General features: G+C 41.4%; 3 protein-coding genes across 3 annotated transcripts in view; 1 reads left to right on the top strand and 2 right to left on the bottom strand.

The window, feature by feature from the left end:
- Positions 1 to 3,454, top strand: part of LOC114556049 (E3 ubiquitin-protein ligase NEURL3) — a 6,741-nt gene extending 3,287 nt beyond the window's left edge. The window contains exons 2-5 of the mRNA XM_028578883.1: positions 470 to 822; positions 1,642 to 1,801; positions 2,273 to 2,428; positions 2,868 to 3,454. Coding sequence (XP_028434684.1) covers positions 470 to 822; positions 1,642 to 1,801; positions 2,273 to 2,428; positions 2,868 to 3,049 — 851 coding nt within the window. The 3' untranslated portion in view covers positions 3,050 to 3,454. The remainder of the gene's footprint in view (positions 1 to 469; positions 823 to 1,641; positions 1,802 to 2,272; positions 2,429 to 2,867) is intronic.
- A 17,833-nt stretch (positions 3,455 to 21,287) lies between these two features.
- si:ch211-214j8.12 (uncharacterized) lies at positions 21,288 to 32,111 on the bottom strand. Its single transcript, XM_028579205.1, has 6 exons — positions 31,760 to 32,111; positions 27,536 to 27,830; positions 25,697 to 25,863; positions 23,266 to 23,850; positions 22,637 to 23,217; positions 21,288 to 21,781 (listed from the first exon to the last, which is right to left on the bottom strand). The coding sequence occupies exons 2-6, from the start codon at positions 27,771 to 27,773 to the stop codon at positions 21,388 to 21,390; spliced, it is 1,965 nt and encodes a 654-aa protein (XP_028435006.1). The 5' UTR covers positions 27,774 to 27,830; positions 31,760 to 32,111; the 3' UTR covers positions 21,288 to 21,387.
- A 7,019-nt stretch (positions 32,112 to 39,130) lies between these two features.
- On the bottom strand, positions 39,131 to 70,333 carry gda (guanine deaminase). Its single transcript, XM_028579311.1, has 14 exons — positions 70,118 to 70,333; positions 65,316 to 65,404; positions 63,324 to 63,495; positions 60,061 to 60,148; positions 52,965 to 53,070; positions 45,308 to 45,335; positions 45,118 to 45,225; positions 44,417 to 44,524; positions 43,757 to 43,854; positions 42,685 to 42,752; positions 41,904 to 42,050; positions 40,889 to 41,007; positions 40,743 to 40,770; positions 39,131 to 39,967 (listed from the first exon to the last, which is right to left on the bottom strand). The coding sequence occupies exons 1-14, from the start codon at positions 70,244 to 70,246 to the stop codon at positions 39,861 to 39,863; spliced, it is 1,395 nt and encodes a 464-aa protein (XP_028435112.1). The 5' UTR covers positions 70,247 to 70,333; the 3' UTR covers positions 39,131 to 39,860.
- Positions 70,334 to 72,089: the final 1,756 nt, after the last annotated feature.

Raw genomic sequence — 72,089 nt, 5'->3', positions numbered from 1 at the left:
ATATTAAAATACAGTTTGTAGCTTCAGTTTTACACAAAATGTGGTGTATTTAGTGGTCTTTTTTATGTTTAATAATGAATATTTACACCTGTAAAAAAAAAAAAACGTATTGCCTCTATTCACTCATTTTATTTAATTTAAGAAATGTGTTTACAGTATTAAACTTGAATGCAGTTTAATCTATTAAATATAAGATAAATATTTATGAAATTATGATATATTACTGAATATTGTTTAACAGTTTAAAAATAAATCTGCAAAAAAATAAAGAAAATAATGTTTATTCACAGTCACAGTGACAGTTACAGTTTTTAAATGAATTTCTTTATTGATTTTTGGCACTCACAGATATTACATTACGTTTAACAGGTCCCATGTTTACCAGACAAAATCCGTAAAAATCTAACGTAATGATTCTGTAAAATAACAGTTATTTTTAACAGTGTGTGTCTTTGTTTTCTCTTTGCAGATGTTGAGTCGGAGGCGCCTCCCAGGTGCAGCCTGTCCTGCCTCGGTCCTCTAACCTTCCACCCTCGGGCCGCGGGCGACCAGGTGCGCCTGAGCCGAGGGTGCCGCCTCGCCGAGAGGACGGGCGCCACGTTCAAGAACGGCCTGGTGTTCAGCAGCCGCCCGGTGAAGACCCAGGAGAGACTCCGCCTCCGGGTGGAGAAAGAATCGCACAACTGGCAAGGCGCCCTGCGCGTGGGCTTCACCAACGTGCCGCCCACGGCCAGATCTCTGCCGCTGCCCGTCATGGCCATCCCCGACCTCACCGACGTCCCGGGACACTGGGCTGTTCCTGTGCACGAATCCCACTGCCAGGTACGCGTGCAACGCTACGTCCATCTGAATCCATGTACAGTACAGGCCAAAAGTTTGGACACACCTTCTCATTCAATGCGTTTCCTTTTATTTTCATGACTATTTACATTGTAGATTCTCACTGAAGGCATCAAAACTATGAATGAACACATATGGAATTATGTACTTAACAAAAAAAGTGTGAAATAACTGAAAAGATGTCTTATATTTTAGATTCCTCAAAGTAGCCACCCTTTGCTTTTTTTATTAATAAGGGAAAAACTTCCACTAATTAACCCTGACAAAGCACACCTGTGAAGGTAAAACCATTTCAGGTGACTACCTCATTCAGCTCATTGAGAGAACACCAAGGGTTTGCAGAGTTATCAAAAAAAAGCAAAGGGTGGCTACTTTGAAGAATCTAAAATATAAGACATGTTTTCAGTTATTTCCCACTTTTTTGTTAAGTACATAATTCCATATGTGTTCATTCATAGTTTTGATGCCTTCAGTGAGAATCTACAATGTAAATAGTCATGAAAATAAAGAAACACATTGAATGAGAAGGTGTGTCCAAACCTTTGGCCTGTACTGTATCGATTCAATTACATTTTATTTATGGTGTCAAATCACAACAGGGGCCCTATCTGGCACACGGGTGTTTGGTGTTTTAAGCTCCCAACGTTGTCTTCCAGGCAGCCCCTAGGATTAGGCAATGGTTAGAATGAATCAATGAATCAAATCGGAATTGCATTGTGGTAGACTTTGTGATAGCAGTAAATATCGTATCGTTGTCCAAAATATGGTGATAAAACGTGTGATTTACTCCCTTACTGCCAGGCGGGTTCGGAGCTGCAGTTCTGGGTCTCTCACGGAGGCTCCGTGTACGTCTCCAGCAGCAACACCGAGGCGCAGAAGGTGCTGACAGGGGTGGACCTCAGCCTGCCGCTGTGGGCCATGATCGATGTCTACGGGCAGACGCGCGCCATTTTTCTCCTGGGTAGGTGCTCTATAAATAACAATGAGGTCATGTTCTGCTGTGCAACGTTTAAAGTGCAGCCGGTTTTTCTCGTTCTGGTTCATTTCACATGCACTGACAATGCCGAGTGATTGTTTGAATAAGGGCAGCAAAGATGATTTAAATAGTTGTCAACTATTAAATGAATCGCCAACTGTTTTGATAATCTGTTTATCAGTTTGAGTCATTTTTTTAGAGAAAAAAAAGGAAAGATCCTCTGATTCCAGCTTGTTAGATGTTAATATTTTTCTAGTTTTTTCTCTCCTCTGTGACAGTAAACTGAATGAAAACTGACATTTTTCACAATTTTCTGACATTTTATAGACCAAACAGCTAATCCGTTAATTGAGAAAATAATCGACAGTTTAATCGACGATGAAAATAATCGTTAGTTGCAGCACTAGTTTAAATGTTATAAAATAAATGATTTAATGCCTCTACTCTTTGCTGCAGGCTCAGAGAAAAGGGATCTGCTTCGCACCAGACGGTCCTGTCCTGCACCTGAATGCCTCACCTCGCCTGACGTTGACAACCACTACAGTTTGTCTCGAGTCTCGAGCTTCGGTGGAAACAGCGATGAATGCATCTCCCTTCTGGAAGTCCCAGCAGGTAAGAAAGAGTCCATCCGACCAAATAGTACAATAGAAAATATAATATAAATGTAGTTAATTAACCATCTGTAAAACTGAGTTTCTCCACAATTAATCCTGCAAAAGCACCACTTTAAATCTTGTGTTTACCATAAATGTGCTCAGACGTTTCTTGGAAATAAGTAATTAAGCATGAATAAGCATAAAAAAATGACTAATCGACTAAAGAAATCTTAGTCGACTAAGACCAAACCGACCGATTAGTCGACTAATCGACTAAGAGGTGGCAGCCCTAGTGATGTCAGTCTTGTATCTGTGATGTCAGTCTTGTATCTGTGATGTCAGTCTTGTAACTGTGATGTCAGTCTTGTATCTGTGATGTCAGTCTTGTATCTGTGATGTCAGTCTTGTATCTGTGATGTCAGTCTTGTAACTGTGATGTTTGTCTCTGATGGCAGGTGGAGGCTGCGTGTCCGACTGTGTGGTGTGCTTGGAGAAACAGGCCAGGATCACGCTGCCTTGCGGCCACCGCTGTTTGTGTAACGCATGCGCCTCCAGAGTCTTGCAGGACTTTGGCACGTGCCCGCTGTGCCGACACCAGATCAGAGCTCCGGCGGAGGAGAGGAGGAGATGTCGCTGACACCCGGCAGGAATCACCAAAAAAAAACAAGCTACCACTGACTGTAACGCAGGAAACACTTTGAGGAGCAGCAACCTAACGAGTGCTGGTTGCTGCAGCGATTGAAGCCGAGCCAGAAACCTTTGTTACGTCATTCAGCACTCTCTTCCATAGATCTATATACCTTCCTAAAATAATTGCCTAAGTCATTTTTTTAACAAAAATGATTTTGTTGCCTAAATCATCTCCTCATGGTGCTGGCCACCTCTGGTAAAATCGCCTACATCCTCAGTTGAACAGGTCATGTGATTCTACACCTTTAGTATAACTGCCTATGTCAAGCATGTGACTTAGGCAGTTTTATTTTTTTTGTTTTTCCGAAAAACCTGAAAAAATGACTTTTAACAAAAATGATTTCTTTGCCTAAATCATCTCCTCATGGTGCTGGCCACCACTGGTAAAATTGCCTACATCCTCAGTTGAACAGGTCAGGTTTATTTTTTGTGTTTTCTGAAAGACCTGAAAAAATGACTTAGGCAATTATTTTAGGAAGGTGACGAATATATATGTATATGTATATATATATATGTATATATATATATATATATATATATATATATATATATATATATATATATATATATATATATACGTAGATACCGCATTGGCCGCTGCTGTTTATTGGAAGGGACGCCTTTTCAGAAATTCGGACGTTCTGCGCCTCCTAATGCATGTTTGTCTATGGAGGCAGAAGGTTTATCCACAGTTAAAATCATCATTTCTCGCTGAATTTCCAAACGATTTTAAGACGTTTGCTTTGCTACAAATGCCAGACGTGTATAGATGCAGGTTTTCAAATTCCAAAATACCATATCTTGTGTAGATAATGTAGTAACAGTACGCAGCTCTTTTCCACAGATATATATATACACAAAGATACCACATTATTATGGAACCCACCGCAGTTCCAGGCAAGACCCCTCCTTCAATAGCATTGGCGTGCTACGATTGGCCAGGCATCCATGCCCTAACCCTGTCCCCTGACCAATCAGCTCTCCTAACCGTAACTACTCGAGGTCCGTGCCTAATGCCAACCAATTGGGCTGCTTCGTAGGGCGGGTCTTTTGTGTTTCACAATTAAAATAATTAAAATCATAATTTCTCGCTAAATTACAAACCGATTTTCAAATGCCAGACATGTTGTTATGATACAGGATACTCGGTTAAATTAAAAATGTGGGTTTTTAAACCCAAATATCTTATCTTGTGTAGGTAGTTACAGTACGCGGCTTTAGCTTAATTCAGTATCGGGACTTTCTCTTGACTTTATGTTAGCTTAAAATAAGTATCACAGTCACCTCTTATGATGTTAACCCTTGTGTTGTCCTCCCATGTCAAAATTAACACGTTTTTTAACACGTTTTTGTAGCATTTTTTTGACGTTTTCTGCGCTTTTTTTCCCACCAGAATACACTTACACCAACTTGTTACCACTGTTTTTAAACTCATTTTTGGATTTTATAGTCAATAAACCCCCTTTAGGAAATTTTATCTAATTTTAGAGTAAAAATAATGCAGAAAGTATACATTATTATGACTGATAGTTAAGATCAGGGGATGTTTATGGATAATCACAGACAAGTCAAAGTCAAAGTTTAGTAAAAAAAATTGATTAAAACACCCAAAAGTAAATGATAGTATTGAACTGACCTTATTTTTACTTGTGAAGAGAGTTTTCATGGAACCACCCATGTTACTTTTGGTTAAAAGAAACCCAAATTTCTGATGTAGAAACTTTGAAAACGGGTCAAATTTGACCCGAGGACAACAGGAGAATTATAAATTTAACATGTTGGTGATACTAAGATATTGTAAAACAGCTTTTTATCAGCAACATGTTTCTTAGTTTGGGCATTTCTTTCGCATGGACATCCAAAAGTCTTTTTCTATGAGTCATTAGGATAATAACGGGGACAGATGTCCTTCTCAAGACTGCGGCGGCGACAGAGACGCATCTCACAAGCCTGAGGCGGTATATCTATGTCTATATATATCTCTCTTCCTTTGTATGTAAATGATGTACAGCGTGTGTATATGTGTGAATATTTTCTTCATCATGTAAGAGAAAGTGTGAAACTTTACTGCTGAAAAACTGCACTTTTATTGTGATTGTTAAATGAGAAAAACATGAAACATTTTGGTGAAGACAATCTATGACAAATATGTTTTGCACTCATTTTCTTTCACCACACTGTATATATTTTTGCCTTATTGATTTTGTAAATCATACATTTATTTTTGTTCTATTTTTTTATATTTGATTGTCAAAATAAAATGCATTACATCTATCACAGTATTCTCTTCTCTGTTCTTATTTTAGTTGAACGTGATGTTATATCTAAAGTTAAAAAACTTCTGTCTATCAGCTGATAAATATGAATATGTAATCCTTAGTCTCGGATAGCCACCTCTGTCTCCACAGCACTGAGGAGTGAAGCCTGGCTCCACCACAGATGCATTCTGGGATAGGAGAGAAAACAATCTGGGTTGTTTGCATTTCTTTAAACCAATCACAATCATCTTGGGCGGCGTTGAGCTCTGGACGCAGCCACAGTGGCTCTGCTAAATAGTCTCAAGAAGGAACTGGTTTTGGTGGAACATTTGCACCCCGCAAAGAAGTTAGAAGTAGAACACAGTACCGTGAGCTATTTAAATGAGCTGATACATGGTTAAACCTCATTGGCTCTTACCAGTGTATCTCCGTGTGTACTTCGTCCACAGCAATCCCACCAATCGGTCCCAAAACGTCCCAGTTAGAGAGGAAATTACCTAAAAATATTCTTAGTAAATCTTAACAATCATTCCCTGAAAGAACCGAGCAGACCTGACTTGTTGCACCATCCAAATTTTCTCCAAAACTTGACATTTTCAGCGTGTAGCTCGCTAGCTCGGAGTTTGTTGTTTCCTCGAAGAGAACGAAGTTTGAATACGGCAACGCACAGAGAGTGTGGAAACGGAGGGACATCCGGTCCCATGTCTACAATTGTCCTGGATGTGTACTTCTGTTGATCTATATTTCCTCACTGTTATTTAGTAAGACTTATTGAATTTAATAAGGGAAGATTTGTCAGAACAAGTGGACCTTGAGTAGCGAATAAGAGCATGTGCCCTATGGTCCCACAGCCCTATGTTCCCACAGCCCATATATATATATATATATATATATATATATATATATATATATATATATATATATATATATATATATATATATATATATATATATATATATATTATTGTTTGTTGGTGAACCAAAAAACAGTTCACAACATTCTGGCCTGAAAGACTTTAAGAAGTGAATAATAACTTGGAGAGTTTACCTTTTATTGTCATGAACAATTGTGACTTGTGAATTTAATAAACCAATATCATCATAAAGAGTAATTTAATGCTTTACTACAGCGGTAAAGTGGATTAAAGATTTATACACCAGGTTAAACTGTAAATAAGTCAGAATGAAAGTAACACAAAGGTGCTTTCACTTTGGAGGAGCAGGTGAAGCCATTCATGCAAAGATGAACACTATTTCCAATCATTTATACCTCACACCAGGGCCGATGCTTATTTTATTTGACAGATTAAAGGAATAGTTTGACCACCCTGCTAAATTAGTGATTTAGTGATAATCTCGGTTATAACTAGACCTGACACTACAAGTACAGTAACACAATGTTCTAACCAGTGGCGATTTTAGACCCTGTTTAGGGGAGCTCAAGCCCCCCTAAATTTCATTTTAATAAAATTATAATAATAAAAAACGAATATATATATATATATATATTCGTTTTTTATTATTATAATTTTTAGGGGGGTTGAGATGAAATTTAGGGGGGCTTGAGCTCCCCTAAACAGGGTCTAAAATCGCCATATTTATATATAAATATTATTTAAATTTTTAGCTATTTTTGAGTTTTGGAACTTGTCTGTTAGTGACAGAGGCCAAACAATTACAGGTTCAAAGAAACAGGTTTAATATCCTGTGTCGCTGTCGCCAATGCACCTGTAACCCAGTCAAGGAAAGTATTTTTTTTTTATTTATTTATTGTTTACACCTCATTATCATTTCATTTCAATCGAATCCATTTTATTTATATAGCACATTTAAAAAACAAAGGTTTACAAAGTGCTGAACAAGAGATAACACATAAAAACACATATAAACACATATAAACACATAGAACACATTAATCAATATCCGATCACACGGTTCTCATGTTGGATTAAAAGCCAGGGAATACAAGAGAGTTTTAAGACTTTTAAAGAACATTTAAAAGATTCGAGGGTCGGGGCCAATGTGACCTGTGGAGGTATAGCTCATACCACCGTTGATATAGCTCATACCACCGTTGATATAGCTCATACCACCGTTGATATAGCTCATACCACCGTTGATATAGCTCATACCACCGTTGATATAGCTCATACCACCGTTGATATAGCTCATACCACCGTTGATATAGCTCATACCACCGTTGATATAGCTCATACCACCGTTGATATAGCTCATACCACCGTTGATATAGCTCATACCACCGTTGAGGGGCTGCAGCTGAAAAAGCGCGGTCGCCCCTGGTTTTTAAACCTGGTTTTCGGAGCGACCAGCCGAAGTTGATCAGTAGACCTTAAAGGTATAGTGGAGGATTTTCCCGAATTTTAGAAAAGAACCGCCCTCTGTACTTTTTGAAAAAATGCACATGAGCAACAGTCTGCCTGCTCCCGAGAGGGAACGCCTATTAAACGTGTGCACGAGAGTGCGCTGTTTACAAGTTGCTGTCGGCATGGCTCATACAAGCCTACTTTCCAAAAGAAGATTTGCACTTTTTCACAAATTGAGATGTTTACCGTGTGTGCGCGGTGCGTGACTTGTGCCAGGGCTAGCATCGCTAATCATAGCTTACATCAACTTTTACTAGCAGTGACTTTAAATGGATTTCTCCAAATAGCCAAACTTTACCTGTGGAGTAGAAACTTCACGACTGAGGCATCAGTGGGAAGCCCAACCTGTGCTTTTAGCGCACGCCAGCGTGTGAAATATTCTCCCAAAAAACACTCTGGTCTTGTTTCTTTCTTCAGAGGCCTTTCTCTTCTTGTCATACAATTCGTAGACACTTTTTCTCTTGCGACCCTCAGACATTTTGAAAAAACACGGTGAGAATGGCGAGCTTCCATGAATGGCTGGTGGGTGGTGATGGCGCAGTGGATATGTCACTTGCCTTTGGTGTGGCAGACCCAGGTTCAATTCCCACTGTGATACATCAACCAATGTGTCCCTGAGCAAGACACTTAACCCCTAGTTGCTCCAGAGGTGTGTGACCTCTGATATGTAACAATTGTAAGTCACTTTGGATAAAAGCGTCAGCTCAATGCAATGCAATGGCTGAAACTGTAGCTCAAGCTCACCACACATATACACCTGAAAGCTCAGGACGTGCACATACAACAGCCTTAGAAAACATATCACCAGATTGATTGACAACTAGGAGGACCAATAGTCTTGATGATCCACCCAGAAAAAGAAAACTTGTAACACAGTAACGTTACTACAGCATTAACATTTAGCTAGCTACTGTGACCAGCTAAGTTTGTTCGCGCGCTAGAAAACTTAGCTGGTCACCTAACTAATGTTAACCATGCGAATATAACACTGAAACAAGACATAGCTGGTTACACAGTTAAAAAATAATTAAAAAAAAAGATATTTTTTGGCATTATAGGTCTGAGTCAAACCTGCAGCCTATCATCTATATAGGTGGGTGGCTGCTCTACAAGGTGAGCTACCCAGGAGACACTAGGGCCAGACTGGAAGTGAGAAAGCTTTATGAGACATGCAATAATACAGTCAAAATATTTGACTTTTTCTCTTAAATAAAAGTATGTCAATAAACTCGACATGTCTGGCCCTTAATGTTATTCATATTTTCCATGTCTGAGAGCACACATTTTTTGAACCATCATATGATCCTGTTTCATCATATTTGATATCATTTAAGAAACTATCAGTATTATTTCTTTTAAATGATTCAACGTGAATAATATGCTCTTATCTAAAATAACATGCTCTCAGTTTGAGCGTGACCGTCTCTACTCGAGGGCCACATGTTCTGTCAAATCTACACTTATTGAAATCAATAAGTCTCATTTAATAACAGTTGTTTAGGAATATATATATATATATATATATATATATATATATTAATGTTTGTTGTGTGAGCCAGGCGTGCAGAAAACAGTTCACAACATTCTGGCCTGAAAGACTTTAAGAAATGAATAATAACCTGGAGAGTTTACCTTTTATTGTCTTGTTATTGTGAAAAATTGTGACTTGTGAATTTAATAAACCAATATCATCATAAAGAGTAATTTATTAACTCCATGGTCTGGTGATCCTCGAGCTGTTTTCACGGCATGTTGATAATCATTCTTTTATTACAGCGGTAAAGTGGATTAAAGATTTATACACAAGGTTAAACTGTAAACAAGTCAGAATGAAAGTAGTAAGCATGCTTTTACTTTAAAGCTCACGTGTCCAACTCAAGGCCTGGGGGTCAAACCCGGCCCCCTGTCACGTTTTGATCCGGCCCGCATAGCAATAGTGAGCTGAAGTCCCTCCCCCTTCCGGTGGACCTCATGGGACCTTAATTCGGAAAAAAAATATGAACGGTAGTGAACGGGGAGAGGCAAATTATTTTTTGATCCCGTTTGAATTGAGCCATGGATTACAAATATGATGTTCGTCAATTTAAAAGATTATTTTTCAACCAAAGACAGTCTCAGTTAGCCGTAGGTTTGTCGTATGACCACTTAGTTTAGTGTGAAACCGCTCAGTGGACTACATCTCCCAGTGGACTACATCTCCCAGTGGACTACATCTCCCAGTGGACTACATCTCTCGTCTCGCACAATCTACCTCACCTAGCTTGATGCTCGGCTTGCTAGCTAGCTAGCTAGCTTAGCTCTGTTCCACAACACATGTAATGTTATCTTAACTGCTGGGTTTTACCCAGTCAAGTGTTCTCAGCAGAGAGATCCTCTGCTTATTAGAGTAACATACATCCCCCGTACGACACACACACACACACACACACACACACACACACACACACACACACACACACACACACACACACACACACACACACACACACACACACACACACACACACACACACACACACACACACACACAGGTACGATACCCAGAGATATCGTAGCTTCAGCCAGACGTCATCCATGAAGTTTGTAGTCTTTCTAATTACGTATTTTCTGATACTTCAACAGTTTTAACAATAAACAGAGACTTTCTTCGGGTGAAAAATCATCTTTTAAATTGATGAACATCATGTGTGTAATCCATGGCTCAATTCAAACGGGATCAAAAAAAATATTATTATCTCTCCATTGACTCTCGTTCATATTTCTTTGAAAGACAGGTCCCATTGGCCGGAAGTAGAAGGGCGGGACTTCGGCTCGCTATAGAGCTCAACAGTCCATTTCAGTACATTACAGTACATTTCCCATCATTTCTCCCGTTGACGTCTGGATAAATCTGTACATAAAGCGTTTTAGACCATGCACAAGGATTAGGCAATGGTTAGGGTTAGGGTTAGATGCCTTGAAGTCAACAGTCGCAGCGCTGCCTTGAAGGAGACGTTGGGGGCTTAAAACACCAAACACCCCTATGTTTCTGATGCCTTTTCTGACGTTTTAGGCCCTTTTTTATGCTTTTGGCGCTTTCTTTAAATGTTTTTGCCACTTTTTCCAGATGTTTTTGGTGCTTTTTCAGGTGGGTTTTTTTAACGTTTCTTGTCGCTTTTGTCTTTGATGGCTAAGGACCTTTTTCTGACTTTTTTGAGGCTTTATGAGGCCCAAACTGTAAAAAGATTATTTTTTGGGAGGCATTTTAGGCCTGTATTTATATAGGACAGCTGAGGACATGAAAGGGGAGAGAGGGGGGGGGGAACGACATCCAGCAAAGGGCCGAAGGGTGGAGTCAAACCTGCAGCCTATCATCTATATAGGTGGGTGGCTGCTCTACAAGGTGAGCTACCCAGGAGACACTAGGCCCAGACTGGAAGTGAGAAAGCTTTATGAGACATGCAATAATACAGTCAAAATATTTGACTTTTTCTCTTAAATAAAAGTATGTCATTAAACTCGACATGTCTGGCCCTTAATGTGATTCATATTTTCCATTCTGGCCCTTATTAGAGTTGAGTTTGACCCCCCAGCTTTAGAGGAACAGGTGACTTTTTGCCATTCATGCATACATGAACACTGTTTCCAATCCTAACAAGGACGAGTTGCAGTAAATGATAACCTACAAACACAATGATGTATATTTACAGTTGTGACATTAAGCAACTTCTTACTTCATGTAAAGTCTTTTTACTCGTCAGTGAGAAGCTGAACATTTCCCGTAAACGTAAAGTTTCTAGTTATCTCCTTTATTTCACACTTTACAGCACTATTATAAATCCTTCATCACGTCTTGTTTGATAATCATCTGTTTTACAGCCCTCATAAGAAAAGCCGTGAACCATCACCTTATCGTGGTGGAGAGGTTTGTGTGTCTCTGTGAACCTGAGGGCTGTGTTGTCTGGAGCTTTGTGCTCCTGGTAGGGTCTCCCAAGGCAAAGTGGTCTCAGGTGAGGGGCCAGACAAAGAATGGTTCAAAAACCCCAATGAAGAAGCAAGGTAGAGATGGAGTGACCCTGCCCGGAGGAAGCCCGGGGCCCCCGTCTGGAGCCAGGCCCAGACGGCGGGCTCGTCGGCGAGCGCCTGGTGGCCGGGTTTGCCAGGGAGCCCGGCTGGGCACAGCCCGAACAAGCTACGTGGCTCCCATCTCTCCAGCCCATGGGCCCACCACCTGTGGGAGGAACCGTTGGGGTCGGGTGCGATGCCACATGGGTGGCAGTGAAGGTCAGGGGCCTCGACGGACCAGACCCGGGCGGCAGACGCTGGCTCTGGGGACGTGGAACGTCACCTCTCTGGGGGAAGGAGCCGGAACTGGTGCGGGAGGTGGAGCGCTACCGGTTAGATCTGGTGGGGCTTACCTCACGCACAGTCTCGGTTCTGGAACCATACTCCTGGATAGGGGTTGGACTCTTTTCTTCTCCGGAGTTGCCCAGGGTGTGAGGCGCCGGGCAGGTGGGGGGATACTCACAAGCCCCGGCTGAGCGCCGCTGTGTTGGAGTTTACCCCGTGGGCGAGAGGGTCGCCTCCCTACGCCTGCGGGTTGTGGGGGGAAAACTCTGACTGTTGTTTGTGCATATGCACCAAACAGGAGTTCGGAGTATTCGGCCTTCTTGGAGACCTTGACTGGAGTCCTGCATGGGGCTCCAGTGGGGACTCCATTGTTCTGCTGGGGGACTTCAACGCACACGTGGGCAATGATGGAGACACCTGAGAGGCGTGATTGGGAGGAACGGTCTCCCTGATCTAAACCAGAGTGGTTGTTTGTTGTTGGACTTCTGTGCTAGTCATGGATTGTCTATAACGAACACCATGTTCGAACATAGGGATGCTCATAAGTGTACCTGGTACCAGAGCACCCTAGGCCAAGGTCAATGATCGATTTCATAATCGTTTCATCTGATCTGAGGCCATATGTTTTGGACACTCGGGTGAAGAGAGGGGCAGAGCTGTCAACCGATCACCATCTGGTGGTGAGTTGGGTCAGGGGTGGGGGAAGACTCTGGACAGACCTGGTAAGCCCAAACGTGTAGTGCGGGTAAATTGGGAACGTCTGGAGGAGGCCCCTGTCCGACAGACTTTCAACTCACACCTCCGCGGGAGCTTTTCGTGGCATCCCTGTGGAGGCTGGGGGCATTGAACCCGAGTGGACAATGTTCAAAGTTTCCATTGCTGAAGCTGCAGCGAGGAGCTGTGGTCTTAGGGTCTTAGGTGCCTCAAGGGGCGGTAACCCACGAACACCGTGGTGGACACCGTGGTCAGGGAAGCCGTCCGACTGAAGAAGGAGTCTTTCCGGGATATGTTATCCCGGAGGACTCGGAGGCAGTTGCAGGGTACCGAAGGGCCCGGCGGGCTGCAGCCTCTGCCGTGAAAGAGGCAAAACAGCGGGTGTGGGAGAAGTTTGGAGAAGACATGGAGAAGGACTTTCGGTCGGCACCAAAGTGCTTCTGGAAAACTGTTCGCCACCTCAGGAGGGGGGAAGGGGGGAACCATCCAAGCTGTGTACAGTAAGGATGGGACACTGTTGACCTCCACTGAGGAGGTAATAGGGCGGTGGAAGGAGCACTTTGAGGAACTCCTGAATCCGACTAATCGCGCCTCTATGTTAGAGGCAGAGCTGGAGGATAATGGGGGATTGTCGCCGATTTCCCAGGCGGAAGTCACTGATGTAGTCAAACAACTACACAGTGGCAAAGCCCGGGGATTGATGAGATCCGTCCAGAAATGCTAAAGGCTCTGGGTGTGGAGGGGCTGTCCTGGTTGACACGCCTCTTCAACATTGCGTGGAAGTCTGGGACGGTGCCAAAGGAGTGGCAGACTGGGGTGGTGGTTCCCCTTTTTAAAAAGGGGGGACCAGAGGGTGTGTGCCAATTATAGGGGTATCACACTTCTCAGCCTCCCTGGTAAAGTCTACTCCAAGGTGCTGGAAAGGAGGGTTCGCCCGATAGTCGAACCCTCGGGTTGAGGAGGAACAATGCGGATTCCGTCCTGGTCGTGGAACAACGGACCAGCTCTTCACTCTCGCAAGGATCCTGGAGGGAGCCTGGGAGTATGCCCAACCGGTCTACATGTGTTTTGTGGATTTGGAGAAGGCGTATGACCGGGTCCCCCGGAGATACTGTGGGAGGTGCTGCGGGAGTATGGGGTGAGGGGTCTCTACTCAGGGCCATCCAATCTCTGTACGACCAAAGCGAGAGCTGTGTCCGGGTTCTCGTAGTAAGTCGGACTCGTTTCAGGTGAGGGTTGGCCTCCGCCAGGGCTGCGCTTTGTCACCAATCCTGTTTGTAATATTTATGGACAGGATATCGAGGCGTAGTCGGGTGGGGAGGGGTTGCAGTTTGGTGGGCTGGGGATCTCATCGCTGCTCTTTGCAGATGATGTGGTCCTGATGGCATCATCGGCCTGCGACCTTCAGCACTCACTGGATCGGTTCGCAACCGAGTGTGAAGCGGTTGGGATGAGGATCAGCACCTCTAAATCGGAGGCCATGGTTCTCAGCAGGAAACCGATGGAATGCTTTCTCCAGGTAGGGAATGAGTCCTTACCCCAAGTGAAGGAGTTCAAGTACCTTGGGGTTTTGTTCGCGAGTGAGGGGACAATGGAGCGGGAGATTGGTCGGAGAATCGGGCGCAGCGGGTGCGGTATTGCATTCAATCTATCGCACCGCCAGGACGAAAAAGAGAGCTGAGCCAGAAGGCAAAGCTCTCGATCTACCGGTCAGTTTTCGTTCCTACCCTCACCTATGGTCATGAAGGCTGGGTCATGACCGAAAGAACGAGATCCAGGGTACAAGCGGCCGAAATGGGTTTCCTCAGGAGGGTGGCTGGCGTCTCCCTTAGAGATAGGGTGAGAAGCTCAGTCATCCGTGAGGAGCTCGGAGTAGAGCCGCTGCTCCTTTGTGTCGAAAGGAGCCAGTTGAGGTGGTTCGGGCATCTGGTAAGGATGCCCCCTGGGCGCCTCCCTAGGGAGGTGTTCCAGGCACGTCCAGCTGGGAGGAGGCCTCGGGGAAGACCCAGGACTAGGTGGAGGGATTATATCTCCAACCTGGCCTGGGAACGCCGGATCCCCAGTCGGAGCTGGTTAATGTGGCTCGGGAAAGGGAAGTTTGGGGTCCCCTGCTGGAGCTGCTCCCCCCGCGACCCGACACCGGATAAGCGGACGAAGATGGATGGATGGATGGATGGATAAGAAAAGCCCTGGACGTAAACACTGTGTACTAGCCTACCAGTAAGTCAGAGCAAGCAGTTGAGTGGCCCAACAGCAGTTTCAGGTTCATATTGAGTAATGTTGGCATTTTCATATTTTAATGGTATATCATAGTTTATAGTTATTGTCAGTTGCAGCATTTCTTATTTTTCATGTGCACAATGTCAATACAACACCAGCAGCAGTGTGAACAAGAGCGTTGTAGTTACTGGAGGGCTCCAGCAGGGGGAACGTAAAACTGTTGAGCTATGTTGCGGTGCACGTTGCTTATATATATTTATATATATATATATATATATATATATATATAGAGAGAGAGAGAGAGAGAGAGAGAGAGAGAGAGAGAGAGAACAGTTATAACAGTTGGTTTAAAAAGTCATAGTATAGTATGTTGCAAAAAGTCATAGCATGTGTTATAATTTGGTTAACGAATTAGGCAGAACAGGGTTGGAAAGACTCTTCTTCTTTGTTTAGCTCTTGACATTGCGGGGTGGTGATGGTGCAATGGATATGACACATGCCTTTGGTGTGGGAGACCTGGGTTCGATTTCCACTACGATACATTAACCAATGTGTCCCTGAGCAAGACACTTAACCCCTAGTTGCTCCAGAGGCGTGCAACCATTGACATATAGAGCAATTGTAAGTCGCTTTGGATAAAAGCGTCAGCTAAATGACACGTAATGTAATTGCAGGGCTTTCTAGTGATAGATAGATAGATGGTGATCTCTCTCTCTTTCTCAGAATAAACACATTAGACTGTTCAGTCTGAAAGATAAAACCAGTGCAGCTCAGCACTATCAGCGTGCTCGGCCCCATCCACAGGAACAGCTACTCCAGGCAAACTGCAATATGCCTCTGGGGCCCCAAGGTGGAGCCAAATAACCACAAACTAATACACAGTCTGCTGAGGAGGTGAAGGATCATTTGAAAGACCTCATTTTCAGGTTCATAACTGATACTGACTACATAAAGGTTATATCAGAATAGATTTACATGGTTTAATTTAAAAAAAAAACACCATATTTTTATTTTACTGCAGCTCCTCTTTTCACCCTGTGTGTTGAGCTCTCTGTTTTAGCTACAGAGTGAGACATCTCACTTCTGTTACATCTTTGTTGGGAGTCGCACATGCTCAGTACCTAGGTAAGGACTACTAGCCAGTCAGAAGCAGAGTATGAGGGTGGGCCCTGACAGTACCTAGGTAAGGACTACTAGCCAGTCAGAAGCAGAGTATGAGGTTGTGCCATGCTAGCAGCTAGGTGAGCATTATAACGTGTGTTACAAAGTGACCACGTTGGTCTCTGAAGTAAAGGCTGGACTACAATAGAGCTGTTTGGAGCAGTTTGTGAACAGTGTTTTCTGTTGGAGATGGTAAGTCCTTTTGGGGGGGACTTTGGGCTTTTTCACTTTGTTTCACTATAACATGCACAAAAAAGATATATGACACAATAAAGGAAAGGGGAAAAGCCAAAAAGCATAATATGAGCAGAGAGCTCCACAGTGTGGTTGCCAAAGTGAAAATCCCATTCATTTATTCTCCGTAAGGATTTTGATCATCAGCCATAATGTCTAAACCATCCGAGGTTGTGAACGAAGGTTTCTGCTCCTGCAGGAGCCAGAAGTCTGTATGAAATCAACCTGGTTTTAAGTAAAACACGTTTCATTCGTGATGTCCTCAGAAACACATGATAGTCAAAAGATGTATTTCAAACAGATTGGAGATGACACCGTTTGTTTTGATTTGAGAAAAATATTAAGCACATATTGCAAAAACATTCTGTAAAATCAATCTATCGGAATTTATTTACAAATACACCAAAAGTTACAGAGTTGTATCATACGAGCTGAGATACTTATGTAGAAAGTGTGCATTGTATTTTTATTTGCATGATTTAAAGCATTATGCATTAGGAGTGGGACTCACCAGAGGCCTCACGATACCATATTATTATAATACTTATGTCACGATACGACATTAATGTGATTTTATACATATTGTGGATTTCAGCGATAAATCGCATTATATTTAGTTTTTTTCCCATTATTGTCAACATACAGTACAGGCCAAAAGTTTGGACGCACCTTCTCGTTTCCTTTTTATTTTCATGACTATTTACATTGTAGATTCCCATTGAAGGCATCAAAACTATGAATGAACACATATGGAATTATGTACTCAACAAAAAAGTGTGAAATAACTGAAAACATGTCTTATATTTTAGATTCTTCAAAGTAGCCACCCTTTGCTTTTTTATTAATAAGGGAAATAATTCCACTAATTAACCCTGACAAGGCACACCTGTGAAGGTAAAACCATTTCAGGTGACTACCTCATGAAGCTCATTGAGAGAACACCAAGGGTTTGCTGAGTTATCAAAAAAAGCAAAGGGTGGCTACTTTGAAGAATCTAAAATATAAGACATGTTTTCAGTTATTTCACACTTTTTTGTTAAGTACATAATTCCATATGTGTTCATTCATAGTTCTGATGCCTTCAGTGAGAATCTACAATGTAAATAGTCATGAAAATAAAAAGGAAACGCATTGAATGAGAAGGTGTGTCCAAACTTTTGGCCTGTACTGTATATTTGTCTCCTGAATTCCACCAACTGCAGGACGGCTGCGTGTCTCCTGCGTGCTCCTCCGTCCGTCAACACCCACCAGGTCCGGATTTGTTGCAGAACGGCTGCAGCCATGACTGACAGCTGAAGTCACGAAGACCCAACGAGATCTCGCGAATACACGTAGAATAGAACCACAAAACCACCACCAGTTAGTTTCCATCCAGAGGAGAAGAGGGGCACCAGCTCTGTGCTGTGTTCAAGCTGTAGTGCAGGGAAATATGATCCGCCGTGAGCACGGTATTTTGAAAATTAACCGGATGTTTTATTTTGTTTCTGTGCTCGACTTCCTGTCACTATCTGCCGTGTGCTGAATGGGGGTAACTGGACTAAACAAGCAATTGATTTTATCATTCTAGTACCAAAAAGTTAAATTATCATGTGCACTTTATACAATGAAAGATCGATCACGATATTATGCTGAATATTCATAAGAAAAAAACGAAAAAAAATAAACGATTAGCAAAAAACTAAATTAGATTGTGTTTTGAATTTGTGTCTTGTCGTTTTTCGTTTTGAAAAAAAAAAAAAAAAAAAACGTGATTTCATTTTTTGTTAAAAAAAAAAAATCAAAAATCAAAAAACCCACGTGACTAAGTTTTCGGTCTCAAACGATACAACTCATTGTACACACAGACCTTTTGATTCTTCAATCCTAAAGGAATAACGATCAGGGATGCACCGAATCCAGGATTCAGCTTCGGATTCGGATTCAGCTTCGGATTCGGATTCAGCTTTGGATTCGGATTCAGCTTTGGAACTTGTTCATTGACAACGTCATCTGTCATGTAAAACAAGACTCAAGTTATTTCCTTACTTTAGTGTGATGATTCATGTTATAAACATGTTTAACAAAAAGAAATAAATCGCATTAACAAGAAAATAACCAGTATGTACTTTATTTTCTTTATTCATTGAAGCTTCTGTGTTTACAGGTTTGTGGGGGTGCGCAGTGTGCTCTAGGTGCCAAAAACAATCTATGTTTGGTACTGACAATTTGTTTTGTTGTGTCATGGTTCACGTGTGCAACAAACATTACACTTTGTGAGAAAACAAATCGTGGCAGAGAATCATGATATCAATTCTAAGCTAAAAATTCGTGCAGGCCTATTTGGCAGTACTTTCATTCAAAAGAAGGCCATTCAAGTCCAGCTACATGTTAGATTTACAATGCCGATTAGTCTGGTGGTGGCGAGGACCCTAAACAATACACAACATGGCCGCTGTTACAACATTTGGTACGAAACATCCGAAAAAATACAAGTTGTGCACGAAGGAATCTCCAGACAGCAGCCAGAAGGAAGGACAGTCACGGCTAAAAACTGGTGTTAACCAGACCACCATTACCAGCTTTGCTAGCCCTACACTGGATGAAAAATACACTGCTGTTGTTTCCTTCATAAATCTGTTGTTGGGGGTTCGGCCGTATTTTCAATTTTCTAATTAAAAATGAACAACTAATTATTCAGTGATACTGTATGCTGTATACTGCATACTGCATGCTGTATACTGCATACTGCATACTACATGCTGTATACTGTATACTGCATGCTGTATGCTGTATACTGTATACTGTATGCTGCATGCTGCATGCTGTATGCTGTATACTGTATACTGTATACTGTATGCTGTATGCTGTATACTGTATACTGTATGCTGTATGCTGTATACTGTATACTGTATGCTGTATATTGCATGCTGTATACTGTATGCTGTATGCTGTATACTGTATGCTGTATGCTGTATACTGTATGCTGTATGCTGTATGCTGTATACTGTATACTGTATGCTGTATATTGCATGCTGTATACTGTATGCTGTATGCTGTATACTGTATACTGTATGATGTATGCTGTATACTGTATACTGTATACTGTATATTGCATGCTGTATACTGTATGCTGTATACTGTATACTGTATGCTGTATATTGCATGCTGTATACTGTATGCTGTATGCTGTATACTGTATACTGTATGCTGTATGCTGTATACTGTATACTGTATACTGTATGCTGTATATTGCATGCTGTATACTGTATGCTGTATGCTGTATACTGTATACTGTATGCTGTATGCTGTATACTGTATACTGTATGCTGTATTCTGTATATTGCATGCTGTATACTGTATGCTGTATACTGTATACTGTATGCTGTATACTGTATACTGTATGCTGTATGCTGTATATTGCATGCTGTATACTGTATGCTGTATACTGTATGCTGTATGCTGTATACTGTATACTGTATGCTGTATGCTGTATATTGCATGCTGTATACTGTATGCTGTATACTGTATGCTGTATGCTGTATACTGTATACTGTATCCTGTATGCTGTATATTGCATGCTGTATACTGTATGCTGTATACTGTATACTGTATGCTGTATGCTGTATACTGTATACTGTATACTTTATGCTGTATACTGTATGCTGTATGCTGTATACTGTATGCTGTATACTGTATGCTGTATGCTGTATATTGCATGCTGTATACTGTATGCTGTATACTGTATGCTGTATACTGTATACTGTATGCTGTATGCTGTATGCTGTATACTGTATTCTGTATGCTGTATGCTGTATATGGTATGCTGTATACTGTGTATGCTGTATACTGTATGCTGTATACTGTATGCTGTATACTGTATACTGTATGTTGTATACTGTATACTGTATACTGTATCCTGTATGTTGTATACTGTATACTGTATACTGTATGCTGTATACTGTGTATGCTGTGTACTGTATGCTGTATACTGTATGCTGTATACTGTATACTGTATGTTGTATACTGTATACTGTATACTGTATCCTGTATGTTGTATACTGTATACTGTATACTGTATGTTGTATACTGTATGCTGTATGCTGTATACTGTATTCTGTATGCTGTATGCTGTATACTGTATATGGTATGCTGTATACTGTGTATGCTGTATACTGTATGCTGTATACTGTATGCTGTATACTGTATACTGTATGTTGTATACTGTATACTGTATACTGTATCCTGTATGTTGTATCCTGTATACTGTATACTGTATACTGTATGTTGTATCCTGTATACTGTATACTGTATACTGTATACTGTATCCTGTATGTTGTATACTGTATACTGTATGTTGTATCCTGTATCCTGTATACTGTATACTGTATCCTGTATGTTGTATACTGTATACTGTATGTTGTATCCTGTATACTGTATACTGTATACTGTATACTGTATGTTGTATCCTTTATACTGTATACTGTATACTGTATACTGTATGTTGTATCCTGTATACTGTATACTGTATCCTGTATGTTGTATACTGTATACTGTATGTTGTATCCTGTATCCTGTATACTGTATCCTGTATGTTGTATACTGTATACTGTATGTTGTATCCTGTATACTGTATACTGTATCCTGTATGTTGTATACTGTATACTGTATGTTGTATCCTTTATACTGTATACTGTATACTGTATACTGTATGTTGTATCCTGTATACTGTATACTGTATCCTGTATGTTGTATACTGTATACTGTATGTTGTATCCTGTATACTGTATACTGTATCCTGTATGTTGTATACTGTATACTGTATGTTGTATCCTGTATCCTGTATACTGTATACTGTATACTGTATCCTGTATGTTGTATACTGTATACTGTATGTTGTATCCTGTATCCTGTATACTGTATACTGTATACTGTATACTGTATGCATGTAAAACGGTTGTAAATCCACTTTCTTTTCCACCGCGCTGCTCCTGTTTTTGGTCTCTTCACTACGACCAGACGACTTGGACCTGACTGAACGTCTTGCAGTCCGTCCACTCCACCAGACTGATCTGCCAGCAGTTATTCACATCCACGTATCCGAGTCTCTTGCTCCGTTGCATTATGCTCTTCACCGTAACCATCGTCACATCCGTCCGCGGCAGCTCGACGTGTCGAAGCCGTCCGAGTGGCACGCGAGGCGAGTCAGCGGAATCGGCGAAGAGATGCGCATCCGAGTCCGATGTGCGTAGCACGTCTTTTAAAACGCAGTCCAGAGGGCAGGGCAGCGAGACCAGCGACAGCTTCTCCAGCAGAGGAGAACCAGTCAGGAGACACAGGAGCGCCCTCTTCAGGGACATCCAGGACACGACGGGCTTCATCTGGCTGTGCTCGTAGGAGAAACTCCAGGGACGAGAGACACAAAGAAGACAGACAACAAGAAGAGGATTACTTTAAAAAGGTCCCATATCATGATCATTTTCAGGTTCATACTTGCATTTTGGGCTCCTACTAGAACATGTTTACATGCTTTAATGTTAAAAAAACACTTCTCTTATACGGTCTGTCTGAATATTCCTGTATTCACCCTCTGGGTCCTATCTTGCAGTGGTATAGTCTAAAGTATTGTAGTGGGTGTATATACAGTACAGGCCAAAAGTTTGGACACACCTTCTCATTCAGTGCGTTTCCTTTTTATTTTCATGACTATTTACATTGTAGATTCTCACTGAAGGCATCACAACTATGAATGAACACATATGGAATTATGTACTTAACAAAAAAGTGTGAAATAACTGAAAACATGTCTTATATTTTAGATTCTTCAAAGTAGCCACCCTTTGCTTTTTTTGATAACTCAGCAAACCCTTGGTGTTCTCTCAATGAGCTTCATGAGGTAGTCACCTGAAATGGTTTTACCTTCACAGGTGTGCTTTGTCAGGGTTAATTAGTGGAATTATTTCCCTTATTAATAAAAAAGCAAAGGGTGGCTACTTTGAAGAATCTAAAATATAAGACATGTTTTCAGTTATTTCACACTTTTTTGTTAAGTACATAATTCCATATGTGTTCATTCATAGTTTTGATGCCTTCAGTGAGAACTTTTACTTTATAAGTATTTTCTGAGGTTTTGATTGATTTTCTTCTACAGTATCAGGGAACATAGGGTCTAATTTTCAGTGAAAAAAATAATTCTTATAAATGTGGGAACATAGGCACACTCCCCAAAAAAGACTCCGATTGTGATCATGGCCTTACTGGAGCGTGAGAGAGCAGAGGTCAGGCAGCCGAGGCAGATCCCGATCATCGTCGCGCTGATCGTCCTCGTCTTCTTCGTCCTGTGGGCCAGTGGTGGGAGGCTCAGCGGAGATGAGCAGGTCTCTGAGTCTGGGACACGCCTCGATGGCCTCCAGTAGAGGCGTGCGCGGGCTGGTTTTCACCCCCTGCAGCGCGAGAGAGACCAAAGAGGAGCCTGCGACGCCCACGGCAGGAAGTAGATCCGGCAGAGCGCCGGGGAAGTGCACGGAGAGGCTCCGCAGCTGGCCGGCCCACGCCGAGAGGCCCGTGGCCAACACAGAGCCCCGGCTCCCTCCTCTGGCGTCTGCATCATCCTCGACGTTCACGGATACGGAGTAAACGTTTGGACACGCACGACTTAAACTGTCCAGAGACTCCAGAGATAAGCCCTTGATGTCCTTCAGGCGCAGGATCAGGCGCTCGTCACCTGACCAGACTCTGCCTCGGGGTTTTTCCTCCGCTCGGTTCTGAGAACAACTCGGCCCTTCTTCTCTACTCGCGTCTCCCTTAGTCTCACAACCGTACCCATTCAACAACATCCTCCCCTCCTCCTCCTCCTCCTCCTCCTCCTCCTCCTCCTCCTCCTCTTCTTCATCCTCATCCTCTGCCCCTTCTCTCTTTTCCCTCGAGCTGTCCGAGCCCTGCCTGCGCCTCCACTCCCTCCACACCTCCCCCAGCCGGGGAACTCGTTCTCTGTCGCTGAACTGGTCCGTGTGTCCGAAGCGTCCGAGCTGGAGGAGACGGCAGGCCTGCGCCAGGCCCTCCAGCTCCACCGTCTCCAGGCCGGGCAGGGAGAGGAGCAGGTGGGCCGCCGCCGCCACAGCGTCTCCCTCTTCTTTCCCAAACCCGATATCCAGAGCCAGCAGGCTGCGGAGCGGCAGAGCAGGCAGCGGCGCAGAGCGAGAAGAGGAAACCAGAGGTGGAGGTGACGTGGACACCGGAGAGGGAGCCCCGCCTCCGAGAGGAAGGAGCGCAGCAGGGGAGAGGGAGGCACAGCGAGATACGTCCAGATGGCGCAGCAAACGACAGCGCTGGGCAATTGTTGCGATTACACATCGGTCACACGGTGTACCGGCGAGGGAGAGCGAGCGCAGGGCAGGGAGACAGCACAGCGTTTCAGACAGCAGCTTGGAGGGCAGCTGCTGGGCTCCAGACAGGTCCAGACTCCACAGACCCTGCGACAGAAAGGAGGAAACAGAAAAGACATTAAAGGAACACGCCGACTTATTGGGACTTTAGCTTATTCACAGTAACCCCCAGAGTTAGAGAAGTCCATACTAGGGCTGTCCTCGACTAAAGAAATTCTTAGTCGACTAACACTAGTACGATTTTGTCGACTAATCGATTAGTTGATTTAATCGACAGAGCTGTGCGCTTTGAGAGGTGGTTAAGACTAGAAAAGCACAATATAAATGTAGTTAATTAACCATCTGTAAAACTGAGTTTCTCCACAATTAATCCTGCAAAAGCACCACTTTAAATCTTGTGTTTACCATGAATGTGCTCAGACGTTTCTTGGAAATGAGTAATTAAGCATGAATAAGCATAAAAAATGACTAATCGACTAAAGAAATCGTAGTCGACTAAGACCAAAACGACCGATTAGTCGACTAATCGATTAAGGGGTGGCAGCCCTAGTCCATACAGACCCTTCTCATCTCCGTGCGTGCTGTAATGCTGTCTGACGCCCCCTGCATTAGCTTAGCGTAGCACAGATCCTGGAGGTAACCGGCTCCATCTAGACTACTGCTCCCAATAAGTGACAAAATAACTCCAACATGTTCCTATTTCCATGTTGTGATTTGTATAGTCACAGGGTGTATACAAATAACAAGGTCACATGAGACACAGCCATCTTCTAACTGTATATAAACTGGGAACTATATTCTAAGAAAGGCGAAGCACTGCTACTTCTGTTACTTGGGCGGAGTGATATGCTTGCAGCACTTGACAAGCCCAGAGCAGCTTCGCCTTTCTGAGAAGGGTAAGTATGGACTTGTCTAACTCTGGGGGTTACTGTGAATAAGCTCAAGTCCCAATAAGTCGGCGTGTTCCTTTAAGGAAGTCTAGGCCGGACACAAGTAGGGCTGCAACTAACTATTATTTTCTTGATTAATCGATTGCTTGTTGGTAGTTAAATGGATTTATTTTTGCAGCTCTAGACACAAGATATGAACTGAGGGGAAGCTGTATTTTCACTAAACCAAAGAGCAGAACAAATGTCAAAAAAAGAGGTTTTTCGGTGTATGGAGTTAAACTGTGGAATGAGTTAGAAATTAATATGAAAATGTGTAACACAATCGACGATTAAAAAAATTATTTAAACCTGTGATTAACAAATATAAAAAGTGTGAATACCAGAAGGTACACAAAATGTATTGGATTTTTTGTGTTGTACTGGGTTATATAGTGTATACTTAGTTTCTGTAACTTTCATCTTCGTATGAAAGAATATAATTCATGTACAAAGGGTAGGTGTAATAAGCTCAGGCTTCAGCCTACACCTTTTTCGGTCCTGTTAGCTTCTTGTATATATTATGTTAAATGTGAATATCATCTAGTTTCTTCTCTCCTCTGTGACATTAATGTAGAGCCCAGTAGTTTCTGTGATCACAGAATCACAAAATTGAGACATTAAAAAAGCTGTGAGACAGATTCCACATGGCCCTACATGAAGTCAGCGCTAAAAGCTAACAATATCGTTTCCAATCGAGCCGCCCTACTGTAACTGTAGTTTAAAAAACATCTTAAAAATACATTAAACAATAATTCCCATTGGCTTAGCCACTGTGGGCCCCTGGGCTTGCAACACAATGGTGGGAACCCTGAGATTATTACCTCTTCTGAAGAGTCCATTATGTTTTTTTAATCCTCCCGTGGTGGTGGTGCGTGATCACTAGAGAGACTTGTGTCATGCGGACACACAACAGTGTTGTGGTCATTACTTAGAATTCCTCATGGGGGAGACAGAGACTGCAGCTTTAAGATAAGTGATCCAGCATCTGTGCGGCTATATCTGACCTGGCAACGTGCAGTGATGTGGGCACAGAGAGCGGAGGTGACCAGACCGGGACACTTCCCCAGAGACAGGCCACGGAGTTGGGGGACCAGCAGGAGGTGCAGAGCTGCCCGGGACATCTGCTTTCTGCTGCACAGCAGCCGCGTCAGCTCCTCCACCAACGCAGACGCTACATGGACAATAACGGAGAGAAAGGGAGACAGACGGACAGACAGGGAGACGTTGCAGCAGGGTTAGAAGTGATCAATCACACCAGTGTTTCCTCTATGTTGGTTTTGGGCAGACACACAATGTAGTCACAGCTGCCTTTTAAATTAATCCTGCCGCTCACATTGCAATTTAACAACAAGGAGAACTATTCAGAGGTTACTGGGCCCGTCCAGTTTAACTCCACATACTGTTGTGTTAATGTAGTTTATTGTCAAAACGTTTGCTTTCTTCCAAGTCGACTATTAACGGATATGGTGTTTACAAAGTAGCCCAAGTAGCAGTAGCAGTGCTTCGGCTGTACTTCCACCCAATATAGACCCAAGTCAAGGATATCGTATAGTCTTAATCTGCATTGCTATGTGTACTTGTTGTGAATATGCAGGCCACAAGAAGCAATTAGGATGTTTTTTTTGTTGTTGGCTCACTTTTTTTTTTTTAAATTATATTTTGGGCATTTTTAGGCCTTTATTTGACAGGACAGATGAAGACATGAAGGAAGAGAGAGAGAGGGGATGACATGCAGCAAAGGGCCCCAGGTCAGAGTCGAACCCGGGCCTGCTGCTTCGAGGCGTAAACCTCTAAATACGGGCGCCAGTTCTACCAACGGAGCTATCTGGGCGGCTGATGGCTCACTTTTACTCATGACATGCTAACCGGCAACAAACAATTCCATTGACTACGCTAAGCTAAGCTAGCGCCGGCGCTGCCCGACTAAAGGCTGTTTTATGCTTCTGCCTCAACTGCACGCTGTAGCTATGCCGTCGCTCCTACAGCGTCGTGACCTTTGAGGAATTCTAAAAATGGATTTTATAAACATACGGTATCGAAAAAAAGTATCGTTAAGGAACCGGCAACGAAACTGAGTTATCGAAATTGGCACCGGATTAGAGATGTTCCGATACCGATTCCAGTATCGGTATGGGCTCCGATACTGCCTAAAACGCTGCTATCGGTATCGGGAAGTACTGGAGTTTATGCACCGATCTGATACCACGTAATAAAGCCCTAAAGAAAATCTACATTAAAGTAGTTTATGTTCTTTTTCCGTTATAACTGACTGTCAAACTGGAGAATAAAAGAAAGTTCTACGGCATTCATTGTTTGTGTTTGTTCATGTTTCTGAGCCAGACAGACAACAAAGATAAAATGTATATCACATCCATACAGGGATAGTAGTATACAGCTGTTATACATCATATCACATCCATACAGGGATAGTAGTATACAGCTGTTATACATCATATCACATCCATACAGGGATAGTAGTATACAGCTGTTATACATCATATCACATCCATACAGGGATAGTAGTATACAGCTGTTATACATGGGATTAGTATACAGCTGTTATACATCATATCACATCCATACAGGGATAGTAGTATACAGCTGTTAAAACATAATAAAATATATGACCCACTGGTATCGGATCGGTACTCGGTATCGGCCGATACGCAAGTTCAGGTATCGGAATCGGTATCGGGAAGCAAAAAAGTGGTATCGGGCCATCTCTACACCGGATCAAAAGAGTTTGAACGATGCCCAGCCCTACCTCTGACTCCGTGTATTTTCACGTCCACGTGGTTAAAGGACGTTACGTACATTTTGAAAGCTGTCTGTCTCACACTCACGCAGTAGGCTGAAAGGCCCCATGATGTATCTGAATGAATAACGGTCCAGGTAGTTATCGGCGTAGTCCTTGGCCCACACCTCCGTCATGTTGTCTGCGAGGCTAAGCAGACACAGCCGTGTCAACGGCAGGACGGAGACATCTTTATCCGTCTTCATCCACTCCCTACTTCTCGTCCTCCTCTGCCCGGGCCGAGCCTTCGCCCCCCCACGGTCACCCGAAGCCCGAAACAGAGGCATTTCCACACAGGAAAGTGGAGTCTGAATCTGTGTGATGGGGAGGCGTCTCCTTTTCTGCTGGAGGGCAAAGTATAACAGGATACATATTTAAAAAAAACATATTTATGATACCAAAATGATGTTAACTTTTTCAGATTTTCTCCTACAATTTTGCTATATTTTCTTGCAAATGCTTCTCCTGTACTATACGATAATTCCTCTACTGTATGACCCAATCGTTAGCCTATTTTTATAAAAGCGTCTGCTACGGAGCCATAACGTGAGGTACAAGGTAATGGAGCCTTTTATACATTGTCGTGTTTCTTTAGAAATAAACAACGGACAAATAGAGTCTTTAAACGCCTCAGATGTAAAGTTATTCGCTGTCAAAATGCCGTCAAAATGAATGGAAGTCAATGGGATGCTAACGGGAGGTGATGGCTTGTTAGCATCAAAATGGCGCCATAGAAGCTACGCGTTCTGAAGTGAAGCTTATCCCTCTTGAAATTAACACCCGACCAATGAATTTTGCAATGGCGGGTAACACTGTCAATCTACGTGCCACATTGGCAGGTAGCCAATCAGGGGCCCGCATCACTGGAAGACATTGATTGACAGCCGGGGCCCCCTATTGGCCAAGCGGGAATGAGAACGGTTCAAATTAATTTCCTTGTTTCTCTGCAGCGCCACGTTTCATCCCGCAACGTCCTGCTGTGACATGAACTACAACGACTACTTTCAAAGTCACTGTTCCACTATCTTCAATGCGACTATTATCGGCATCACACCCCCAACCGGCCCGTCAGACACCGCCTACCAAGAGTCTGGGTCTGCCGAGGTTTCTTCCTAAAAGGGAGTTTTTCCTCGCCACTGTCGCAATAGCCACTGCTAATGCTTGCTCTTAAGGGAATTACTGTAATTGTTGGGGCTTTGTAAATTATAGAGTGTGGTCTAGACCTACTCTATCTGTAAAGTGTCTCGAGATAACTCTGTTATGATTTGATACTTTAAATAAAATTTGATTCAATTGTTATGAACACGAAACGTGTGTGACTCGTCTCTGCAGTGGGCGGGTCTGCTGCTCCATTCTCCCAGCGACTGACACACACACACACACACACACACACACACACACACACACACACACACACACACACACACACACACACGGTAGATGCAGGAAAAACTGCAGATGAGACGTACAGGATGACCTGTGTGTGTGTGTGTGTGTGTGTGTGTGTGTGTGTGTGTGTGTGTGTGTGTGTGAGTCCCAGGCCAGGATAGGAAATTAACTAACAATGTCAAGATAAACATGCCACGGACAGTGAAAGATATGTTCATATTTGATTCATTCAATACATTATTATTTTTTGTCTTAAATCCACCAGCCATTTCACATTGTACCAACTTTTTGCAACATTCAGTGTCTCTGTGAATCCCTATGCAGGATTATCAGTAGTAGGCTACCATGAATAGGACAGGATAGGATCATAGAGACACAGCAAGTCCTGTTTTTGCACCTTTATGAATATGAGGCAAAAAAAAAAAACTGGCTGTTAAAAAGTCTGGTGGTCAAAAAAGTTAACTTCAGGCCCTGGCGGAAACGCTTCAGAACATCGTATTTCTGTATATATCTGATATGTTTGGCATTTTATCTCATATATTTTGTTACCCCTATCGAGAAATAAATACTTATAAATCCAAAAACATCGTTCTTGTGACTTGACAATACCTCTGAAGTGACTTGTAAGACCTCTCGGATACTAGGCAATAGCATGCTACTATCAATACAGAAGGGTCACCATGTCAACGTTTAATCATAATATTTCATATTTCATCATTCATACCTATATCTATGGGTCTATCCACAAAGTAAACAGAGGGGACATGCTTGAAGGCAGCACCAGAGAATTTTCTATTTACTTTTGCCAAGCAAGGAGTAGGCTAGGCACGCCCAGCAACACCCATTAGCTCCTCTTTTGTAGCTAATAGGCTCGTTCAAGATGAGCCAGATCTGCGCAGAATCGATCATCGGCGATCGCCGCCCAATGCACGCCGGTTAGATTCTTGTCCGACTTGATCCCGACTTGCTCTGACGTCATGCACACGTGGGCAACGATAACCTCACGAGACCAAGGTGGCCGCAGTTGTTTTTCACCAACTGCAAGAGCCAGTGTCAGTACCCGATCCGTTCCACCTGCACAATCCGTTCTGCGCATGCGCAAGATTTTCGTGCATGCGCTGTGGTACCATGATTTACGACACTACCCGGCTGCAAAATTACGAATCCCACTATGGCCACGCCAAGACCCGCCCTACGAAGCAGCTCGATTGGTTGGGGTTAGGCATTTCACCTCGAGTGGTTAAGGTTAGGGTTAGGGGATTGGTCAGGGGATATGACCTCTACATGTAAGCATGGAGCCTGGCCAATAGTAGTGTGTGAACGCTATTGAAGGGCGGGTCTTGGCGTGGCCATAGTGGGATTCGTAATATCGCTACCCGATCTGTTCCCACACTAGCCTCCACCGGGAAGCTAACGTTAGTTTAGCTAATAGCTAATTCGGGCGGACCGATAGGTGATTATAGCGGTCTGCTGTTAGCCTCCACTGGGAAGCTAACGTTACTTTAGCTAACAGTTCATTTGGCTAACCGCTAGCTGATTGTAGCGGTCTGCCGTCAGCCTCCACAGTTGAGCTAACGTTAGTTTAGCTAACAGCTAATTAGGCTAACCGCTAGCTGAGACAGCTGCAAACTTTTAAAAGACCCTCAAAATAAAACTTGAAAACAAACGTTAACATATATAACAGCTGTTACGTCAGTTCTGCTTTACTTGTGCTCATTTAAAATACAATCACTCAATACTTGTCTTTATTGTTATTGTAAAGTCTTAATTTTGCTGTAGTCTGTTTCTCCCGTTATGTTTGACTTAACGTCATTTTAGACTGAATCTAGCTGTCCGTTCTGCCTGCATGATCCGTTCTGCGCATGCGTTATTTGTCGGCTAGCGGTTAGCCGAATTAGCTGTTAGCTAAACTAACGTTAGCTTGGGTGGAGGCTAGCGTGGAACAGATCGGGCAGGTCGTAAAACAGTATTATCATCTGCGCATGCGTGAACATCTCCAGAACGGATTGTGCAGGTGGAACGGATCGGGTAGCGATATTACGAATCCCACTATGGCCACGCCAAGACCCGCCCTTCAATAGCGTTCACACACTACTATTGGCCAGGCGTCCATGCTTACATGTACAGGTCCTATCCCCTGACCAATCCCCTAACCCTAACCTTAACCACTCGAGGTGAAATGCCTAACCCCAACCAATGGAGCTGCTTCGTAGGGCGGGTCTTGGCGTGGCCATAGTGGGATTCGTAATTTTGCGCGCGGGTACTGACAGCCAGGCGGACGCAGGTGGACCCAGTGCATGCTGGGAAACGCCGGCATCTCAGCTGATCGAACAGCCGATTGGTTCAGAATAGACTCAATTGATGACGTTTGAATCGGAGGGATTTTAACTGCGACTTGTCTGATTTAAAAGCTTATTCTGTACTGAACACCTGTTGTGTGGCTGATAGTGATGTTTAGAAGTCAGAGAGACTAAATCTCTTCAGATTACAGATCATCTACAGTCTGTTGGTAATTAAAATCAGCAACAGATCGCATGTAGAGAATATCGACAGCTACTCTGTCATAATAAAAACAACTGGAGACTGTGTAGGAGCTGATATATGGGTCTGATAACATTTTATTAAATCGGAATCGGACCACAGTGTTTGTGTCACTTCCTGTTCAGCCTGAATGCTGCTGGAATCAGCTGGAAAACTGTCTGACTTGAGCGGACTCTCGTCACCGCCCCCCCCCCTACTATTCGCTCCGAAGACAATCACCGTCACTCTCTCACTCGCTCCACCACACACTCCCCACGCAAACACATGCGCAATATAAACTTCAGCTACGGCGAAAGCTCTGCGTGGAGTCTCCGTAGAGCCATAAATCACGCTTAAAACTCACCTGCCAAAACCACCTGGATGTTGTTTATCTCCTTATTTACTGTAAATGACAGTAATCCAGTAAGAAAGAAGCCAGGGATGTAAAGCAAAAGTAAAAACCTTTGCACTATGACTCACAGCGACACTTCCTCACTGGATCAGCAAGGGCCATCCCTTCCGTGGGTTTGATCCCTCAGGTACAACTATTTCTTAGGCTGTGAGGGTTGGCTGTTGTTCTCACTCCTAAATCACACACATACCATCACTGGCCACACATTACCAATCTATACATGTTGATTATTTGATTTCTGAAGCGGCGGTGTGCAGCCAGATGGGTAATGGCTTCCTGAAAGATATTACTTAGGGCACAAACTCCCTTGTGTGAAGTTTCCGCAGTACTCTGCCACTGATTGGCTAACCATCCACTAACCCAACCCAATCACACTCCTCATGCAGAAAGGCAACGAGTACTAGCCAATCAGAGAAAGAGTAGGGCGGGTCATGTCTTCTTTTTTTATTTTTTATTTTTTAAATTTTAAACACAATTTACAAAATCTCTCTTTGGGAGACAAATATGCAGAACATAGTTAAACACAGTGAAATAGAACAAATTACAATAAAAAAAGTAAATACAAATAAAACTAAAATAAAATAAATTAAGCAAAGGCATTACAGTCCATAAGGCATGTCAAAGTTGTTCACATATTGTCCTCAGTCTTCATTTATTCTTAAAATAAAATTACATGGAAGCTTTACAAATTATAATGACAAATATTTTGAGACATCTTCACATAGAGAGTAAATGTTATCACTGGAGTCTTTCAGAAGTTTCAAAGAAGCAAAGTATTCCCTCAGTTCAATTTTAAACAGCATTAGGGATGGATTTTTGTTTTGCCATTTACATTTATGGATATGGTATTTACCCATAATTGTTATGATATTGTAAATTCTAAAAAGTTCTTTAGGAAGATTTTCATTGCCAAAAAGAATTTGCTCAAACTTTAATTGTGTAATTTTCTCCATTTTTGTTTCCAGCCAATTCATGATATCTTGCCAGAATCTTTTTATCACTGGACAAGAGAAAAACAAATGTTCAATAGTTTCATCTTCCTGGGAACAGAACACACATGGCTCCACTTCAAAACCAAATCTCTTTTTAAGCATTGCTGCTGCTGGATAATATCCATTTATAATTTTGAATTGCATTTCTTTGATTTTAGGAGGTATAGGCCATTTCATGAATTTGATATATTTATTTGTTATTATGTCATCAAAATGCCTTATTTTATATTTTGGTTAAAATCATGAAATAGTTTACCTTTGAATATTTTGCTAATACAATTATTGTTACATTTTTTGCTATTCAGGAGAATTTGATTTAGTTGCAGTTTAGGTAAATTTATTTGACTTTTGGAATAATGTAAATCGTTTTGTATCATATTTAATAAGGCTATTGGTATTGCTTTACATATCTTATTATAATCCCTTATTGAACTTTGTATATTAAATTTTGTTTTAAAATCGGTAAACCTAAGAAAATTAATTTGTTCATCTAATATATCTGTGATGAAAATAATTCCCTTTTCAAACCAATTTCTGAAAAAACTGTTTTCCTACTTATTGTTATCACTCTGTTGTTCCACAAGGTGGAGCCATGTGGTGTAAAATTATGAGTAAATACCATCTTCCAGTAATGAAGAACTTGTTTATGATAATCAGACAGTTTAACTGGCAATTTGGATACCTCGAAATCGCACTTTAAAAGAAACTATAAGCCTCCCACTTTATCAAAAATGTTTTTGGGAATATGATACCACAGAGAATCAGGTTTATCTAAAAAAGCTTTTACCCAGTTAACTCTAAAAACTCCAACCATATCTAACCATTATCTATTGTAGAGGAGGACAAATGAAAAGTAAGGAGTTTATTTAATAAAATTTGATGATTAACAGTATGGAAAGCTTTTCAAAAATCTATGTATACAGCTCCGGTAATCTGGCCCTTATTTAAAGATGCACGTATCTCCTCAGAGAAAAGCAGCAGAGCCGACATAGTTGACCGCATAGGTCGAAAGCCATGCTGGTGATCACTGAGCAGATTCTTGTCTTCAAGGTAATTGACTAGTTGATTATATAATGCTTTTTCAAGTAACTTGGAGATAGTTGGGAGAATTGCAATTGGTCGGTAGTTGGAAACATTGGTTGGGTCATCAGACTTAAAAATCGGGGTGATCTGGGCCATTTTCCACATGGCAGGAAATATTGATTGTGTAATACACAGATTAACTAAGTGATGAAAAAGTGGTATAAGAGTACTGGCATGAGTTTTTAGAAAGATCATATTTAGATTATTTACATCACAGGCATGGGAAGCGTTCAAAGAACACAAAATATTAATTATATCATTTTGTGTAGTTTCAGAATCCCTACCCTGCATCCTGGGTTAGGATCCTTGATCAGTAGCTGCTCGTTAAATAACTGCACACAAACAATAGACTTGTTGGTATATTCTTTATTTCGGCCTTCCATGATGTGACATATCAAAGAGTACAAATAGCACCTTTAACATTTAACATTTGGCGTCACAGAGTGATATGTTTGTGATAAAAACTGGCTACGTTTCAGTAAAAACAACTAAATGTGTCTTAAATACATTCTCAAAACAAACACATATTCAGAAATCAGTCCATTTCATTTCCCTTCATGTCCCGACATTCATAAGACAGTTTGTAAAGGTAGCATAAATACATAGCCTAAGATAATTTCATTTGGATGGCGTTTAAAATCAACAATCTCAGTGGAAATGCAACGCATTCTCATGAACGGGTTCGCATGATATTGTACGAAAACATATGCACAACAATCTGTATAATAGCCTACAAAAACTAAGCGAGCGCCAGCCGGTCACGTCACAGTTAAGATGAGCGATTAGTGATCTTTACAAGAAAATTGAGCAGACAAAAGATGGCTGTGAGGCCGTTGCTAGTTGAGTTCAGCCAACAAAAGGTGAGCGTCGTGTTGACAGTTAAGTTAAGACACCAAAACGACTAGTTAAGATTAGAAAAAAAACGATCGCAGTTTGGATTAAAACGCTACCGGGACACAAACGTGCTTTTCCTAAGTGAAAAACTTGTGGTTTCCCTCCGGGAAGCAAACTGCGCTCCTCAGCTTGAAAGCGCTGTGTTTTATAGGTACAGTGCTTTACTTTTTGCTGCTATATGCACGAATGGTTCATGAAAACAGCCTGAAAAATATAGTAAAAGTTTAAAATGATGAGTAAGGTAAGTATAACAACGTATAGCAAGTATAACTATGTTAAAAAAACAAGTGATTTTGATAATAAGGTATCTGGTTAAATGTAACTTCACTTTCTACTGAATGAAATCAGGATGTAGATTTTGAGGTAAAGTGTTAGCACTACGGCGGCCCTGAAGGACAAAACAGAAAACAAAACGGCACATCACAAAAACACAATAGCAAAGAGTAAACAAAACGACATTTCACATTTTTTTGTCATCTGAAATGTGTGTTTTTGTGTCATGTTTTGTGAAATGATGATGTGTTATTATGAAATGCCGTTGTGTTTTGTAACGACAGGGCCACCGTATTTCCCAGCTTACGTGGATTAATGATCTTCTGTTCTTTTTGTCGTGTAATCGCGACTAGTAGCTCGAGTGTGACGTCACATCCGTGTCGAAAAAACGAATAACCGCGGGTAGGCTACTGCTCACCATGATGCTTCTGCGTAAAATCTACGCCGTGGCTGCGCACGTAGGTACGTGGCGACACAGACCCTACGCGCACCTCTCGAAAAACGTTAACTACACGTGGTAGCGTTGCATTTCCCCCCCGACTCATTTCCTGGTTCTCCGTCTCCATAAACAACATGAAATCAAGGAGAGGGTTAACTTCTCCTGCTACAGTCAGAAAGCACAGGGGACACACTTTGTTTCTGTCAATATGACTCCGAAGGTAATCACCGTCATTCTCTCGCTCGCTCTACCACACACTCCACACACAAACACACACACACACACACACACACACACACACACACACACACACACACACACACACACACACACACACACACACACACACACACACACACACACACACACTCATGTGTCGCCTGGACAAGTCAGAGAACCACATAATTGAAGCTTTAGTCAGCCCTGTGAAAAGCTGTTATAGACACACTTCCAGGTTAAGACAGCATTGGTGCAATAGCCTGTATATCCTATGGGTTAATGTGTAATTATTATGTATTTTTGTATCTCTTTTATATTTTTTATACTGTATTGTGTGTTATATGGACCTGGGTCTGCAATAAAGTTTATATACACACACACACACACACACACACACACACACACATGCTGGCTCAACGCACACACCAGCGCACAAGTATAAACTTCAGGCCACCTATGTAGGCTACGGCGAAAGCTCTGCATGGAGCCTCCGTAGAACCATAAATCAAGTGTGAAAATAAACAGCAAACAGTCCTACTGTATAACTGGAATGGTAACTCTTTAACTTTATCTTTTGTATCACGAGTTCTGCAATCTGATGTAGATTAGAAACTGAAAGAGTCATCCTAAAACGAAGAGAGAATGCTATAAAAATACTTTTGTGCCTTGGTCGTTTTTAAACATTTGAGTGGAGTGTACAGTGTAAAAACTGACTGAGCTACGATTATAACTCAAGTCAACACCCTGTCTTCTGATTATGAGGCATTTTCTAGCTACACAACCTTGAAAATAGATCACCGAGCCAATAAAGATAATTAGGTCAGACACTGCAGCAGCTGCTGAGCAGCTTTATGTCACCGGCGCAAAGTCCTATACGTTAATATGTCACCTAACTTTACAGACAACTGTCCAGTAAAATGTAAAGAGGCAAAACAACGTGATATCAACGTAAAATAGGGAGAGGAGTCCGGGGGCATCCTCCATTCACAGATAGATCGATAGGAGATTCGAGTATCCAGCAGCTCACATTTCCATACACAACAATTAATTATACTGTATATAATAAGACCAGTGTACTTAAGTAGAATTTACACGTATCTGTACTTTACTTCTTTTACTTCGTAACTTTTACTTTTACTTCACTACATTTCCTAAATAAAATGTATAGTTTTTACTCCGGTACATTTCCCCTCAGCATCTTTGTTACTCCTTACTTCCAAGAAATGTTTTGGTCGAAGTGAAAGATTCTTCCTTTATTGAAGTCAGACTTTTGGATTTGATATGTACTATATACTATAAATTAGCCACAATAAAGTTCCTAATCAAAGCTTTACTTGTAGTAATTAAGTACATTTAATATCAGAAAATTACTTTTAATGCTTAAGTACAGTAAATATCAGACTTTTACTCAAGCAGTATTCTAAAAGGTGACTTTAACTTCTACCAAAGTCATTTTCTGGTAAGATACTTGTACTTTTACTCAAGTAGTGCTTGCAAGTACTTTAAATGAGACTGAATAAGAGACTTCAGAACTACACCCTTTTTCACGCCCTTTGATAATAAAATGCTTACAAATTTGTAACTGATTTGGGGAAAACATAATAGCAGTGGTGTAGTCTAATGTATTGTAGTGGTTATACCGTGCTGTGCTTGGCCAGAATTGGCCTTTGGGGGAGGTCCATATCATAGTGGGGGGTCTGGGTCCTGTATTCGAATACGCTTTAATGCCCCAATTTACGGTGGAAATACCTTAATTTAGCTTATATGAAGAAGAAAAACACAGATGACAATTCAAAATACATCAAAAATATAATGGAAAGTATGTTGTTGCGTGTCATTGGGCATTTTTAAGGTGGGTATATGGAAATCCTGGAGCTTTCTTAGTGGCTATACTGTGTATACCTACGTATCACGTAGACTACACCACTGCGCAATAGTTGCCAAGAAAAAACAATCATCCTGTAGAGGTGACATAAAATGAGGCAAAACTGTCTGATGTTTCTATGTTTAAGTTACATAACTTAGGTAGGGTAGGAATTTGGCGTAAACAGCATTACTGATGTTGAAACAAAGGCGATATTTCCCCAGTAACAGAACTTTTGCTCCGTTAATTTGCCGTTCCAGTCAGAGAGACTGAGGGGAAATGACACAAAGTTGAAGTTATTTTAAAACCCTAAAAGATTTGGGGCTTTTAGGACAACATTCAGGGCTGGAGCCCCAGAAGATACCCCCTTTGCTCCGCTCCTGGCCATCACCATTAGCTAGTTTAAAAAAGTCTACAACAATGTGCACATGAACATAAACACTTGTTAATCAGCGAAGGGTAAGGGTTCATGAATATGTTTTAGTACGCAGACATGATGAACAACAATTGCAATGGTAATACGTCCCTTATTTCCTGTTATAAATTCCCCTTAAAGACTTAAAGAACAGACTGAATTCCAGCTCAGCTGACCACAGTCTTGCGTGTCCCTGACTGAACCTCAATAAAAGACTCTTAAGGTGGTAATTAATTTCCTACTTATTTGTCTTAGCCTTCATCTACACTAGGTTTTCATTTTTAAACGGCGTTTTGAGACAAAAACGATCTCCGTCCACACAAGAGTTTTAGCTCCAGTAGCAGAACTAATCTCCGTCCATATTAACATGTCTGATATCACGTATCACATGACCGTTCACACACTGGGCATGTGCGTGCCGGTGTAAACAGGAAGCAGATTGTCTGACGTTACTCTGTGGTTGAAAATTATGGATGTAGAGGTTGAAAATACAGAAAAAAGAACAACAATGATGAAAAGTAAGAGCAGGGATGTATTATCTCGGAGCGCTGACGAGGTGGAACTGTTACTGAAAGGTCTGTAAGCTAGAGGTTCGATTCTCTGCCCGAGCCCGGGCTCTTGATCAAGCATTTGTGATTTTTTTAAACATTACTTTAATAGCCTAATTGGGTGGGGAGAAAGCTATGCCCTAATCATGCGCAGCGTCTCCTCCAATCGCACGCATCACACCGGGCCTGCTGGTCTGTATGGTGTAGCTTAAGTGGCATGGCATTAAGCAACATGGAGCTTGAAGATGTAAAGAACAGATGTAAGAATAACTAATTAGCCTACCTTTGAGCAAGTTTGGATGAAAGTCGGAGGTATGGAACCATTTTAAAACAAGTCGTGGGCAGTGACAACATATGTGTCGGCTTTGTCGAGTGCATTAATTGCGGCACGCTGCTCGTCTATGACAGCAAAAAAAACGGGGACGATGAACGGACACATGAAGCAGGCTCGCCTTGGCAGAAAAGATGATAGTCAGCCTTCAATGTCCTCTTTTGTTACTTCTCCAAGCACACCCCTTCTAAACAGATTTCTGTAGTTCAAACAACTGGGAATTGTAGTTGAGAACGTCAGATATAAAAAATAAAATTAAATAAAATGAAATGTCGGGTTTAAATCGGGTTCATAATTACAGTTAATGTGTCGGGCTCGGACACAACGTGCACGGCCTCGGGTAGGGTCGGGCTTAATTCTTTTGGGCCCAATCTAAGATCTAATGTAAGCTACCTAACCGATAACACTGACTGTGCGTCGTCGTTTCCAAAGCTCTCCGTTTGTGTCCGTCCAGACTACAGAGCAACCCCGGAGTTTTCAAACCTAAACTGGGGCAGCATCGTTTCCAAATGTCTCCGTTTTAGGGGGTCGGAAACGGCGCAGTAGTGTGAACGCGAGACGTACACGTTGCAAAAGATATATGTTTTTAAACCAAAACGTAGTAATGTAGATGAAGCCTTCTTCTACTTTTACTTCACAATACCTCACACTACGTTAACCAAACACATCCACATGAACCTGACTCACTAACACACCATCACATCCGAATGTATGTCTTAGTTTATATTCTTTGTTCTAATAAATAATTCATATTGTTTGGCTTTTTGTGTGCCAGTTGTACAGTAGGGCGTTTCCAGCTGATTCTTCGTTTGCTGCACGTTTTGCATGATGTATTTTGGGAGTTAAAATCCTCTTCGAGCCGACTTTCCCGGAGCAGAGGGTCCACAGGGAGTGACTTAGTTAAAAGAAGGGATGAAAAGATGTTGAGCTGGGATGTGGAGGGAGGAAGAGAGAGAGAGATGGATAGGAAAGGTGAAGGTATAAGTGGAGTCAGGTCAGGACCCAGCGCCGCTAACAGACATGGAAGCGATGTTTAAACTGGGGGAGAATGGTACCACCTTCCTCCCGGCCACAAACACCTCCGCTATGTTACGATCGTCACCTGTCGAACAGGAACGGACATAAATAAATGGTGAGTGGCACATTAAATCCAGTTCAGACCAAAGATTCGTGACGAGACAAGGGGAAAAACCGACCTGCAGCTTTCTGAAACCTGCCAGTTTACACCAATCCGGTGTATCATCTCCATAGAAACGTCTCTCTGTACTTCCATCCTAACTTCCCACTTTCAGGCTTTTTTGTAGCTAAATAAATATTTGTCTGGTAGTGACATTCCCTGTTTATTTATTTAATTATTTTTCTGTGTGCCCCCCTTTCCGCTAAAGCCCAAAATGGTCTCCTAAGCCCCTCCCCCCACAAGGGAGAATGAATGCGTGTGCATGAGCATTGATTGGCACGCAGTTAGACACCCCCTCTAGCTCTGATTGGTGCATCTGCACAGTTAGACACACCCCCTGGCCCTGATTGGTGCATCTGAACAGTTAGACACGCCCCCTGGCCCTGATTGGTGCAACTGAACATGGAGCTGTGGATTTTTGCAAATCGCACTACAGGCTGTAGGTGGAGCCAGAGGAGCTGGATTTTTTTTTTTTTTTATTGTAGTTCTACTGGAACATAGGGTCAGTTTCAGCAAATATGACATAAAGTTAATTGTATAAGTCTTACCTACTGCACCTTTAATGGGTTACATTATTGTCATCAGCTGGTTTGAGTCTAGCTGAAACGGGCCGGTTCAGACCATTCGTGAATCTCTGGTCAACTGGGACTGGGCTTTAGAGTCTGAAAATTTTGACTATTAAACTGAAATTGACACTCACCCAAATTCAAGAACTTTTCCAAAATAACCTGAAATGATGAAGTGATGATAAATTAGCGTGAAACTGAAATCAAATGTGCTTTTATTAATTAGTGTACAAATGTGTGCACATTCATTCATTAATGACTACGAACTACTACTACGAACCTTTGGTCCCTCACACTGGATCATGTCGATGGGTCCGTCAGCAGCAGCTACATTCACCCTCAGGGCGTCAAAGTCTTTGCCAACTTCGAAGTTCCCCGTCTGGTCATCCAGGGACAAAGCTGCAGACAAAACGCATCATAAAAGAAGCTGTTGTATTCTTGCCCCTCCTGTGAAATTGCAATCAGTCGTCATCGAAATAATCTTGTTCCTACGGCTAGTTGTGTGTCAAATCAGGCATTTCTGCTGCAGAGACTGCATTTGTTTCTGAATTTTGTGTTGAGTTATAACCACAGACTGTAGAAATAATCAACAAAGCTTCAGGGTCTAAAAAGTAAAGCCGACGCTGAAGCTCCTTAAAGCTGCGTTCTGTCTAACTTTCAGCAGGAGGCGACTCCACTGGCTCCAAGAAGAAGTCTGTTTCTATAGAAGTCTATGAGAAAATGAGCCTACTTCTCACTTGATTTGTACCTCAGTAAACATTTTCATAATGAGTTTATGGTCTCAATCGCTAGTTTCAAGTCTTCTTCAATACAGCATGATCTTCATTTAGCAAATTATGGTGCCGTTTATTTTAAAATAGACGATAAAACAGGGGGTGCTTTAGGACTTGTCAATCAGGACAGAGGCTTAGCAATGCTAACCATGCTAACTCTGTGGACATTAAAACAGACCTCAACTTGTTTTTGGGTGTTGTCCGTGTTTTCATCTTAAACTTTGACCCTCTCACTGTGTGTTTTCACTTTATCAAAACTAACTGGAAACCTTTGGTCTCCTAAAAATGTCTTGTTCAGCGTTATGCCAACCAACTAGCTAGCTAGCTAGCTACAGCTAGCGTTGGTCTGTTCTGCTGTACATGCAGATAAATGGCTCCAGTATCCAGAGGTCTGCGTTTAGCTTAGCGCGGCGCCATTGCAACCACGAACAACACTGGCTTGGCTGCATCATCCTCCCCAGCTCTGCCCTGTGACGTCACTGCTGCTACGTCCATTATGTTTACAGTTTTTTTTTATCTTACCATGGCTTCCTCCCAGTGTGGCCAGTCTGAAAACCTCCTCAAACGTGAGCGTTTGGTAGTCTGGGTCCTGGATCGTCAGGACTTTGGATGTGTCCAGAGCTCGTCTCACAGCGTCTAGCATGGAGGCCGAGTAGCCGCCCGCCACGTCTGACACCACAAACACAGACACCGCATGGGTCACATGAATACAAGGATGCATACACACACACAACTGCAAACATTCACAAACAGGTATTGTGGATAGGCAAAAAAACATCATTTGAAATTTTCCTATTTCTGTGGGCACAAGATAATTAAAGTCATGGCCATTAAAATCATGTACAGTACAGGCCAAAAGTTTGGACACACCTTCTCATTCAATGTGTTTCTTTATTTTCGTGACTATTTACATTGTAGATTCTCACTGAAGGCATCAAAACTATGAATGAACACATATGGAATTATGTACTTAACAAAAAAGTGTGAAATAACTGAAAACATGTCCATTTCAGGTGACTACCTCATGAAGCTCACATAATTCCATATGCGTTCATTCATAGTTTTGATGCCTTCAGTGAGAATCTACAATGTAAATAGTCATGAAAATAAAAGGAAACGCATTTGAATGAGAAGGTGTGTCCAAACTTTTGGCCTGTACTGTATTCATATTCATGAAAGCTGGAATCAGAGATTTTTTTTACTCAAACCGATTAATCGATTATCAAAATTGTTGCCGATTGATTTAACCGTTGACAACTAATCCATTAATCGAAAATATCTGCAGCTCTGCTCTGCCTCTCACCTGTTCCCAGCCCCAACTTCACTTTGTGTTTCAGGACGTTGCGGACATCCAACATGCCGCTGCACAACCTGAGAAGATAAAGAGAGAGACAGAGATGATAATGTTTCATCTGCATTCAGGCATTTACAACACTGTGTTATACTTTATTGCTTAAAGTGCTCATATTATGCTAATTTTCAGGTTCATAATTGTATTTAGAGGTTATACCGGAATAGGTTTACATTAATTTTCAAAAAACAACATATTTTTGTTGTACTGCACATTGCTGCAGCTCCTCTTTTCACCCTGTGTGTTGAGCTCTCTGTTTTAGCTACAAAGTGAGACATCTCACTTCTGTTACATCTTTGTTGGGAGTCGCACATGCTCAGTACCTAGGTAAGGACTACTAGCCAGTCAGAAGCAGAGTATGAGGGCGTGTCCTGACAGTACCTAGGTAAGGACTACTAGCCAGTCAGAAGCAGAGTATGAGGGCATGCCCTGACAGTACCTAGGTAAGGACTACTAGCCAGTCAGGAGCAGAGTATGAGGGCGGGCCCTGACAGTACCTAGGTAAGGACTACTAGCCAGTCAGAAGCAGAGTATGATGGCGTGCCCTGACAGTAGCTAGGTAAGGACTACTAGCCAGTCAGAAGCAGAGTATGAGGGCGTGCCCTGACAGTACCTAGGTAAGGACTACTAGCCAGTCAGAAGCAGAGTATGAGGGTGGGCCCTGACAGTACCTAGGTAAGGACTACTAGCCAGTCAGAAGCAGAGTATGAGGGCGTGCCATGCTAGCAGCTAGGCGAGCATTATAACGTGTGTTACAAAGTGACCACGTTGGTCTCTGAAGTAAAGGCTGGACTACAATAGAGCTGTTTGGAGCAGTTGGTGAACAGTGTTTTCTGTTGGAGATGGTAAGTCCCTTTTGGGCTTTTTCATTTTGTAAACCTATAACGTGCACAAAAAAGACATATGCAATATCACAATAAAGGAAAGGTAAAATGCCAAAAAGCATAATATGAGCACTTTAACTGCTATTGTATTGTAAAGCGTTTTGGTCACATATATTCTTGAGGAAGTATCAGAGACTTACGAGATGTTGGAATTGGGACAGTGAGACAAAGCGGCTCCTGTCTCTCTGAACAGAGCCAACTCTGCATCACTGAGGTAGCAGCCATGGGCCATCACCGTCTGCGGATCATCAGCAGCATATTCAGCATTTTTATGTTTTTATTCGAAGCAGAGATGTGATCACAGCTTTAAAACAGTGACGTGAGTGACTGTGTCCCAGCGGTGGGATGTAACTAAGTACATTTACTCCAGTACTTCACTTGTTGAGGTTCTTTACTTGAGTCTTTTCTTTTCATGCCACTTTCTACTTCTACTTTGCTACATTTCAGAGAGAAATATTGTACTTTTTACTCCACTAATCTGACAGTTTTAGTTACTAGTTTCCTCAAAAATGAACACATGTAGTTTATAAAATCAGATGTTTGATTCTAAAGTAAACTAGCCGACAACATAACGGCCTACAAGTCCAGCTGAGATGATGAGACCATTAAAGACACAACTGGTTGGATCCTTTACTCTTTCTACAATGGGAGGATTTTTCTGCATTGAATACTTTTACTTTAAATACTTTAAGTACATTTTCCTGCATGCAGGACTTGTAACAGAGTATATTTTACAGTGTGGTATTAGTACTTATACTTGTCTGATCTGAATATTTCCTCCACCCCTGCTGTGTCCTCACCTTGTCAGTGAGCAGGTTGTATTTGTGATAGACGTCTGTGTAAGACTCGGACTCCGGGAACAGCTCCTTTACGAGCTTAACTTCCTCTGCGTTTTCACTGATGTGACTCTGGAAATAAACACACATATGCCATACATTAACAGTATAAATGTAATAAATATATGCATAGATTCTCAGAGCAGAGCTGCAGGCCATTCAGCCAGCCCTGGATGTGTAAATGAGATGTTTAAACCATTGTGATTTGGCCTACTGATGTCTCATAGCAGACAGGAAAAAAATCTAATATTATATATTTGTGTTAGTTACAGAGTTTATTTCCGTTTCCCCTGATTGCCAGACTCGGGAGACAATGTTTAATAAGCCAAAAGTTGTGTTTATTAATGTTCTCCGTGTGATTTCAATACATTTCTGTGAGATTCAATTTCCGTTTAGTTTTTTCTTTTGTATTTATAGTCATATATTTTAGCATTCAGATAGAGCCGGAGGTGCGGTACAATCACATGATGACTAACGACAAATGTTATTCTGCAGTACATCATTTTTTATTTCTGCCTGTCAGCATTTCTCCTTTGAAAACAAAACGTGTGTAACAGTGTGTTTATTTCTTTTTTCAGTAACCCCACAGGTCCAACACTAAACAGTCTCCCTGCCAACAGTCCCCCTGTGGGCTGGCCTGGTTTTGGTTGCCACAGTGAGCTCACCTGAATGTGCAGGTTGTTATTCTTAGCGATTGCTCCCAGCTGGCCCAGCAAGGCTCCTGTGCAGGATGGAGCGAAGCGAGGCGTCACCACTGGCCTCACCAGAGGGTACTACCCAAACAACAGCAGAGGATCTTAAAATCTGAAGAAAAAACTGTTGAGTCGTTGTGTTAATTTATTTGTAGAATCTTACCTTTTTGTTCAAGAGCTCTGCAATGAACCTGAGGGGAACAAAAACAATGATTGTGACTCAGTCGGCGCAGCCACGTTTGCAAAACTGAAAATAATACATTTTGATAGTTTTATGGACAAAGGTTTACGAGGCAAATACAGCTTCAGGATAAGGTGCCCATTCTATTCTATTTAAAATGTATTTCCTATTGAAGTATCAAATAGTTGCAACGAAAACTCCTACACACTTTTTAACATGCAAAAAATATATAAAGTTTATTGATAGGCAACGTTTAGGTACTAGACCATCTTCAGGCAAAATTTTCAGGCAAAAAAACACTTTGCCTGAAGACGTTCTAGTACTAAAACGTTGCCAATTATCTTTTGCAAGTTAGACAGTGTGCGGGAGTTTTCTTTGCAACTTTTGACCTGTTTGTCCCCCTCCGATGCACCTGTCTCACGTTTTAGTATTTTTTTGTATCAAATAGTAACTGATAAGTCAAGGTAAAAGAGTAATTTTCCTCACTTAGAGAGACATATCTAACTCCCTACAGATGAACTGTTACATCAACTCATTCTCACGAACGGGTTTGTATGATATTGTACGAAAACTAATGCAAGACAATTCGTATATCTTGTGATATTACGACGACCGGCCGGTCACGCGACAGTTAAGTTCAGCGGTCTTTACGGTTCAATTCACCCGAGAAAATGTGACATTGAGCCGGGTACAGAGCACCGTGAGGGGACAGTCGTTTCAGTTGAGTTTAGCAAACAATAGGTGACCGTCATGAGGCAACGACAGTAAAGTTTAAGCCCAGTTCAGACCAAAGAGTCGCAACAAGACAAAACGTTTTAGAGCGGTGGGAAAAGTTTCAGCGGGGCTCAAACCAGCTGAGACTCAACTGGTCTAGTCTCCAGAGGCTGGTTTTAGAACGTAAGAGACATCTCCTGTTTCTACAGCCAATAGAGAAGTCAGCTGGTCTAGTCTCCAGAGGCTGGTTTTAGAACGTAAGAGACATCTCCTGTTTCTACAGCCAATAGAGAAGTCAGCTGGTCCGGTCTCCAGAGGCTGGTTTTAGAACGTAAGAGACATCTCCTGTTTCTACAGCCAATAGAGAAGTCAGCTGGTCTAGTCTCCAGAGGCTGGTTTTAGAACGTAAGAGACATCTCCTGTTTCTACAGCCAATAGAGAAGTCAGCTGGTCCGGTCTCCAGAGGCTGGTTTTAGAACGTAAGAGACGTTTCCTGTTTCTACAGCCAATAGAGAAGTCAGCTGGTCGAGTCTCCAGAGGCTGGTTTTAAAACGTAAGAGACATCTCCTGTTTCTACAGCCAATAGAGAAGTCAGCTGGTCTAGTCTCCAGAGGCTGGTTTTAGAACGTAAGAGACGTTTCCTGTTTCTACAGCCAATAGAGAAGTCAGCTGGTCTAGTCTCCAGAGGCTGGTTTTAGACCGTAGGAGATGTCTCCTGTTTCTACAGCCAATAGAGAAGTCAGCTGGTAAAGTGACCTACAAAGTGTAGAAATAAAATGATCCATAATCAATTTTTTATGTTACAAACTGTCAACTAGTCAAAATGGCAGAGTTTTAGACGGATGCTCAACAAGCGCCCGTGAGCACGATAATGTGGTCGAGCGAGCTAGAGAGTAATCGAAGAGAGCGAGCGGCGATAGAAGTAGAGATGGCCCGATACAATTTTTTTGCTTCCCGATACCGATTCCGATACCTGAACTTGCGTATCGCCCAATACCGAGTACTGATCCGATACCAGTGTGTCATATATTTTATTATGTTTTAACAACTGTATACTTCTATCCCTGTATGGATGTGATATTATTTCTATCTTTGTTGTCGGTCTGGTTCAGGTTAAACTCTTATTGAAACATGAACAAACACAAACCGTGAACGCCACAGAACTTTCTTTTATTATGCAGTCAATTACGGAAAAACAACATAAACTACTTAGACTACGTAGATTTTCTTTAGGGCTTTATTACGTTGTATCGGATCGGTGCATAAACTCCAGTACTTCTCGATACCGATACCAGCGTTTTAGGCAGTATCGGAGCCGATATCGATACTGGTATCGGTATCAGAACATCTCTAGATAGAAGAAAGCAGTTAATCGGAGAAATTAATTTTTTGGGGGTTTTGCCGATTCATCACAACTAGAAATGCAACTGTAGCAAGCATCTCACTATCACTACATTCATATTTTAAGATGCAACACATGATATCCAGCTACAAAAAAAGCCTTTCGTTGTGTTGAAGTCGGAAGTTGGAACGAAAGTACAAAGAGCATTTGCTATGGAGATGATGCACCATCTCGTCTGTAGAATATTAGCTGTATGCAGTCATGCAGGAACTGGTTCAAGGAAATGTCTCTGACGCATAGAAGGTTAAGCCTTTACCTACAGTACAGGCCAAAAGTTTGGACACACCTTCTCATTCAATGCGTTTCCTTTTTATTTTCATGACTATTTACATTGTAGATTCTCACTGAAGGCATCAAAACTATGAATGAACACATATGGAATTATGTACTTAACAAAAAAGTGTGAAATAACTGAAAACATGTCTTATATTTTAGATTCTTCAAAGTAGCCACCCTTTTCTTTTTTATTAATAAGGGAAAAAATTCCACTAATTAACCCTGACAAAGCACACCTGTGAAGTGAAAACCATTTCAGGTGACTACCTCATGAAGCTCATTGAGAGAACACCAAGGGTTTGCAGAGTTATCAAAAAAAGCAAAGGGTGGCTACTTTGAAGAATCTAAAATATAAGACATGTTTTCAGTTATGTCACACTTTTTTGTTAAGTACATAATTCCATATGTGTTCATTCATAGTTTTGATGCCTCTAGTGAGAATCTACAATGTAAATAGTCATGAAAATAAAGAAACACATTGAATGAGAAAGTGTGTCCAAACTTTTGGCCTGTCCTGTATATGTTAAGTCTTTTATGGCATAAGAATGCATTGTGTACCAGACGGATAAGCAGAAGAACCGGAAAGTACAGTTCAAATTAAGGGATTAGGAGAGGAAGTTGCACCACACAGAGGCCCCAACCTTGGTGTGTGTTTCTGTCTAGAAACTAGGAGACAGCCCCGTGAGGGGAGAATAAAAACACAGGGACAGTTTAGATCGGAGTTCATTCGAACCAAGATGCTGGTGGACTGGGCTCTGACTTGATGTCTGTTGCTAGGGAAACTTAAAATCGTTTTTTGTGAACCTACAATTGTGTTGTAACTTTTATGCTGGATAAATTGGAGTCAGATTTGACAGGCCTTAGGGCCTTATTTTAGACATAATTCCCTCTACACGTCTGATTGGTGAACTAGCAGGTTTCAGAACGCTGCAAAACGGTGTGTTGCAAGTAGTTGCAAGTTTCAACTCGTCTCGTCACGAATCGTTGGTCTGAACTGGGCTTTAGACACCAAAACAACTACTTAAGATTAGAAAAACTAATTGTGGTTTGGGCTAAAACATTGGTCCCCTTAAGTAGTGCTCCCAGGACATGAACACCCGTTTCCTGGGTGAAAGTCTGGGGTTTTCCCCCTTAACTTCTTCCGGGACTCCACTCCCCGGCTTGAAAGCCCTGTGTTTTATGACTGATCTATCCACCCCGACCACCTCCCTACAAGGATGTTTACACTCTTATACAGCAGCAGTCAATGTGGTGCATGCAGTAATAAATACATGTAATACATACCAATTACTGTGCATTACTTTTCGTAGCTATATGTACGAATGGTTTATGAGAACAACCTGTGTACATCAGGGCAGGGAGTGGGGGGGAGCTGTATTTGCACTCACTTTATTGTTTGCACTTGTATTACATCCTGTACTCATGTCTTGTGTCTGTCCATGTATGTATGTATGTATGTATGTATGTATGTATGTATGTATGTATGTATGTATGTATGTATATATATATATATATATATATATATATATATATATATATACACACACACACACACACACACACACACACACACACAGTACAGGCCAAAAGTTTGGACACACCTTCTCATTCAATGCGTTTCCTTTATTTTCATGACTATTTACATTGTAGATTCTCACTGAAGGCATCAAAACTATGAATGAACACATATGGAATTATGTACTTCACAAAAAAGTATGAAATAACTGAAAACATGTCCATTTCAGGTGACTACCTCATGAAGCTCATTGAGAGAACACCAAGGGTTTGCAGAGTTATCAAAAAAGCAAAGGGTGGCTACTTAGAAGAATGTATTCTCGTGTATATGTGTATGTATTTTTATGTGGCAGCCGTTTGTCAAAGACAAATCTCTCTTGAGACAAATTTTAAATCTTAAAATCTTGAAATCTTGAAAGTGCATCCAACAACTGCAACATATCTGTTGCTGTCGCTCTCTAATACATATTCTTTAAGATATTTACCGTAGCTTTAAGAGCTAAAACTGAAAGCTGCTTCTTCTCCGACACACATTGAATAAATTCAGTGTAACTAAAGTTGTTGCCTCGAGGAATCTCTCCTGACTTTAAAATTCTTCAATACTCTGCCTGTTCTCGGCCGAGTAAAGTCCCCAGCACTACACTGTTGAATGAACTATTGACAAAGTTACATAATGTCCTGATACTTTGAACAGTGTATGCAAGTAGAGGGGAAAAGCAAAAAGGGTTTAGTGGGGTATTACCATGTTTTTTGCTGCAACTTTTCCATTTTTGTGGCAGCTCCGGTGACAAATCAACTTCACTCTTTAGTAAAAACGCACAGTTTGTCTGGTCACCCTACTGGTCATACTGTAAAGCCCAGTTTAGAACAAATATTCAAGACAACACTAGTTAAAACTACTTGCAATGCGCTGATCTGCAACGATCTGAAACCTGCCAGTTCACCAATGAGACGAGACCAGACAGGTGTATCATCTGCATAGAAACAACTCTTTGTGCTTCTGTTCTAACTTCCGATGTTTGAGGCATTTTTGTAGCCGAATATGATGTGTAGCGTGAAAATATGAATGAGGCTAGTGATAGTGAGCAACTTGCTACAGTCGCATTTATAGTAGTGATGAAAAGAAAAAACAATGTTTTATTTCTCTGATTCACTGCCTTGTTTTAACGCAGCTACCGCTCTTCAGTCACTCTCTAGCTCGCTCTAAAAACTCTGACATTTCTACCAGTTGACAGTTTGTAGCATCGAAAATATAATGGAATATGGATTTTTTTATTTCTATAATTTGTAGCTGACTAAAAAATTATACTATAATAGTAAATTAATTTAGTAATGTGTGTTAAACATTTGAAGTAAATGAAAAATACATTTAAATGTTAAGTTGTTTTTTAGACAATCAGACAGGGGTGGTGCAGCGCTGTAATGTACCTCTTTAAAAAAGGCTTTTTTTTCCCCAAAAAATGATTTGCGCTGGTCAGGGGGTACTTGGCACAGAGACTATTTCACAGGGGGTAGGGGAGAGCCGGGACAGTTGAAACACTTTTTGATTAAACGTAATTTACAAAGCGATCGTATCGCACTGAAAGCTAATATTTTGTCACTAGCAACCTACACCTGTCCTCTGTCAAATACAGTTGCATTTTCAGCTTTGAACCAAACCGTTCAGGAATTATTACAGCAAAAGTGGGGCGTGCGTAATGTTTCAATCGTCCCTCCTGGTCGGGGCGCATGAAACAGCATGGGGGGACGGATGAAACATACAGTTTAAGCCATATAAACTTCCCACAACTTAAATATTTTACTACATATCATGAATGGTACTCCCAAAAGGTGTTATTTAAGATAGATTGTTGCTGGGCTATACGTCTTCTTGAATATCTGTTAACCACTAATTGCCATCACCTTCAAGCGTGTATGAAGCGGTTTTTTTGAAATATCATGCACTGTGGATGACTCTGCCATTTTTATAGCTAGAACAGTATACGTTTTCCCATTAATACCATGTTTCTATTGTGGAAAATGTCGTTTCACTAGGTTTTTACGTGGGTTAGGTCACTGCACATCCAAATAAGTGCCCACAGCCCGTCAGTCTCCATAGGATAACATGGGAAAACTCGACCCCCTACCTGGTGGGGGCCCAAATATATTTTCATCTTTTTAAAACTGCTTTTCCATGTCTCCCCTCCATAAATTATTGTATAAACAGACATTTGTGCAATTACTTAAAATACATGGAGTTACAGCCAGGTCGGGGACAGTTGAAACAGCTGTTTCAACCATCCCGACATCGTTTTGCTTTCCATGTAAACAAGCTGCAATATGAACTTGTGGTGTACTTGGTCTACTGAATAAGCACGTAGTCAAACCTTTCAATGAAAAACACTCATTAATAATCGAAAAAATTTAACCGCTAATGAAGTTTACTTTCGACCATCAAAACTCGTTTATCGCCTCTAACTCCATGATAAAAGGAAATAACAGGAAGATATTTTGCTGATAGAAGGAGGTTAACATGCTCTATGATTTGACCTAAGGAAGTCTGTCGGTCATCATTGCACTCGGAGAAAACTGGAATGTTTCATCCGTCCCGCGTTTCCATCGTCCCGGCTCCCCCCTACATTATTGAAAAAGTTTGAGAACCGCTGGCTTGAAGCATAAGGGATGTTTCCTGTTTCAACAGCCAATAGAGAAGTCAGCAGGTAAAGTTAGCTATAAACTATAGAAATAAAATGATCCATAATCCATTTTATTTCTATGTTACAAACTGTCAACTGGTCAAAATGGAAACGAGCACCAGTGAGCACGGTGTGTGGTCAAACAAACCAGAGAGTGACTGAAGAGAGCGGCCTCAGAACAAAGCCGTGAATCAGAGAAATAAAATGTGTTTTCACTTTGTCTAAAGTGCTCATATTATGATTTTTGGCTTTTTACCTTTCCTTTATTGTGTTATATATCTTTTTTGTGGACATTATCGGTTTAAAAAGTGAAAAAGTCCAAAGTCCACCCCAAAGGGACTTACCATCTCCAACAGAAAACACTGTTCACCAACTGCTCCAAACAGCTCTATTGTAGTCCAGCCTTTACTTCAGAGACCAACGTGGTCACTTTGTAACACACGTTATAATGCTCACCTAGCTGCTAGCATGGTACACCCTCATACTCTGCTTCTGACTGGCTAGTAGTCCTTACCTAGGTACTGTCAGGGCACGCCCTCATACTCTGCTTCTGACTGGCTAGTAGTCCTTACCTAGGTACTGTCAGGGCACGCCCTCATACTCTGCTTCTGACTGGCTAGTAGTCCTTACCTAGGTACTGTCAGGGCACGCCCTCATACTCTGCTTCTGACTGGCTAGTAGTCCTTACCTAGGTACTGTCAGGGCACACCCTCATACTCTGCTTCTGACCGGCTAGTAGTCCTTAACTAGGTACTGTCAGGGCACGCCCTCATACTCTGCTTCTGACTGGCTAGTAGTCCTTACCTAGCTACTGAGCATGTGCGACTCCCAACAAAGATGGAACAGAAGTGAGAGGTCTCACTCTGTAGCTAAAACAGAGAGCTCAACACACAGGGTGAAAAGAGGCGCTGCAGCTATGTAAACCTATTCTGGTACAACCTCAAAATACCCTGAAAATGAGCATAATATGAGCACTTTAAAATACCTTTGATTTTAATATCAAGTCTAAACATGCTGAAAGGTTTCGCTGCTGTATTATTAAACAGTTGATACCCACCGACAGGTTTCCTCTTGAGACTCCTGATTGGTCTCTTTGTAATGTTTCACACAGTTGTTCCTGTCCATGCACACCTTCCCAACCAAGGCTCGCTGACCAAAGTCATCTGCAAGAAAAACAAGATGATGATGAGTGCCGGGAATATTAATAAACATTTATTTAGTAATCTGAAAAAGCGCTGCATGTACTTTGCTTATGTAGTAGTAGTAGTAGATAACGTTATTGTCCCTGTGGGGCAGTTGGGTTTGCAGCACAGTTGCAAGGCACTTCATGACAGGACATCAGACATACGATACAAACAAATAATCCCTACATCAGACACCGACAGACATAACATGAAGAACATACATCACACCCTACACGACACTATACACCCTTGGGGTATGACCAGGCCAGCTGGACATCTAGCTTATTTTGACTTATTTATGGCTTTTATGGCTTGTGGTACCAAAGAGAAGTTGGATCTGTTCTTGGTCAGAAGGGGTTGGCAGAAGCTACATTGTAGTAGTTTAAAAGGAGATGCCAGGGGGAGGTGTGTGTAGTCACATACAATGTTATTGCCCTTTCTCACCAGTCTGTTTTTGTAAATGTGTTCAATGCTTGGTAGTGTTATCCTAGTAACTTACTGGCAGTTGTATATTGTAGTTGTTATGTATGAAAACTACATGTTTTTCCCCCTAAATGTTTTACTATTACCTTATTTTATCCTCAGGTGTTTTATGTTTTGTAACCTTGTTAAGAGAAGTTCTATAGAAGTTTCTTATTATTGTAACATTTCTTTTCAAAATACAACGCAATGCACTTCAAATTGTGACCATGACAACGATAAAAAGGAACGAGGCATCTGAGAGATGGTTGATATTAGGGATAGACAGATTATCGGCCCTCGACGATTATCGGGGCCGTTTTTTTTAGCAGTTTTGCAGATGATCTGTATCTGTGTTTTATTTACCTGATAACCGATAGAGTAAATTAATTAAAAAGTGATCTACTTTGGCTCGGCTACAGCTCTCTGTGTCTGTCCCTCTGTTTCGGCTTCACCACGGAGTCTGACTTAATGTCCCGTCTACAACACTATCTGACTCTGTCTCACTGGGGATTATGTTCAAAGTTTCTCATTTATTAAATAATTGCTTAAAGCATTTAAACAAAGTTTTGTGTTGAGTTTGTAACATTCCAAAATGTCCAAGGTAATGGGGAAAAAATGTCATATTTTATACCTGGAAATATGGACATACCTCCATGTTTAAAATGCATTAGCCAAAGAGGGACATACCTCCGCATTTCGCCCTATTACACTCAGTGGCACCGTGACGAAGATTATTAGGGGAAGATTACTCGCCAGGGGAAGCAAAAAAGAGAATTAAAACGAGGCAAAGCAACAAGACCAAAGTTCATATTGGAGTAGCTAGAACAGCTGCGTGGAAACGACGGAGATACTAAGCGCTAATTTTGGGTTCGGCCACCGTAGCGATCGGAATGGGAGAGGCTAGAAAGTAATATTCAGTTGGTTGTCATATACATTTTCACCGCTAGATGGGAGAAATTCTTACACAATGTAGCTTTAAAGAAATGCAAACAACTCAGAGCATTTTTCTCCTATCCCAGAATGCATCTGTGGTGGAGCCAGACTTTACTCCACACAGCACTGTGGAGATAAAGGTCTGGCAACGTGAGACTAAAGATAGTGTACATAATCATCAGTTCACTCAGGGTCTGTGAGAGAGCTTTGTGTTACCGAGACCGAACATTTTCAGTCAAATCAGGCAGGAAATGTGTCAGATTTCCCCGGAGCCTTGAACTTAACACGATTCATGCCTCAGAAAATATCATGCATTGCTTTTTCTATGCATATATATACATTTTTTATCATAATAAGTTTTTATTGAGTTTTACATCATAACAGCAACAATACCAGAAATAGGACAGCTATACAGACAATTTAAATTGTCTTCCCTTTTTGTTTTTCTGGTTCAAACTTTCAAAGGAAAACTAATTTTTTCAATATTTTGGCCTCCTTCCAAACATTTTTGTCACTTTATTCCAAGTTTCTTGTCACTATTTCCAATGTTTTTGTCAGTCTTTTCCAACATGTTTTTGAAGCTTTTTCTGACATTTTTGTCACGTTCTTCAACATTCTTTCAAACATTTTTCTTCAAATGCTATAAAATTTGAATGAAAGTAGCGAACTGATAATTTATTTTACCATCCATGTTATTTTCCATGACAATTTGGTTGAAGAAATGCCAAATTTCTGATATAGAAAATTTGACCCAAGAACAACAGGTGAGCTACCCAGGCGCCCTGAAATGACCTTGTTAGTGTGAACTGCTGCTTGTGGTGCCACGTACAGGACTCTTATCCAGGATGTAAAGCCACGGCTAAAAGCTGTAAATAAATAATAAAATTCAATGTGGATCGAAAGCTTTATGCACGTCCAGAGAAATAAGGACTTCTACACCAGAACCAGGTTGAGAATAGACTATATTATATAGGCGTCTGAGGTTGCCAAAGGATGGCCTAGCCTTCATGAACCCTGCCTGGTTGAGATGAAGGACTTTATGTAAAACAGTCTCCAGGCAAAGAGATAGAGCTTTACTAGCTTTATCACAACGGACCAGACTCACTGGCCTGTGTGAGTCACATTTTCACACACAACTGATATAACGGCTTGGGACAACGTGGGGGGGGGGGGAGAGTAAAGACCCTCTACGAGAAGCTTCTGCATACACCTTGCACAGTACCGGCATATATATATATATATATATATATATATATATATATATATATATATATATATATATATATATATATATATATATATATATACATATATATACATATATATACACAAAACACACACAGTTTGGCCAAAAGTTTGGACACACCTTCTCATTCAATGTGTTTCTTTATTTTATATTAACATTGTAGATTCTCACTGAAGGCATCAAAACTATGAATGAACACATATGGAATTATGTACTTAACAAAAAAGTGTGAAATAACTGAAAACATGTCTTATATTTTAGATTCTTCAAAGTAGCCACCCTTTGCTTTTTTTGATGACTCTGTAAACCCTTGGTGTTCTCTCAATGAGCTTCATGAGGTAGTCACCTGAAATGGTTTTACCTTCACAGGTGTGCTTTGTCAGGGTTAATTAGTGGAATTATTTCCCTTATTAATAAAAAAGCAAAGGGTGGCTACTTTGAGGAATCTATATACACACATATATACATACACACACACACACATATACATACATACATACATACATACACACACACACATACATACATACATACATACATACATACATACATATATATATATACCTATATATACACACACACACATATATATATATATAATCTTTACATTACACTTGCAAAAAATGTATAAGCAAATAAATTCAACACACACAAGAAGTTAATGAGTATACACGTTAAATATGTCACACACACACACACACACACACACACACACACACACACACACACACACACACACACACACACACACACACACACACACACACACACACACACACACACACACACACACACACACACACACACACACACACACACACACACACACACACAGTATGAGCTGCTCAGAACAGGACAAAGGTTGTTAAGGGTTCAAAGATCCTGATAACACAGAGCGACTGTTCAAGCGCTCAATCCAGTATGGCTGCATTATTACACATTTCTGTGTGTGTGTGTGTGTGTGTGTGTGTGTGTGTGTGTCAGTATTACACAATGTGACACCATGATGATAAGGACAATTAGGCATAAAGGTGAACAAAATAAGTGTTTCTAAATTTGAGACAACTGAGGGAGACAGAACTGTTTTAGGTTACAATTACTGGGGGCTTAATCTGACGTATTCTTCACTACAGTCAAACAAAGCAATATGCTCTGCTTATAAGAGCGACTATACAGCTTGAATATGTCAGACACCAAACTGTCTACATTAAAAAATAAGGCCAATGCTTAAATTAAAACAAGATTTAGGTCACAGACTAAGAGCTGGATGATATAGCTAACAATTTTATGTGCAACAAAATCCAGCTGGAACCACATGGTTTGAGAGAAGAACTGGATGAATGGTTACAGAATGTTACACAGGGTGTCAGGAAAATATTGTTAAAATGATTAGCAAGAAGAACTAACCTATTTTTCACTTACAGAGCACAACCATGTAATGTGTGTGTCTACAACTATTAACAGCTTATAAAGTACTGTAAGTCAGCACATCCCCAGACTCTCAAACCCAGTGTAACATTAACTAAATACCCCCCCCCCTACTTCTACTACCTTTGGATGCAATGCTTTCCGCTTTGCAGCAATACATGATTAGAACACACTACAAAATACTCTGAAATTTACGTCTCTAATCCCAATTTCAACCTTTAAGCTTAACCTAAAAAACAACATAGTCCAGGGGTGGCCAACCAGTTCAGCATAAAGAGCCACAAAAGAAAACACAAACCACAGCAAAAAGCCACACAACACATTCACGTCCACATTACAACAGCAACAGTGACTTCCAGATCTCATAATACATAGCAGTTTTCATAGGTTTTTTTTTCTTACTTAGATTGACTCAGTGGGAAACCTGACAGTCTTTGTTACCCACAATCCTTTTTAGGTCTGGTTGTACTCTGTTGTGGCCACTCGAAGCGACTCTTTCACTCATTTGTCACTAGAGGGGCTTTCTAACTACGTGATTCAGCAGTGAAAGGGTTAATAATGAGGAAGGTGATCTGTGGCTGCTTTTTTTTCCTCAGGTTGCAGAGTCTGTCCATAAAAAAAACTCTGCTGCATTATTTTTTATTTAAAAAAAATTGGCAAATGTTTTGGCAGATGCATTCAAATGCTTTTTTTTTTTGCTTATCTGAAATGTTTCAAAAAGTAAAAAAAAAAAAATCCACCAATAACACAGCCCCCAGCCACACAGTAAGAGCCTCAAAGGAGCCGGCACAGAGCTGCATACGGCTCAAGAGCCACAGGTTCACCACCCATGACATAGTCAATTCCTGTTCCTGCTGATAAACATGAATCATATTTATACACATATACTTAAGCATTTTTTTTTTTTTTTTTTTTTTTGCTGTTTTTTAGTTGCTTGTTCTGTGTGTTATGTGTATGACATGTATATGTATAGTTGTGGAGTATTTTACCATTTATTTCTGTACCCTCTTGGCCAGGTCATGTTTGTAAATGAGAAGTTGTTTTCAAACAGTTTACCTGCATAAATAAAGGGGAAAAAAAACAAAAACACGTGTGTGTGTGTGTGTGTGTGTGGCAAGATGGCGGCAGGTTGCAGGTGGTGTGCGGGTTAACACCAAAACTGCCGTTTTCGTAAAATCTAAACAACCATACCCGTTGTAATTGCCATCGTTAATGCAATACAGTAGGTCCAAATATGATATATTGGCAACTTCTGTGGACTATGTGTTTGATCGCGACAATCAAGCGAGCACATAAACAAGCATAATCATAACACCAGAAAGGCAAATACTGGTCATAGAACAATCCCCTATCCAAAAACTAATTTTATGAAGAAAACTGTCCTGTATAGAGCTATTGTCATCTGGAATAACATTCCTATTGAAGTGCGTCAGCTTTGCAATAAGCAGTCATTTAAAAGAAATCTTAGATGTTTTGTGTTGATGTAGGTTTTTATATGTTTTGCTTAAAGTTATTATATTAATATTGTATTAACATTAGTCCTACTATGAATGGAAATTAGATTGTATGTATATATGTATGTATGTATGTGTTTGTGTATGTATGTATAGATATGAGATGTGTATATGCGATTTTGTTAGGATTGTAATTTTTTTTTTTTAGAATGGACCCCAGGGAGACTAGCTGATTGCACAGACTTTCAGCTAACGGGATCCTCAATAAATAAACAAATAAACAAAATTGCTCACGGGGAGAATCTACCTGAACACCTCAGAACATATCACTGAAACTCTGTCTCACATCCTAAATGGTTGCAATGCCTACAAAGGAATGTACATAACACGTCATGACAGACTAGTAGACATTATAGTGAAAGACATATCACACCATTTCCCTCTCTCAGTAACAATGTACAAACATTCTCAGGTAAAACCATCCATGTTCCCCCACTGCAGTAGTAATCCTAGTAGTAGTAGTAGTAGTAGTAGTAGTAGTAGTAGTAATCCTAGCACTCTCTTACAGCTGGTGGCCAATACATCGGATGTAGTTATTATCAATGAGGAGTCCAGGGAGGTGCATATTTTGGAGGTAGGCTGCAGCTTTGATTCCAGCATGGAGGAGTCTTTCTACACCAAGGTAGTTAAATACCAACCACTCCTAAACACCATCTCACAGCTGGGTTATAGGTGCACACTACTAGTTTTCATATTTGGTAGCCTAGGAAACACACACAGGCTGGTAGTCAGAGGGCTGCAACAACTTGGGATGGCCAAAAAGAGGGCGAAACGGCTTGAAAAGTACTGCGCCATATCTGCTATTATTGGCAGCCGCCACATATGGCGGAGACGCTGCGACTTATACCGTTAAGAACTGAGTATTGTGCTACTTATACCCTTAAGAACTGAGTATTGTGCTACTTATACCCTTAAGAACTGAGTATTGTGTTACTTATACCCTTACGAACTGAGTATTGTGCTACTTATACCCTTAAGAACTGAGTATTGTGTTACTTATACCCTTAAGAACTGAGTATTGTGCTACTTATACCCTTAAGAACTGAGTATTGTGTTACTTATACCCTTACGAACTGAGTATTGTGCTACTTATACCCTTAAGAACTGAGTATTGTGCTACTTATACCCTTAAGAACTGAGTATTGTGTTACTTATACCCTTATGAACTGAGTATTGTGCTACTTATGATATTGTGAAAATATGCTGTGTGCCACTGGTCCATGAGTTGTGTCTTGTATTGTACTGCATCTGTAATATTTGTGTTCCTGTACTATTTTTCTTTATGTGGACATAAATAAATGGTTAAAATGTGTGTGTGTGTGTGTGTGTGTGTGTGTGTGTGTGTGTGTGTGTGTGTGTGTGTGTGTGTGTGGCAGCACGTCTTACTTGCAATCTGGCCCAACAGGAGAGAAGCATCTGTGTGTATGGTAGCAAAGTAACATGCAGTGGTTGTTCCGTTTCTCAGGGTCCTTTGCTGCAGAGAGAGTGATCATATGACAGCATAAACACGACATCCAAACACCCACAAACACGCTTTTCTACACGTTGTTAAGCCATTGATCTGTTCACACCCATCTCAAATGACAAGGCTGTGTGACAAAAGAGGGAAACTCAGAAAAAAAAGTCTCTCACTCTGGCTCCATTTCAGGGCTGTAGGATGCACTAATATTCCTTTATTTATATAAATGGTACAAAACAACAGACATGTCCTCTTATCAAAAGTGAGGCTGAAATTATTGTATTTTATCTTAAATAAAAAAATAAAAAAATAATAATTAGATGTTTAAAACAAATCCCACATCAAAATACCAAATAATAATAACGAAAATTATAACAAAATAGATAGAAATCATAACGAAATAGATAGAAAGAAATCTCTTCAAATAAGTAAACTAAGAAGACGTAGTGATGTCTAAAGTCAAACGTGTGAAATCTAAAGTAGATTACGCTCTAGGATGTTTAAAAACTGCATCGCGAGTCATTCTTTTGTATCTCAACCGGTTGTCATCTTTACACACACATACATATCGATGTCCGCCCTGAAAAAAACAGTATCGGTCGACCCCTAGTTTTTACTCAACTTGAACTTAAATCTTTAACCCTCTTGTTGTTCTGTGGCTGTAATTCTGCACCAAGACTGAATTTCGGGAAAGAGACCTCAGATACAGTATTAGGGGACCACTAAGGTCTATATAAAAGAGACTTCAGATACAGTATTAGGGGACCACTAAGGTCTATATAAAATTAGAGACTTCAGATACAGTATTAGATACAGGGGGGACCACTAAGGTCTATATAAAAGAGACTTCAGATACAGTATTAGGGGACCACTAAGGTCTATATAAAAGAGACTTCAGATACAGTATTAGGGGACCACTAAGGTCTATATAAAAGAGACTTCAGATACAGTATTAGGGGACCACTAAGGTCTATATAAAAGAGACTTCAGATACAGTATTTGGGGACCGCTAAGGTCTATATAAAAGAGACTTCAGATACAGTATTAGGGGACCACTAAGGTCTATATAAAAGAGACTTCAGATACAGTATTAGGGGACCGCTAAGGCCTATATAAAAGAGACTTCAGATACAGTATTAGAGGACCACTAAGGCCTATATAAAAGAGACTTCAGATACAGTATTAGGGGACCACTAAGGTCTATATAAAAGAGACTTCAGATACAGTATTAGGGGACCACTAAGGTCTATATAAAAGAGACTTCAGATACAGTATTAGGGGACCACTAAGGTCTATATAAAAGAGACTTCAGATACAGTATTAGGGGACCGCTAAGGTCTATATAAAAGAGACTTCAGATACAGTATTAGGGGACCACTAAGGCCTATATAAAAGAGACTTCAGATACAGTATTAGGGGACCGCTAAGGCCTATATAAAAGAGACTTCAGATACAGTATTAGAGGACCACTAAGGCCTATATAAAAGAGACTTCAGATACAGTATTAGGGGACCAGTAAGGTCTATATAAAAGAGACTTCAGATACAGTATTAGGGGACCAGTAAGGTCTATATAAAAGCAAATGTTTAAAACAAGGTCAAAGAATGTTGACTAAAATGACATAAAAGTGACAAAAGACATTGAAAAAAAGCAACTAAAGACATTAGAAAGCCTTGAAAACAGCAGAATAAAGCTTTGAAAACAGCATCAAACAAGGCACTAACCATGTTTTAATAAGTGACGAAAACGTTCAAAAGAACCTGTCAAAAAATTTTGAAAAAAGCATTGAAAAATGTGTCGAGAAAATGTGAAAAAAGTGTTGATTTTCAGGTTTGACCTGGGAGGACAAGGCAAAGGTTGAAATCAACAACCGTTGTTGATTTTAAAGATTCAGGTTCTAGTCTAACTGTGAGAAGGCCCGAGGGCGAGTCCGAGTGTGCAACACATTTTTCTTTCTTTTCACTTTTTTATCCCTTTTTCCGTCCACACAAGAGTTTTAGCTCCGGTAGCAGAACTAATCGGGGTAACAGAGAGGCTGTTTGTGTCACTACGCGTGTGCGTTACCCAGCTCTATTTTTAAGTACTAACAATTTTCATTATGAAATATCCATCTTAATAAAGGCTTTCTAACTTTTTGCAAGCAAGAAGAGTGCCTTGGACCTTTCTTCTTTTTCCCTTTTATGAGGTATCAACAAATATGGACTTACTTATTGTTTGTTCTTCAGGAATTTGCTGCTAAATCTACAAACATATATCAAAGCTGTTATACCTGCAGTGGGTCATCTTCTCCCTGTACACATTTTTAGGAAAGCTGAGATATCAAAGGGGAGAGACAGGGGGGGAAGATATGCAGGAAACTGGGGACTGCCCATTTCTCAGAAGCTCCATTGTTCCGACCTCTCAATAACCCGAAAGATTCCCTTTGGTCCTACAGCCCACTAGTCCGACGTCCCACTATGGCCACGCCAAGACCCGCCCTACAAAGCAGCTCGATTGGTTGGGGTTATGATAGCCGATTGGTCAGGGGATAGGACCTGGACAAATGGAGTTACGTTACAATGCTTAAGCATGGACGCCTGGCCAATAAAAGCTATTGAAGGGCGGGTCTTGGTGTGGCCATAGTGGGACGTAGGACTAGTGGGCTTTAGGACCAAAGGGAATTTTTCGGGTTATTGAGAGGTCGGAGCAATGGAGCGTCGGAGAAATGACATGGCACCCAGGAAACTCGAACCCTGGACCTTCTGCGTCGAGGAATAAACCTCTACGTGTGTGCGCCTACTCTACCAACTGGGCTAACCGGGCCACACTGTACACATTTTAACTAGGGCTGTCCTAGACTAAAGAAATTCTTAGTCGACTAACACTTATACGATTTTGTGGACTAATCGATTAGTTGATTTAATTGACAGAGCTGTGCGCTTTGAGATGTGGTTAAGACTAGAAAAGCACAATATAAATGTAGTTAATTAACAATCTGTAAAACTGAGTTTCTCCACAATTAATCCTGCAAAAGCACCACTTTAAATCTTGTGTTTACCATAAATGTGCTCAGAAGTTTCTTGGAAATAAGTAATTAAGCATGAATAAGCACAAAAAATGACCAAAACAACCGATTAGTCGACTAATCGACTAAGAGGTGGCAGCCCTTATTTTAACAGACACTTATTTTCACGATGCCAGAACAACTCACCACTACTTGAGTGTAGACGCGGCGGGCAAACTCCAAGTCCTTGAAGCGAGACTCCACAGGGAAGGTGTAGGCGTTGAGCCACTGCAGCAGGGGCATGTCCAGCGCCGTGCCAGCGTAGCTGTACTGGGGCGCGTGGATGTGTGTGTCCACCAGTCCCGGCATGAAAAACTCACTGCAGCGGAGAAAGAAACCAGAACGGTTCAAACACGTACATGGTTTTTACAGGAGAGGAGCAAGAAGTGATTTAATATATTGTAAAAATGTACAGCTGCAAAGATGAGGCGATTAATTGTCAACTATTAAATCAATCGCCAGCTGTTTTGGCAATCGATTAATCGGTTTGAGTCTAGGGCTGCTCCATCTTAGTCGATTAGTCGACTAATCGGTCGTTTGATCTTAGTCAACTTAGATTTCTTTAGTCCATTAGTCATGTTTGATGCTTTTTTTCACGCTGAATGACTTATTTCCAAGAAACAAATGAGCACATCTCTGGTAAACACAAGAATTAAAGTGGTGCTTTTGCATGACTGTTTGTGGACAAACTCAGATTTACAGATCTGTCGATCAAATCAACTAATCGATTAGTCGATACAATTGAATGATTAAGAATTTCTTCAAATCGAGCACAGCCCTATTTGAGTCATTATTTAGTTTTTTATTATGCTAATCGTGCTAATCCCATGCTGGTCCCGAAGGGCTTCTGACCATTTCTATCAATTCTTGAGAGGTAAAATGTGGATAAATGTTACACCAAATCCGTAGTCGTCTTTCCATCAACGTATTTTTAATGCGCATTTTGAAGTATCAAATTAGAAACGGTTGATGGAAACGGCAAAATAAAAAAATAAAAAGTCCTCAAATTCGCAATACGCTCGTTTAAGTAGGTTTTTGCCTTTTTCGAAAAATAGTTAATGCACAAAATGGGAGATGGAAACAGCTTTGCCGAATAAGTTGTGTCGTAGCGAACACGTAACTCACATGACTATAGTCCCGGTATCCATCGGACAGGGGAAGGATTGGGAAATGGGTCCCATCCAGGACGCCGTAGGCTTGTGGCACAAGGCACACCGCGTAGACACTACGGTGAACAGTTATCTCACCAAATGTCTCTGCCACAACCCTGGACTCTCCACAGGTGGCCAACTTGTACAATGCTACCTCTCTCCGTTTAGCCAAAGAACTTAACTTCTAAACTCTTTGAAGAGGGTTTTCAATCGACAACCACGCGTAACGACTACTTGTGATGAGACAACGCTTTGCGTAGTCTAGATTATTCGCTCTAAACTAGTTGATGGAAACGCGTCTAGTTACCATTTTCTTTTTGCGACATTTTAAAAGTTTGCTTAAAATTCGTTTGACAATTAGATGGAAACATGACTACTGTAACTGATGGAATCAACCTAATAATAGCTGCAAAACGTATTAGACATAATTAGCGCTGCAAAGATTAATCAGTTAGCTGTCAACTCTTTTTTTATTAATTTCATTGCCTTTGTGGAATGATTTACCACCGCACATTAAAGGTGCGCCCACCCTCCACACCTTTAAATCTCGTTTAAAAATATATTTTTATTCCCTGGCTTTTGATTCACTATGAGAGCTGCTGTGGTCTTCGTTGTCACTGTCATTGTTAGTGTTTTATATGTTTATATCTGTGAAGCACTTTGGTAACCTTGTGGTTTGTTTAAATTGTGCTATATAAATATAGTGGATTGGAATTTCATTGCCAGTCCCCCACCCCCCCATGTCTTAGTTGTCAACTATTATATTAATCGGCAACCATTTTGATAATTGGTTAATCGGTTTCAGTCATTTTTTATTTTAAAAAAGTACAAATTCTGAGTGTGAGTGAAAATAATTTGGTTAATCGGTTTCAGTCATTTTTTATTTTAAAAAAGTACAAATTCTGAGTGTGAGTGAAAATAATTGGTTTAATTGCAGCCCTAATGAAATCCTAATCATTAAGTAATTAATTGTATGTATTCTACTTACTGTTGTGCCAGTTGAGTGACTGCAGACGGACTGAATCCAAAGCTCTGAGACAGTCGGTTCAGCTCCGCTCCTTTCTCGATGAAAGCAATCTGATGGCAGAATGGAAATCAGCGAAGAGTTGGTGATTACAAAAAGAGTTTGCATGTAACAGAGGATACGTTGTGAGAGATGAAAACATCCTTCATGTTTAGTGTACAGTGTATGATTTCCACGATGTCCGCATATTGTATTTCCTTATCGATAACAACAGAGTGGAAGATTACACGCATGCCTCGGATGGTTTAAAGATGTCCTATGGACTTAAATCCCACATGTTGCACACAGGGGCGGAGAAACTGTCCTCCCCCGAAAAACACTCACATAAGTCGTTTCTTTATGCAGTAATTACAACTCATATTTACGTTAATAGTGTCAGTGCCCTCTAGTGGGTGTAGTAGTTATTATGGGAGCAAAGCAGGAAGTAAGGTGACAAACTGTAACGGCGTTTTTCCATCACATGGTACCTGCTCGACTCGCCTTGACTGTACTCGCCTATTTTGGTTTTCCATTAAGATAAAAAGTTGCTGGTACCTGCCAACAGGGACACACCCAGAACGTGGAAGTATTTTGTTTGTGATTCTCGGCATGTGGCTGTGTGGCTGTTTGCCAGAAGACACACACACACACACACACACACACACACACACACACACACACACACACACACACACACACACGTTGATGTATCAGATTGGGAGTTGAACCCAGATCTCCTACACCACAGGCATGTGTCATATCCACTGCGCCATCACCACCCAATCCCACACATTCCACGTTCTGTGTGTGTGTGTGTGTGTGTGTGTGTCTTCCTGCAAACTAGCCTGGTCCTACTAGACTCTCGTACATTTGATTTGTACAGAGTGTGTGTGTGTGTGTGTGTGTGTGTGTGTGTGTGTGTGTGTGTGTGTGTGTGTGTGTGTGTGTGTGTGTGTGTGTGTGTGTGTGTGTGTGTGTGTGTGTGTGTGTGTGTGTGTGTGTGTGTGTACGTGTCAAGATGGCGGCAGGTCGCAGGTGGAACATGGCTGGACCGGAGTGCACACCTGTATGATTTTCCAACATAAACACCCAGCGTTAATGCAAGGTGTGTATTTTGATATGGCTGACTTTCGGCTACTAGTTTTGACAATGTGCCTTATAACAACAAGTAAAGAGAGATCCAGATCGGCAGGATTTACAAAAATCAGTTCATAAGGTGGTCAGGTTTGGACATCAAACATGCTGCATTTTATGAAAGACGCAGAGGAGGACACAGATGGTATAAAGCAAAGTATTTAGATCTTGTTTTTTTCTTTGTGATGCCTTTCAGATCCAAATAAAAGCATTTAAATGTGTGTCTTCTGGCAAACTAGCCTGGTCTTACCAGACTCTGGTACACTAGCCTGGTCCTACCAGACTCTGGTACACTAGCCTGGTCCTACCAGACTCTGGTCCACTAGCCTGGTCCTACCAGACCCTGGTACATTAGCCTGGTCCTACCAGACTCTGGTCCATTAGCCTGGTCCTACCAGACTCTGGTACTGTAGCCTGGTCCTAACAGACTCTGGTCCATTAGCCTGGTCCTACCAGACTCTGGTACATTAGCCTGGTCCTACCAGACTCTGGTCCACTAGCCTGGGCCTACCATACCCTGGTACATTGGCCTGGTCCTACCAGACTCTGGTACACTGGCCTGGTCCTACCAGACTCTGGTACACTAGCCTGGTCCTACCAGACTCTGGTACCTTAGCCTGGTCCTACCAGACTCTGGTACACTAGTCTGGTCCTACCAGACTCTGGTACACTAGCCTGGTCCTACCAGACTCTGGTCCATGTCATTAGGCCAGAGAGTCTGGCCTCTCTCCATTGACAAGTGTTAACTTCCTTGAAGGCGGGTACTCTGTTGCCTGGCTCCGCCCTCCTACGTCCTGTCTGGTAGGACCAGGCTAACAAGATGGGAGATGACAACAACTATCAGCTTAGCGTCGCTAGCGTTAGGCTTAGCATCGCTAGCGTTAGCCTTAGCCAACTCCTTCACCACTAACGGAGCGAGCTGGAGAATCAAACTGTTCCTGAACCCTGTGGGGAGGAGGGCCACGACATCATGGCCACCAACACAACTCAGCAAAGATTGGTCTCGCTCGGGCTTTAACTTCTGGATATTTGGCAGCGTTGCCCCAACAGACCGCATCTTTCTCCTCAAACTAGCGCACGACCTCAACGTCATCGTTCTCAGCTCCGTCTGTTCGCTGATTGAACCGCCAAAGATTTGGTTGTAGAAAACCGAAGAATATACCGCGAACCCAGACGGAGTACTGAAGGGAAATGAAAATTGAGCGGAAGTACGTATGAGGGCGGAGTCGGGCTAACTGGCAAACAGCCACATGCTGAGAATCACAAACAACACACCTTCGTCGTTCGGTGCTAAATCCAGGGCTCCAGACTGCAAGCAAATGGTCGCATTTTGCGACCAAAATTTGAGAGCGTGCGACTGAATTTTACATCCAGTCGCACATGTGCGACCAGTAAATTTGCCCCCTTTTTTACATGTTAAACGTTGAAATTTCGGTACCTGAGCGCGTAAGCGCAAGCTTATCCGTCCTCTCTGAAAATTGACAGAGAGCAGAGCTCCGACACACACACTCGCAGAGCTGCAGACGATGCAAACTACGTGGGCTCTGCAGTTTTGTTGAAGTCACAGTGAGTCACGGCGATGCCGATAAAGTGGTTTCCAGTGTGGTTACAGTTTTTCACAACTTGACGCAGACAGCGTCTGCTGCGATAAGATATTAATGGCGACCCGAAAGCGGTCGCAGTGCTGTTGACGTTACACTTCCTCGGAGACGAGCTGCCAGGCACAACGGTGGTTTCTATGCCCTGGTGACTGACTGACAGGCTGAGGTTTGAAGGCAAGGCAACTTTATTTTTACAGCAGCTTTCAGCATCGAGGCAATTCAAAATGCTTTACGTGAAACAAAGAGCAATTAAAAACGTTCATGATGAAAATAAAACAGGCTAAAAAATAACATACAAATACAATAATAAACAAAATATATATTTATTTTTTATTTTTTTTACTGTCATGACAGCGATGGGCCTGTCAGTATACCTTATATGTTGCATCTTCAAAAGTGACACTGAATTTGAAACGGCACACTGTAATTTCTGCATCTATTATCAAAGTATTTATTAGTAATACAGTCGAAATTAGTAGAAATGTGAATATTTGGTTAGCATGTTGATTTACGGTGTGTGCCCCTAAATTTTCTGGTTGTGCCCCTTAAATTTTCATTTGGAGGCCACTGAGCTCCTACGGGGCACCGCAGCTGGGCCGAGCCGAGCCGGGCCGAGCTGAGCTGAGCTGGTAGTAGCGGTGGGTAAGCGCCATAAGAGCGCCACATTTCTGCATAAGGAGGTTGGTTGGGGGTTAACAAGGTTAGTGACATGTTTAAAACCACTAATGGGGATCCTTCTTAATAAACATTAAACAATATTAAGGGTCGTATTTCCTGCCACCGTTAGGGGCGCTAGTTAATGAAACGTATTAGAGGGTAGGAATAAACGACCCATATCGGCGTACGGTTTGGAGGACTGTAACTATATGTACATTCAGTTATGCAAATGAATAAAATATATAAAATAAGGACCTGTTTTATATCTAATTCTTCTCCAACTGTCTTCATCGTTCTGAAACCAGAACACAACAAATGTTAGGTTTGACATTTAACTCATTTTCACTCCATCTAAAGAGAGGCAAAACGCTGTCTGATGTTTCTATTTCTAAGTTATATAACGTAGGTAGGGTAAGAATTTGGAGTAAACAGCATTACTGATCTTGAAACGAAGGCGATATTTCCCGAGCGGGTTAGGGTTAGGGGGTTGTAGGTCTATCCAATTGAGTGCAGAGGCATTTTCTTTCCTGGTTCGGTTGAAACACGCCCCACAATCACACCTCAATGGAGCCGCATCAGACTCGTATTCTGACTAGAATCTGAGTACATCTGGCTAATATTTCCCCAGTAAACGTAACTTTTACTCCATTGATTTGCCGGTCCCGTCAGAGAGACTGAGAGGAGATGAACAAAGTTGAAGTTATTTTAAAACCCTAAAAGATTCAGCGGCTTTTGAGCAAAACATTCGGGACTAGGGCCCCAAAGGCCCCTCCGCTCGCTCCAGGCCTGTTTGCACATATTATAGGCTACATTGAACTTTTGCACACTGTCACTCACTGATCCATATATTTACACAGCGTGCAATAAAATGTACAGCCTCCCTTCCTTCTTTCTTTCTTTCTAAAACAGTCTTTGTTATTTTGTTATAGTGTATTTTACATTCTCTTTATTCTACTATGTATTCTGTAGCCTATTTATGTTCTTGACTGTAGCAGTAGCCTACTTTACCTTATTATTTATTCCTTTTTGGGTACTGTTTGCAGCAAACACACCAAGGCAACTTCCTCTTCTGCTTCTGATTGAAGAGGATAGGCTACTTCAAACTGTCATTAAGCTGCTTGTGTCTGAGAGCTCAGTGGGCCAATTTGTGAAAAGTTGCTCAGCAACAGCTCGCTGCACAAGACAGTTTATAGATTGTGCAACAGATTTACGTCGTATTTTTTAACCAAACTGTGCCAAATGCTGCCTCCTAATTTCCGCATGGTTATTAGTAAAGGTATAGAGCTATATAGATATTAATCAAATTATCATTAACAGCAATATGTTTTCAAAACCATAATTTTTTTTTTTCACTTCTAAATTAAGACTAAAAGCTGTTTTAATTGTTGGACTAACCTTTCCGTGTGTATCCACTCCTAGGAGTTGATCTTCCAGGATCTGTAGCGCGGTTTGCTGCGTCGAGTGGATAAACGTCCCCCTGTAGACGTGAGAAATGTCAGCGTTGGGTCTGTCAGAGTTTGCCATCCTTTCAACAGATGAGTTCGGAGTCGAGCAGAGGAATTACCTGCAGCGGTAGCCCCACTGGAGTTTTGTCTTTGGAGAGTGTCGATCAGCAGAACTCCACCTGACTGCAGAGACAATCCGCAGCCAATGAGAAGACAGGGGGGGTGTGTGTTTGTGAGTGTGTGTGTGTGTGTGTGTGTGTGTGTGTGTGTACACGTCACGTTGTTATAACTTCTAAATGCCCTTATGATGGAGCCAGAGCTCGCTCAAATGTGTCATCCCTTTGTATAAAAAATCCTTTGCTATATTATTATATTTTTTCATGCTTTAATATGTCTGTGTGTGTGTGTGTGTGTGTGTGTGTGTGTGTGTGTGTGTGTGTGTGTCTGTCTGTGTGTGTGTGTGTGTGCCTGTGTGTGTGTGTGTGCACTTACTTTTCAATCAATCAATCGGACTTTGTGTATACAGCACTTTTAATACATAAAAATGCAATCCTCCCCCCCCACCCACCCCCTTCACACACACACACACACACACACACACACACACACACACACACACACACACACTTTCTTATCTCAAAGAATGTGTGCAGTGTTTGTGTATGGAAGATGATTAGAGCCAATGCCTCAGTCCCGTCCCCTTCTGGGGTTCACCACTTATATCACTGTATCCTGTCCTGCATTTACCCTCTGTAGAAGCTCCCCTTTGTCTTAGTTGTCAACTATTAAATTAATCACCAACTGTTTTGATCGATAAACGGTTTGAGTTATATGATGTCAGCTTGTTGAATGTGAATATTGTTCTAGTGTCTTCTCTCCTCTGTGACAGTAAACTGAATATCTTTGAGTTGTGGACAAAACAAGACATTTGAGGACGTCATCTTGGGCTTTTTGGGGAAACACTGACCCACATTTTCTGACATTTTAGAAACCCAACAACTTGTCCATTAATTCAGAAAATAGTCCACAGATTAATAGACAATGAAAGTAATCATAAATTGGAGACCTAATTATTCTATATACAGTTTTTCTATCACTGTTGTTCTGTAAACGAGGCCCCAGTAGCTGCAGAGACGCTAAATATAGAAAGACGAGAGAGGACATTCTGTACCATCTGTCTTTCAAGAGACAGCAACAGGTCTTTAGCATACACGAACACTTCCTGAAATTGAATTTAAAAATAACTGAAATATTGCAAAACATATATTTGGTACAGTCTCGGTGGTTGGTTCTTCTTTGTCAGACCTGTTTAATCATGTTTGACATAATGTTCCCATGATGTTTGAGACGTTTCCTCATAGCAAAATAACAAGTCCTTCAAACCATACAACGACATGAGTTGTGTGTTCTCTACCCTCTAATACGACCCCAGGAGCGTTTCATAAATTAGCGCACCTAGCGGGGGCAGGACATACAGCCTCGGATCTAAACCAGAACGTTACGCTCGCCGTTTTAAAGCTTTAGTGCGTAACTTTTTAATATTAATGAACGTCCGTTACATTCAAGCCGTTGCCAAATGAGTTGCTACAAAGCTAATTAAGACTATCAGCTCCACACAACTCTCTCTGGATCTCTCAGTAGGACCATGTTCAGAAGACTGTGGTGTCCGGAGACTTTCCCACGCAGAAACTCGAGTGAAGATAATGACCTCTTCTGAAGAGTCCATCATGTTATTTTAATCCTCCGTTAGGAATTATGTAATGAAATGGCCTAGGCATGCAGATAATGCATGTTACCTATAGGCCAGCAGGTAATGTATGTTACCTATAGGCCTGCAGGTAATGCATGTTACCTATAGGCCTGCAGGTAAATCACGTTACCTATAGGCCTGCAGGTAAATCACGTTACCTATAGGCCTGCAG

The sequence above is a fragment of the Perca flavescens genome, chromosome 5, assembly GCF_004354835.1.
Source record: "Perca flavescens isolate YP-PL-M2 chromosome 5, PFLA_1.0, whole genome shotgun sequence".
NCBI classification, from domain to species: domain Eukaryota; kingdom Metazoa; phylum Chordata; class Actinopteri; order Perciformes; family Percidae; genus Perca; species Perca flavescens.
This window is presented reverse-complemented; position numbering and strand designations above follow the sequence as displayed.

Bases quoted from the DNA above. Each gene is read 5' to 3' on its own strand.
- si:ch211-214j8.12 (XM_028579205.1), bottom strand. From the start codon at position 27,773: ATGCCTCTGTTTCGGGCTTCGGGTGACCGTGGGGGGGCGAAGGCTCGG. The intron at 23,851-25,696 runs GTCAGATATAGC...TTTCTGTCGCAG, and splicing joins ACATCACTGCACGTTGCCAG to GGTCTGTGGAGTCTGGACCT. The intron at 23,218-23,265 runs GAAGAGGAGGAG...GAGGAGGAGGGG, and splicing joins GGGCAGAGGATGAGGATGAA to AGGATGTTGTTGAATGGGTA.
- gda (XM_028579311.1), bottom strand. From the start codon at position 70,246: ATGGCAAACTCTGACAGACCCAACGCTGACATTTCTCACGTCTACAGG. The intron at 44,525-45,117 runs GTGAGCTCACTG...GTTTATTTCCAG, and splicing joins ATAACAACCTGCACATTCAG to AGTCACATCAGTGAAAACGC. The intron at 42,753-43,756 runs GTAAGTCTCTGA...TTATCTTCTCAG, and splicing joins TGTCCCAATTCCAACATCTC to GTTGTGCAGCGGCATGTTGG.